General features: G+C 38.1%; 8 protein-coding genes across 11 annotated transcripts; 3 read left to right on the plus strand and 5 right to left on the minus strand.

The window, feature by feature from the left end:
• Window positions 1–3,125: 3,125 nt before the first annotated feature.
• Window positions 3,126–8,164, plus strand: LOC103929963 (auxin response factor 2). 2 transcript variants are annotated; one of them, XM_009339237.3, is made up of 15 exons: window positions 3,126–3,682; window positions 3,784–3,896; window positions 4,136–4,231; window positions 4,359–4,415; window positions 4,503–4,658; window positions 4,753–4,837; window positions 5,002–5,092; window positions 5,183–5,347; window positions 5,515–5,634; window positions 5,716–5,791; window positions 5,871–6,042; window positions 6,160–7,061; window positions 7,167–7,357; window positions 7,493–7,698; window positions 7,794–8,164. In XM_009339237.3, exons 1-14 carry the CDS (start codon window positions 3,538–3,540, stop codon window positions 7,653–7,655), a joined length of 2,532 nt encoding a protein of 843 aa, XP_009337512.2. In that variant the 5' UTR covers window positions 3,126–3,537; the 3' UTR covers window positions 7,656–7,698; window positions 7,794–8,164. The 2 variants fall into 2 exon arrangements, with proteins under 2 accessions (XP_009337512.2, XP_009337513.2); XM_009339238.3 differs by having other exon boundaries at window positions 7,493–7,686.
• Window positions 8,165–12,465: 4,301 nt separating this feature from the next.
• Window positions 12,466–15,551, minus strand: LOC103962620 (transcription factor ICE1). Its single transcript, XM_009375355.3, has 4 exons — window positions 13,994–15,551; window positions 13,424–13,651; window positions 13,068–13,238; window positions 12,466–12,840 (listed from the first exon to the last, which is right to left on the minus strand). The coding sequence occupies exons 1-4, from the start codon at window positions 15,113–15,115 to the stop codon at window positions 12,757–12,759; spliced, it is 1,605 nt and encodes a 534-aa protein (XP_009373630.2). The 5' UTR covers window positions 15,116–15,551; the 3' UTR covers window positions 12,466–12,756.
• Window positions 15,552–31,899: 16,348 nt separating this feature from the next.
• LOC103929965 (ATP-dependent Clp protease ATP-binding subunit ClpA homolog CD4B, chloroplastic) lies at window positions 31,900–37,487 on the plus strand. The gene is made up of 10 exons (XM_009339240.3): window positions 31,900–32,044; window positions 32,747–33,317; window positions 33,694–33,809; window positions 33,901–34,023; window positions 34,124–34,309; window positions 34,495–34,710; window positions 34,996–35,213; window positions 35,463–35,538; window positions 35,630–35,719; window positions 36,014–37,487. Exons 2-10 carry the CDS (start codon window positions 32,756–32,758, stop codon window positions 37,190–37,192), a joined length of 2,766 nt encoding a protein of 921 aa, XP_009337515.1. The 5' UTR covers window positions 31,900–32,044; window positions 32,747–32,755; the 3' UTR covers window positions 37,193–37,487.
• Window positions 37,488–37,964: 477 nt separating this feature from the next.
• Window positions 37,965–42,715, minus strand: LOC103942720 (dual specificity protein phosphatase PHS1). 3 transcript variants are annotated; one of them, XM_009352907.3, is made up of 11 exons: window positions 42,550–42,715; window positions 42,228–42,305; window positions 41,950–42,071; window positions 41,642–41,843; window positions 41,330–41,506; window positions 41,086–41,246; window positions 39,688–40,762; window positions 39,424–39,570; window positions 39,113–39,340; window positions 38,734–38,891; window positions 37,965–38,593 (listed from the first exon to the last, which is right to left on the minus strand). In XM_009352907.3, exons 1-11 carry the CDS (start codon window positions 42,601–42,603, stop codon window positions 38,236–38,238), a joined length of 2,760 nt encoding a protein of 919 aa, XP_009351182.2. In that variant the 5' UTR covers window positions 42,604–42,715; the 3' UTR covers window positions 37,965–38,235. The 3 variants fall into 3 exon arrangements, with proteins under 3 accessions (XP_009351182.2, XP_009351181.2, XP_048422645.1); XM_009352906.3 differs by having other exon boundaries at window positions 41,929–42,071; XM_048566688.1 differs by lacking the exons at window positions 41,950–42,071; window positions 42,228–42,305; window positions 42,550–42,715 and having other exon boundaries at window positions 41,330–41,520; window positions 41,642–41,777.
• A 1,929-nt stretch (window positions 42,716–44,644) lies between these two features.
• Window positions 44,645–47,884, minus strand: LOC103927141 (serine carboxypeptidase-like 45). The gene is made up of 10 exons (XM_009336036.3): window positions 47,613–47,884; window positions 47,286–47,387; window positions 47,041–47,136; window positions 46,386–46,478; window positions 46,207–46,286; window positions 45,831–46,112; window positions 45,507–45,631; window positions 45,308–45,400; window positions 45,111–45,228; window positions 44,645–44,986 (listed from the first exon to the last, which is right to left on the minus strand). The coding sequence occupies exons 1-10, from the start codon at window positions 47,878–47,880 to the stop codon at window positions 44,837–44,839; spliced, it is 1,407 nt and encodes a 468-aa protein (XP_009334311.3). The 5' UTR covers window positions 47,881–47,884; the 3' UTR covers window positions 44,645–44,836.
• Window positions 47,885–54,058: 6,174 nt separating this feature from the next.
• LOC103927142 (coiled-coil domain-containing protein SCD2) lies at window positions 54,059–60,029 on the minus strand. The gene is made up of 17 exons (XM_009336037.3): window positions 59,495–60,029; window positions 58,988–59,157; window positions 58,804–58,879; window positions 58,591–58,632; window positions 58,385–58,447; window positions 57,558–57,607; window positions 57,452–57,479; window positions 57,286–57,360; window positions 57,072–57,182; window positions 56,931–56,991; window positions 56,542–56,658; window positions 56,316–56,434; window positions 56,135–56,204; window positions 55,584–55,625; window positions 54,934–54,974; window positions 54,718–54,844; window positions 54,059–54,447 (listed from the first exon to the last, which is right to left on the minus strand). The coding sequence occupies exons 1-17, from the start codon at window positions 59,858–59,860 to the stop codon at window positions 54,317–54,319; spliced, it is 1,689 nt and encodes a 562-aa protein (XP_009334312.2). The 5' UTR covers window positions 59,861–60,029; the 3' UTR covers window positions 54,059–54,316.
• Window positions 60,030–63,605: 3,576 nt separating this feature from the next.
• On the plus strand, window positions 63,606–67,703 carry LOC125469371. The gene has a single exon (XM_048566618.1). It carries the CDS (start codon window positions 63,606–63,608, stop codon window positions 67,701–67,703), a length of 4,098 nt encoding a protein of 1,365 aa, XP_048422575.1.
• A 56-nt stretch (window positions 67,704–67,759) lies between these two features.
• LOC103929970 (acyl carrier protein 1, chloroplastic-like) lies at window positions 67,760–69,007 on the minus strand. Its single transcript, XM_048566758.1, has 2 exons — window positions 68,072–69,007; window positions 67,760–67,919 (listed from the first exon to the last, which is right to left on the minus strand). Exons 1-2 carry the CDS (start codon window positions 68,177–68,179, stop codon window positions 67,788–67,790), a joined length of 240 nt encoding a protein of 79 aa, XP_048422715.1. The 5' UTR covers window positions 68,180–69,007; the 3' UTR covers window positions 67,760–67,787.
• Window positions 69,008–69,136: the final 129 nt, after the last annotated feature.

Raw genomic sequence — 69,136 nt, forward strand, 5'->3', positions numbered from 1 at the left:
TAATTGCACCAACCGAAATGAATGAATATATAGAAAGGCTCATGTTCTAGATGGCCTATGTTAGCGCATGGTGTGACAACAATTAGGTTTTACCTCTAAATCAAGCAAAATTGTATTATTCAACCCAAATCTAATTGTATTCATCTCTGTTTTTGGATTATTTTATAAAATTGAAAATCTTAAGATGCATCACATTTGTGTTTTTAGAAAAATGGTGGGGTTGGTTTATGAATTTTCTTTGAATTAGGGCTTTGGTTCCAAAACTAAAAATGAATGAGTATTGGTTCATGATCTTATTATTTGTGAACGATGTTATTTTGGATAATTTCATTAGAACATTCGTCCCTTATTTGCCCTTTTAAATTTTATTTTGGATGGACGTTCTAACCTTGTTACTCAAAGGAATGATCGCTCCAAATTTTAACAACTTTAAGGACCAATACTCGTATAAATTTAGTCTAGAGACTAAAACTCCAGTTGAGCCAAAATTCATGAAGATTCTAATTTTCTCTTGTTCTTGCGCTTCAACTATCAATACATAATAATTTAAAAAAAAAACCCAAAATTATAAGAGAAGTGTTATTGGCACTCCAAAAATCTCCTTATACACTCCTCATAAATGTACCTTTCTTTATGAATATATAAAGTTTGGAGTGGAGAATGTGAATTTTAAAGTGCCAATAACAATTCCTAATTGCAAATTACTAAAATATAAATAATACATAATTAAGTTGTAAAATGTCACAATCAATACCTAACATTATCAAAAGTTACTTTCATCCAGTCCAATCCAAGAATAAAATTGGCAATACAAGTACAAGATTTGGGTACTTTGACTCCATAGAGTAGGAATTCCATAATAAGCATGTGTCCTAACCCAAATTTAGTGTCATCCTAATCTAAGGTTGGCGTTTAGCCTTCTTAACTAAGGAAATGATTACATGAAACGCACATTAGAATTTTGAACCCGTTTAATTTCTCTTAATTTAATCTTATCCCATACACCCAAATGTTTATCTTCTCGCACGAGGTATATAACTCAAGTATTCTGAACATTATTTTTAAGTTGTTGGAGTTAGAGCATCTCCAGTTGAGATCTTAAATAGGAAATCACCATATAAAATGGGTATAAAACTAATATAATGATAAAATGAATCTCTAACATATCGGAAGGTGAGTTTCTAAAGTATAGGGACTTACCACATACATAATGTATATGTCCTCACATACAGGGACTGTATAGGGACAACCTTTAGGGGAAAACGAGACTTGCAATCTTGATTGAAGCTTTTAATGCTTTTAATGTTTTTAAATTTAATGCTTTTAATTAATTAAAATAAGGTTAACGAACAAAAAAATGTGCACCTCAAGTGGTAATAGGGTCTCAATCTTGATTGAAGATTTTAATGCTTTTAATTAATTAAAAAAGGGTTAACATAAAAAAAAATCCACCTAATCAAATTATCACGTAAAATTATAAAAACTTTAAATTTATGATTTTACTGTAAGGACTCTCCCATTTGAGACAATATTCCTTTAGGAACACAAAGATTCCCTGTAAGTCTTTAAATGAATACTCAAAAGTGATGGTGGGAGTCCCTAAATAAGAACTTCCATTGGATACGCTCTTTGTATGGTTGTCAGGGTGGGTATGTTGATGAGTAGGAGTAGACTAGATCAAGAGTTTGAAACCCTCAAATGTAACAGAAAATGAACATTTATTTCCTCAATTCGACGTCGCTTGTATAATCATTTTATTTGGGTGTTTAAGGGGGTATGGTCAAATTAGGATTTTAATGGAATTTAGGATTAGGGTTCGATTCTTGCTAAAGGCAAATATGAACTACATTATTGCTAGTCCATTATGAGGATAAGCCAATTCCCTCCACTTAGTATAGATTATAATGTTTGTTCAAAAAAAAAAAAAATTAGGGTGTAGTCAATTAGGATTTTGAGAGAGGATTTTAAAAAAGTTTAAAATCATAGTGTAGTCAAATTAAGATTTAAGAGGATTTAAAGAATAGATCTAAATTCATGGGTAATCAATTACGTTTTTAAATAAGTTCACCCACATCTAGGTGTAGTGAGAATACTAAAGATTTGTTAGGATTTTAATGGATTTGAGGGTGATTGGTATAAATACCAAACGCCATCAAGAATCCAACCCTCCACGTCTGATTTCTTTTCACATTCATCACAGAAGTGGAGCAGTCTTCCTTTTTTCGAATTCATGTTTTTGATTTGATTATTTTTCAATTGTATTGATTCTTTGTTTGATAGCAGGAAAAACCATATATTTATGCAATGAAAAGAGAAAACCTAGAAATTTCACATTAATTCCTTGAGTTATGTACTAAAATATATATTATTAGGTAAATCATTTATAATAGATTATGAATTTCCAAATATACGTCAATTCCTCAAATCTTTTTTTGAAAAAAAAAAAGATTCTACATTTTGCTATGCATGTCAATTTCTACATTTTTACCGTAGTAAAAAAAAATTAGGAATATAAAAAAAGCCAAAATGAAAGGAAAAAGAAAAAGTAACCATGGTTTATGACAGGACCCCTTCTCCTACCCTCCTACATCCATCCAGGCCTGCCCGTTGATAGCACGACAACGCCACTTCCCAATAAAAACACAACAACTTTTCTCACTCCCTAACGCCGTTACTTGCTCCGCGCTCCAATCCCGAATAATTCCCCGACACCTGGAAGCCATACCAGACGCCGTTACTTCCACGCGCACTCGAGCGACTGAATCAGGAGACGACACATGGGAACGGAGAAACGCGAGCATCGTTTCGTACTGTCTCCCGGCCGCCTTTTATTAATCAAACACGTAGGCGAGCGGTCGCTGGTATGGGGCTTGTGTCGACCGGGTGTAGCCGGTTGGTAAGGGCAAGGTCACCGGAGACTACGAGTCATCACCAGTACTTGGTTAGAATTTGACTGCGGTTGAAAATCATTGCACGCTGTTTTGACCACTCAGGGTTGGGCCTTTTCATTTGTCAGACACTAAGCGACTCACAGAGGAGAGAGAAGGTAGGGAGAGAGAGAAGAGGAGAGAGAAAGCTTGGAGCTGCTTCCTGCATGCACAAAGAGAGACAGAGCGGGAGTGAGTTGCAGAGAGAGATATAGTGGAGAGAGAGACGGACAGTGACGGTCGAATCGAGAGTATTGGTTGAGAATCGACGGAGCTCTGCGTCGACGGCTGAAACGAAGAGGTTTTCGTCGAGCTGTGGACGGACGACGAGAGAGACAGGGTTGGAGTGGTGGAAATTTGAACCCTTTGTATCTGGTTTGAGCTTTTGGGTTAGGGTTTTGATTGAGGTCTGAGAGTTATAAAGAGAGAGAGAGAGAGAGAGAGAGAGAGAGGGAGAGAGAGGCAGAGACGGAGACGGAGCCGTGGATGTTTGTGGTGGATTGAGGACTTTGGGTTTTAGGCGTTTAGATCTTAGGGTGGGTGTGAAAGTTGAGAAATTGCAGCGGCGGAGAGTTTCAGATGAGAGATCTGTGCTGAGCTCTTTGAAGAAATGACGTCATCGGAGGTTTCGATAAGGGACAATTGCGGCAATCAGAGGGGGGAGACCTTCTCGTCCGGCTTCAGCGACCACAATGACGCGAGGAACGCCGGTGAGGGGCATAACGGTCATTCTACTGTTTCCGCCGCCGGTAGAGGTAATTCCGGCGAATATGGTTTCTTTTCCGCCGACAGATTGTGGTCTATTCAGTATTCCATGTGCAGCGGTTTCTGATTGTTTTTTATGGGTTATGTGTAGATGCTGAGACGGCGCTTTTCACGGAGCTTTGGCATGCCTGCGCAGGGCCGCTCGTGACTGTGCCGCGTGAACGGGAACGTGTCTTTTACTTCCCTCAAGGACACATCGAGCAGGTCGGCTTTCAATTTCTGTATTTCACCATGTTTTGGCATAAGTTAATAGTTTCAAATGCTTTCATTTTCTACCATTTTTCGTTTTGGGGTCAAAAGATGTACATTTTTTTCATGGATTTTTGATTGTTTTATTTGTTTATTTGTTGGGTTTATTTAGCTGATGCATATGCGGTTGTGTTTCTGGGTTTTCGTCTGTTGTCACTAATTGTCAATTGGGCTTTCTGGGTTTGAAAAAATAGGTGGAGGCGTCGACTAATCAGGTGGCTGATCAGCAGATGCCAGTGTATAATCTTCCATCGAAGATTCTCTGCCGGGTTATCAATGTATCATTGAAGGTAGTGTGGTGGCTGATCTTATGAAGAAAACTGAGAACTCTGGATTTAATTGTTCAGCTGCGTCTTCGGTACTTAAAGTTATTTAGCTTTGTGAGTGAATTATATGTTTCTTTCTACTGAACTATAGGCTGAACCAGACACTGATGAAGTATTTGCACAAGTCACTTTACTTCCTGAATCAAATGTAAGTTGTCGGCTTGAGGATTCTGATTTATTGTGGGCTGGTAAAACTGATTGTGGGTTGAGATTCTGATGTTCTTTTAAATTCTAGCAAGATGAGAATGCAGTAGAGAAGGAGCCTCCCCCTCCTCCACCACCGCGGTTTCAAGTACATTCATTTTGCAAGACCTTAACTGCTTCCGATACAAGCACCCATGGTGGATTTTCAGTGTTAAGGCGGCATGCAGATGAATGCCTTCCACCACTGGTTGGTTTTTTTCAGCTTTTAGTTTGTTGTATTCCTTTTTTCTTCATTTATTCATTTGATTCATTGTTGCTGTTTCTGGCTTTTGCTTTGGCAGGACATGTCTCGCCAACCCCCAACACAGGAGTTGGGTGCCAAAGACTTGCATGGAAATGAATGGCGCTTTCGCCATATCTTCCGAGGTAACTTCTATTTGTTTGATACTTATCTTCCTTGCATTCCTGTGTATTTTTGGTGTTACCCAACCACACTCTTAGGACTGTTGTTTCTGATGTGAAAGAAAAATTTACAAGACGCTTTTGGCAGTACAATTGTTACATAATAAACATACTGTTGGGAATGACAGGTCAACCACGGAGGCATTTGCTGCAAAGTGGTTGGAGTGTTTTCGTTAGCTCCAAGAGGCTTGTTGCAGGAGATGCATTTATATTTTTAAGGTTAGTGGATTTCTCACAAATTGAGATTCCATGAACTTGCTGTTGTTATTTATTTTTGTTCTGATATGGGACCACCATGTAACTTCCTAGGGGTGAGAATGGGGAGCTCCGTGTTGGTGTTAGACGTGCTATGAGACAGCAAGGCAGTGTTCCATCTTCAGTGATATCCAGTCACAGTATGCATCTTGGTGTCCTCGCAACCGCATGGCATGCCATCATAACAGGAACCATGTTCACTGTATACTACAAGCCAAGGTGTTGTTTATTTTGTCTATTTGTATATTTCTCAGCAATTAGTTTAGAGGTTTCAAATTACCATTTCAAATGTACTGTAATAAATGCGTTTTATTTTGTTTATAGTATTTGATCTTTATGATTTGTTCGATTTTGTTTTTGAAGTAGTTTCAAATGTTCGTTTACAGGACAAGCCCTGCTGAGTTCATTGTTCCATTTGATCAATACATGGAGTCTGTTAAAAACAACTATTCTATAGGCATGAGGTTTAAGATGAGATTTGAAGGTGAAGAAGCTCCAGAGCAGAGGTATGTTTGGTTGATGCTGAATTCTTCCTCTCTGTTCATATTAATTACCTGAAAATGTGTAATGAGTTTATCTTGTCATAGGTTTACCGGCACCATAATTGGAATGGAAGATGCTGACACCAAAAGATGGCGAGATTCCAAATGGAGATGCCTTAAGGTAGGCAAAATTCCTTAGGGCCGTACTTCTGTAGTTTTATTTGGGTAAGCTAAAACGAACATTCTTATGTTTCTTAAAGGTGAGATGGGATGAGACTTCTACTATTCCCCGTCCTGAGAGAGTTTCACCTTGGAAAATAGAGCCTGCTCTTGCTCCTCCTGCACTGAATCCACTTCCAATGCCCAGGCCAAAAAGATCTCGTACAAATATGGTGCCATCATCCCCAGATTCCTCAGTCCTTACTAGGGAAGGTATACCCATACTGACATTGTAATATTTTTAGATACCATAAATTCTTTTATGCAGAACTTTTTTACTTTTCTTGCCCTTCGAAAAAGAAATAATATTTTCCTCTTTTGTTACTTTAGTTGGTTTGTCAAAAGCAAATGTAGACCCTGTGATGCCTGGTGGGTTTTCAAGGGTCTTGCAAGGTCAAGAATTGCCGACCTTGAGAGCCAGTTTTCAGGAGAGCGAGTCTGATACTGCTGAGAAATCTGTTGCATGGCTACCGTCGATGGATGAAGAGAAGATTGATGGGGTATGTGCTTCAAGAAGATATGGTTCAGAGAACTGGATGTCCTCAGGGAGGAATGAACCAACTTACACAGATTTGCTGTCAGGCTTCGGGAATAATGGTGATTCCTCAAATGGTATCTGTCCACCTTTTGTCGATCAAGGTGTAGTATCTTCTAATTCAATGAGAAAGCATTCACTGGATAAGGAAGGGAAATATAACTTGCATTCGTGGTCTGTGTTACCATCATCTCTGTCACTTAGCTTGGACTCTAATCAGAAAGGACGTCTTGGAAATATGTCATACCAAGCACAAGGGAATTCTAGATATGGTGGGTTTGGTGAATCTTCTGTTATGAATGGGCAGAGAGTTGAGCACCCACATGGAAATTGGATGATGCCTCCACCTCCATCACCTTTTGAGAACCTGGCGAATGCAAGGGAAATCGTGCAGAGACCACAGATGTTACTAGACAAACATGAAGCTGTGAAGCCTAAAGATGGAAAATACAAGCTCTTTGGTATTCCCCTGATAACACCAGATCCTGCATTGTCACACAGAAATGCGATGAATGAGTCACCTCGTAATAACCAAGCTCATGCTTTTGAGTCTGACCTGAAGTCTGAAAAATCAAGGGGCTCAAAATCAATAGATAATCCCATGGCTGTTAGCGAGCCAGCTTTGCAAATTTCTCAGCAACATACCAGAGATGCTCAGGGTAAATCCCAGGGTGGTTCAACTAGGAGTTGTACCAAGGTATTTATCTTTTTCCCAACTATTATCTTAGGCTTTATTTGGAACTCTGTTGACAATACGAAGGCCTATTGAAAACTGAACTTAATAAATTGCTGTTGGTTCCAGGTTCACAAGCAGGGTATTGCACTAGGTAGGTCTGTTGATCTTACCAAGTTCGACAACTACGAGGAGCTGATAGCTGAATTGGACATGTTGTTTGAGTTTGGTGGTGAGCTGATGTCCCCAAAAAAGAATTGGATGATCGTGTATACTGATGATGAAGGTGATATGATGCTTGTTGGAGATGATCCCTGGCAGTAAGTATTTATCTTTCATCAATCTGCTAGATTACTCATTTGTTGCCTTTTAAGATGAGTATGGTTAGTTATGTTATATGAATCTTTTGTGACTAAGAGGTTTTACAAAGTAGCGATGTTCTATGATTGGTACAGGGAATTTTGTAGCATAGTTCGGAAGATTTTCATCTACACCAGAGAGGAAGTCCAAAAGATGAACCCCGGGACTTTGAATGCACATGGGGAGGATAATCTGTCATTGGGTGCGGAGGGTGTGGATGCAAGAGTGGGAAAGTCTCAACCACTTCCATATGCATAGAAGTGTCAAGCCTGGTTCTCGAGATTTGTAGGTATATGACTAGGTATATAATTATCCTTGAATTATATTTTGTTTTTGTTGCCATTTTATGCCCCTTTTCGGCTATTTCCATCACCTGTCATTACTGAAAATGTGTAGAGTTTCGTGGGCGAGATGATGATCATGGTGGCTTTTGTGAGGGTCCTACTAAGCCATTCAAGTTGGACCGTTTCTCCATTGGACTTTGAAATTCAGCTGACAAGGCCCCCCAGATAGGTGGCGATTCTGATTGATCTAGTTTTGGACATGTTCTGGAGTTAATTTGGAAGTGATCTGGTTATAATATAGAGATAGATAAATATGTATACCCTTTTGGTTCGAGCAAGGTGACGTGGGCCTAGCTTCTTGTCAAACAATTCCACATTGTACATAGGCTAGTTCAACCTCATTTTCCCGACCTTGTAATGTAAGTTAGTGCACAGATTCTCTAATGTTTATGATGCTTTTGGTTAAGGAACCCATTGCCTTCAGTTTTGTTGTCTTTTTTTGGGGGTTGTAAATCGAGCATGTCTGGACGGCATTGTTAAAAGTCGAAATCCTGTGGACTTCCTCGTCTTTGTCAAGATTTGGCTATTTTTACAAGCAGCACAATTGAGTTCTGCACTCTTTCTTCCCCCGGACTTTTCATTTTCTTTGCCTTTGCCTTCGCTTGAATAATTCAAAGGAGAATCGAGGGATAGAACAAGTAGAGGAGTGTTGAAGGAGAAAATGGGAGTGGAAACCGCTACCCTTTTGAATCTCCGAGCGGTATAAGAGGGTTTTTCTGCCCCTAGTTCACAGCTTTGACTCCACATGTAGCCTATTTGAATTCGTTAGTCCTTGATAATGTTAGCGATAACGATATTTTCGACTATGGTGCAGAGTTTTGAGACGCTTATTCGTAAAGACATGTAATGTGAAGGAATTTCGTGCTGTAAAGCAACCTCTTTACGACAAATGACAATGCTATTCAAAACCAAGCAAGCTTTCATTGTATCTGTCAATTTTATGTAATTAATGAAAGTGTTTATTTGACCCTTTTGATAGTGCTCCTTGAGAGAGAGAGAGAGAGAGAGAGAGAGAGAGAGAGAGAGAGTTTCTTTCTTTCTAGCCACCCAACTTTTATCTTTTGGCCAATTTTTACACCTCAAATTTGATCACACAACACATTCTTGTCACTTGTCACACCCACAACATTTGCCATAATTTCCCTAATTCTCCCATTTTGTTGAAGTTTGACCGTGATGCTAAAAAACAGTCTCGGCATCAGAGGTGTTTTTCGGAAGGATAGAATCGGATAAAATGTTTCCAATTTTCGTTCTAAAATTCGGAATTGAATTGGATCGGATCACAATTATCAAATTCAGAATTTTAGGTATATCGAAAAATAAGTTTCCTTTATCGGAATAAGTTCGTAACACTATGAAAAAATTGAATAGGAAATTCAGAATTCTCTGAATCTCTAAATGCATTATGATTTCTAATTAAATTTCTCGAAAAATCATCGGATTCGTAATTTTCAGGTTCAAATACAAAAATTTTACTTCGAGAATCGGAAACACCATTCCAACTTGCGATCCTAGTTCGTTGTAAGCAAAAATGAACTAGTCTCGTGTACGAAACCTGTATTAAAATAAGGTAAGAAAAGGATAAGAGGCAAAGACATACGGGTACAGACACGGATACGACGAAATACTAATCCTACATACTGTACTTGGAATATTCAGAGCAATACATGACCAAGGAGAAAGCAAACATCTCCCACCTCACAAACTTCTTCCTATTATTTGTTGGGTTGGGACCATTTTATGGGTCTCATTCTGCTTTCATGATCTCGTAGACTCATCGTCACATTACGTCACCACAAAGCTAGCTCTGGACTGGAAGAAGCCCATTTATTTAATTTTCTTTAAGCCCAATTACTTATGTTTGTTTTGAAGCCCAATTATATTACGGATCATACAGGATGCGGGTACGGGTACGGGTACGGTTATTATTTCTTAGTGGTTCCGAGCACCGAAAACATTGCTGGGGATCCAGAAGATCCCGTAATCGTGTTCGTTTATCGTAAATCGTGCGTTCAGAAATCATTTAGAATTTAAAATTAAATATAAATAGTACCTAATGAAAACTCACCGTATGATGTATGATAAGCGAACACAATTACAGGATCCTCCAAATCCTTAGGATCCTTTTCCTTTTATACCCTTTTGAGTTAGGATCAATTTTAGAATGGGTATGAGATTTTGGAATTGTATCAATTTATGCCGTCTGACGGTTTTGTTGTGTAATTTTTCATCAAATTAGTGACCTGAAAAGCGTGAGTTTTATTTCTGGATTGACGTGGGAGCCATACTTGCACCGTGGACCAAAACTAGTTATTGTGGTACTTTTACTTCTCCTTAATCAATCCGTGTATCAAAACCATAACCAATCACGTAGATTAGTCCAACCGGTGCAAGTGTGGCATACACGGCCTAAAAATAGGTCAAATATCTTTCACACCATCGGCTTAACAGAAAAATCATATGCTCAAATAGTTAGAAAGCATAGGGGTGGGCACGGTGCTGTTCCACCCCTAAACCGGAACCGAAACGGAAGAATATCAACAGTTCGATTAAGTGCGATTCCGTTTAAATTTATTACTAGAACCTTACGGTTCGGTCTACACCGGTTCCGAATAGATTCTTGCCGGTTTACGGTTCCGAATACTAAATTATTTGAACACCAAATCATCATGCATTCAATTGCATCTTCTAAAACTGATTATATAAAGTTGCATACAACACATTTTCTTTTTAATGTCAGTGGCACCCAGTCAGAAAAAGGAAAACTAAAAGAAATATGCATAAAAACACAAAGCAGTAATACAGAGTGGCTCTAGTCTTTACTCTGGCATATGACCTGCCTTGATTAATGGCATGTGATATCACCCAAAACTCATTCGATGGACTCAAGACTCAAGAGACTCAAGTACTAAGTATATTAAATGTCCGTAAACAAATGCAAATGGTTATGCCCCTTCATATGTGTACTGGGGTGTTAGTCAGTAAATGATTGGATAAAGCAGACATCCAATTTTTACACCTCAAATTCAACCACGCAACACATTGTTGTCACTTGTCACCCACAACATTTGCCATAATTTGCCCAATTCTCCCATTTTGTTCGGCATCAGAGGTGTTTTTCGGAATGATAGAATCGGATAAAATGTTTTCAATTTCCGTTCCAAAATTCGGAATTGAATTGGATCGGATCACAATTATCAAATTCAGAATTTTAGGTATATCGAAAAATAAGTTTTCTTTATCGAAATAAGTTCGTAACACAATGAAAAGATTGAATAGGAAATTTAGAATTCTTTGAATCTCAAAATGCATTCTGATTTCCGTTTAAATTTCTCAAAAAATCATCCGATTCGGAATTTTTAGGTTCAGATACAAAAATTTTACTTTGAGAATCGGAAACACTATTCCAACTTGTGATCCTAGTTGGTTGTAAGCAAAAATGAACTAGTCTCGTGTATAAAACTTGTATTAAAACAAGGTAAGAAAAGGATAAGAGGCAAAGACATACGGGTACGGATATGGATACGATCGGAAATACTAATCGTACATACCGTACTTGGAATATTCAGAACGATACATGACCAAGGAAAAAGCAAACATCTCCCACCTCACAAACCTCTTCCTATTATTTGTTGGGTTGGGACCATTTTATGGGTCTCATTCTACTTTCGTGATCTCGTAGACTCATAATCACATTACGTCACCATAAAACCAGCTCTGGATTGGAAGAAGCCCATTTATTTAATTTTCCTTTAAGCCCAATTGCTTATGTTCGTTTTGAAGCCCAATTATATTATGGATCATACATGATGTGGGTACGGGTAAGGTTATTATTACTTAGTGGTTACGGGTACTAGAAATAGACGTGCTCTGAGTGCTTTTGAGTTGAGTATGTTTTATGCCCTTTTGAGTTAGGATCGGTTTTTAGAATGGGTATGAGATTTTGGAATCTTATCAATTAGTGTTGTCTGACAGTTTAACTGTGTAATTTTTCATCTTAGTGACCTGAAAAGTGCGGGTTCTATTTCTGGATTGATGTGGAAGTCACACTTACACCATAAACCAAAACCAATTATCGTGATATTTTTACTTTTCCTTAATCAATCAATGTATCAAAACCATAACCGATCACGTAGATTAGTCCAACCGGTGCAAGTGTGGCTTACATGGCCTAAAAATAGGTCAAATATCTTTCACGCCATCAGCTTAATAGAAAAATCATATGATCAAATAGTTAGAAAGCATGCATAAATGATAGTATTTCAAAATTTCTGCCAATGTGAAACCTGAAGGATTGTGGCCCATCATTTTAAATCACACAAAAAATGAAAGATGTTAAATGTCTTTTTTATCGACAAACACTTTAATTTTTAACAAAATATTTGACATTCATCTAATAAAAGCGCTAATTAGTAACGGTGTTTTCTTTAAAAAATCAATCCTAAAAAAGCTTGCAGAAAACCATTCACCACAATAGTAGGATAATAGCCAACAGGACCCTCTTCGGATTCTTTTGGTGAGGATTCTAAGGATCCGTGAATCGTATTCGTTCATCGTACATCATACGATCAGTTTTTGTCAAGCACTGTTTATGTTTATTTTTAAATAAAAATATTTAAAATGATTTCTGATTGCATAATGTATGATGAACGAACACAATTCACGGATATCCGGGATCCTCACAAAGAGAATCGACGAGGATCCGGACTCGGATAATAGCGTAATTATTGTAAAGGGCATAACATTTATGGGGTAATTCGGTCACAAAATTATTTAAAAACTGGAAAGAAATAGCTGAAAATTTAAGAAATAATCAGTAAATCCAGGTCTGACTGAGCTGAATTTTCTGATGGTACAAAGCAAAACCGACAGCTACCAAGTTTAAGTTCCTTCAAAAGCTGCTAATTAAACACTTGATTGAACGAAACAATTGAGCTCTGGCAAAACATATACAAATTGCATGTCTCCTTCCTGTCTTTGGTTAAATCAATTTCAAGTTGTTGTTTTGCTGCAATCTACATCATGCCATGGAACCCGATCGAATCCAGAAGTACCGCCTTTATCTGATCCGGGTCGACGTCTTGGCCTTCCTTGCATTGCTGAAAGATATCGAGAAGTTAGCTGAAATGTTTTATCATCCAACTGTGTAGCGTGTTATGTTGTTAAACAGTCGATATTAACTATTGACTATGTTTCAAGATTTCTGATAACGTAACATGTTCGACTGTCTGGTGAGAGAGCATTACCCTCCTTACCACTGTTAGGCGACTATAATAGTAGTGGGATGCTGTATGTATAAAGAACTGATGAGTGTAACGAATGATACCTCGGCACGGAAGACATCCATAGCAAAACCATTGAAACAGCTGATAACGGCTTGCTGGATGTCTAACCCAAGGTTATCCAAAGTTCTCATGGTCGAGAGCAAGAGACCTGGCCTTCGGCCGCAGAACATGTGGATGTTAACTGCTCGTCCTTCTCGCAGCCTAACTTCAACCTGCATATAATCATCAACATCAGAACAGAGTTGATCTGAACTGATCTAAAGTGAACAGAGTTACTCATTTCCTTTCGCGTTTTTAGCAAAAAGTAAAATCACTAGAAAAGTTAAGAGTAAAATCTAATTTTACTTATTCAATCGAGGAAGTGCAAAAAGAAATTTCCAAGCATAGAGGATGTTACCCTTGCAGCTTGGCCATTTGGGCTAGGTAATGAGCTGGGGCAAAGTTCTTCCTTGATACGATTTGGCAGAGTAGCCGGAGTGGGTGTCAAAGGGTGGAAAGTATTTCCGGTAGGCGTCAATGCAGATCCGGGAGGGATTGACTCCAGTTCATTGTGGAGGTTGTTGATCCTCTGCAGAAGTTCCTTCAAGTACTCAATTGCATCCCCAAGGATTGAGGCCCTGTCCATCTGATATCACACGCCGGAATGTCATTCAAATCATACAATATTCATGAAACACAAGAGAACAAAGCTTCGAAAGCGTTTTAGTAGATCCTCCAAATAGCGACTTACTAACTAATCTTTCATCTAAAATTGCTTAAAGTTGGATCGTGACAGAAATTATTGCCATCTTAAATTGAAATCAAGTAATTTGGAGCCTTTTAAATGATGCTACTTGTACAACAAATGAAAAGGCTAAAAACAATTTGCTAATGAATTTTTAGGACCTGATTAATCACCTAAAACATAACATCATTGCATGTTCAAATTCACGAGAAAATTGTGCAAACGATGTGAAGTAATTCTTACTTTGCTAATCTTTGGAACAACGGATCTCAGCATGTACAGCCTATCATTGAGCTTCTTCCGGCGGCGCCTCTCAGCCATCAGATTCTTGGCAGGCAACCCTTTCTTCTTCCCCTTATGACCCCCTCCTCCACCGGTAACAGTGCTATTCGCATTCGAGCCGTTCCCACCATTCTTGGCACCGTCATCAACCTTAGTGTTCTCAGTAAACTCATCCGAATCATAGTTCAAACCCGAACCATCGAAACTCAGATCATCGACATCATCTCCGCCGCTCATTTTCCTCTTCTTCTCATTCTGCACATCCCCTTCGTTCAAAACCAGGCCCCCTTGTGAGCCCAAAACACCTAAATTCCCTCCACCATCGCTTATGTTTTTCCGGAGCGCTGCTCTTTTCTGGAAAAGAGTTGGCTGTACTCCCACAGAAGGGAAGGACTCAAGTGGTCTCAGTAACTTAGGCCTATTGGGAAACAAAGCATTTGCCGAACCATCATCCACACCTAAAAAACCCGAAAATTTTGAACTGTTTTCAAGAACTTGAGGCATGCGGGTAGTCGAAAACTGTAAATTAGAACCCAAATTCTGAGCATTCATCTGGTTATTGGAGCTCAAATCATTGAACCCAGATAAAACCCCACCTCCCCTGTTCATCATACTCGAACCGCCACCCGAAGCTTGAGTGTCAAGAAACCCAATGTCACAGCCCAAATCGAAGCCTTGATCCAAAGGGTTGTTAGGAACAACATTAAGCAGCGAAGACAAGTTGGGATTTTGAGGCATGTAGTAATGAACCTGATTCGGGTCGAGATTGTTGAAAACCGACGACGACGGCGAGCAGGAGGAGGAAGAGTCCACCGGGTTGAGCAGCAAGCTTTCTGGGTCGGCAAAGCTCGGCGAGAAGGTGATGTCTCTGACATCTGAATGGCCCTGGATGCTGTTATTTGCCGCCATGTACCAGTCGTCTTCAACCTCCAGCATCGACTTGAAGGTCGACAGAGAAGAACCCATCTCGTCCTTGTTCTCGGTGCTGCCGCCGGCGGCGGCGGCGGAGGTTCTAGTCCAGGAAAGAGAGTCTCTGTCCTCCCTGTTGTCCATCCAAACACCACCGTTCAGCCTCGGCAGCATTCTGAAATGGGTTTTCCTTTCTGGGTTTCTCTCGGGAAATAGACAGAGTCAGCAGAAACCGAAAGGGGTCGATCGAGACTGAAAGAAAAACCAAAAAGTGAGAGAGCTTTTAAGGGAGGAAGAAATGGAGGTTGCAGAAGGAAACGGGCATAGCTTTATGGCGATTTCTTGACACGATAGCCTCTGGAGAACGTTACACTCTAATCGAATCTAATCTTATCACCATTTGGATTTATGTGATGATTACTCTGAGAGAAAAAAAAACTAAAAACTTTGGGGATAAGCTTTCATGGCGTTTCCTTCCTCGTTTCCGGTTCGGCTTTTTGGGGAACTGGGTTTTCTCTGCAATTCCGGGATTTGCAGGAGAAGCTCAACTGGTTTTGGAGGGTGGATTGTGTGAGGTTTGTAGGGGTTTATGTGAGTTCTAATCATGGCATTTGGTATTAGAGGAGTTTTATATGAACGTTAATTGCAAATTTACAGGTAATATTTCACACGTGTTAGGGATATCCTTCTTTCTCCCTCTAAAATTTGTTTTTAGTTCTTCAATGCAAATTTTATTTATTTTTATTTTATTCAAACATAAGGTTGAATATTTGCTTGGTGTTTGCACATCTTTTTCACCTTACTCTTATGCGTTACATGGGTATCATATGTGTGTTAAGCTAGGTTATTAATATATTGTACTGACGTTTGTGGCTGGTAATATACGTTTCTTAATCATATCTTGTTTTGACCATATTTGCACCATCCTTCTAAGCTTTTCTAGTGTTCCAATTAAATTTCTTATCTCCTAAGTAATTGTTATACTCTTATGCACCTAATTCTTATGCGTCACACACTCCTCACATGTGTGTTAAGCTAGGTCATTAGTACTTTGTACTTATGGTTATGGCTATTAACATACTTTCCTTAACTTGAGTAGACTATAAAAGCACTTTCCCTTCAAATCATATGTTTTTTGTTTAATTGTTCTTGTTGAAATTCTTATCTCTTTGTACTCTTATGCACTTAACTCTTATGCGTTATACACGCCTCTCATGTGTCTTACGCTAGGTCACATATTACATATGGTATACTATGTTGTAAGTTATGTGATGAAGGTAAGATATATTTAACACAAATACTTCTCTGGTATCCTTATCAATCATAGGTGACGATAGGGTGTGCTCCGATCCTCTAAATTAGAGAAAATTCTACCAAATAGTCTAACTCTAGTGCAGCACACTTACCGTACCCCATTGTCACTAAAAGCAACTTACATGGCATTGAATACCTGAGTAATACTACACATGTTTCATTTAAGTCCTTCTCTTAGGTTCTAATTAAAAGGCGCTAGACGCTAGTCGAGAGGCGTGTAGGGGACTAGGCAGGACATGTGTGAGGGCCCAGGCGGTTCTTTTTATTAGGTGTCTAGGTGCATGCCTTGTCCAAAAGGGCTCGTTTAGGGCCTTGGATGTGATTAGATTGGATTTAAGAACCAAGGTTTAAGGCACGTTGAAGTAAGAATGAAAGTAGAGGTGAATGACTTAGCAGTTTTGATATCTTATCATTTCGTGAGGATCGAAGGAGATTAACTTTGACAAAATTTCTTTCTTGAACATACCTTAAATTAATTTAGCATGTTATCCAATCCAATCTCATGTAGACACCAAACAACCCATGTGTTCACGCCGCATTCGATCAACATAGATGCCAAAGTTATTTTGGATTCAAACTATTCAAGAAACTACTTAGAGTTTCAAAAGTATTTTGTTCTCAGGCATAAATACAGCTGAAAGCCAAGCCAGTCTCTGTGTCTCTCTCTGCGTGTGTGTAGGAAAATAGTGATAGTTCTATCCCTTTGCTTCAAAATTTGCGTCAATAAAAGCCAATGCATGTCAACAATTGGAATGATAGGCTGGAATTGTATTTAGAGAGATTATATTCACACACCTCAAATTACTTCTCTCCCATCATTTTAATTTTTTAATATTTTCTACACATCAATAACACATGATAGAAAAATATTAAAAAATTAAAAAGGTGTAGGAGAAATAATTTGAGATGTGTGATTATAATTTTCCATCAGTGGTCTAAATCGATACCTGTCCCTATTCACAACATGATAAGTAAGCTGCATATGTCTTGCTGCAATATATATATATTTCTAGGTTTATGTCTTGCATTGATCATGAGCAAGAACATGCAGCTACGTGCCCCAACATATATCAAACATCACATGTCACAGAAAATGTGCTTTATAGTTGTTAAATCTAAACACATAATATGAATATATTGAAATTGCAGATTAGGGAAATTTTAATTGGAATATCTGCAACCCTAGTTTACTTCTAATCTCGCTGCAGAACCACTTTTTTTGCTGTTTTTCCTGTTCGTGAACAAGTTAGGTAACTATTAGACAAAAGTAAGGTGGCTTAGTATAATTACAAATGCTTATAAAGGTGATGCTGCTGTTTCACCAACTATTTTGTTTGCTGCATGTTTTACATGTTCTTGGTAATATTCTATAACACATAATGTTCTTGGGGTAAATCCCAATGTTAATTTCTACCCTGTCCCATGCTTATGTTTTCACAATTAGATCCTTGTTTTTATCCTTTTCGAAGTTTGAACTACAACTAAATTTACAACTTGTCTCATGCTCATCCTTTACCACTTGATTGTTATTTAAGTTTATAACCTTTCTCACCGCCATCCTTTATCGCTCCCCCTTGTTTTTACCATTTTCAAAAATTGCAACTACATTTAAGTTTACAACCGTACAGTCATCTTTTAACACTCTGTTGTTATTTAAGTTTATAGCTTATCAAACGCTCATTGTTTTATCTCTCGTTTACCCGTTTTAAATGTTTTGAATTGTTTTTTAGTTTATAACTCGTTTCATACTCATTTTATTTACACTAGCTTGTTGTTTGACTTACATCGTATCAAATGCTTATCAACTTATCCATTTACTACTTGATTGTTGTTTTTATCCTATGTAAAGTTTGAACTACATCTCAACGAGCTCGTTTCATCTTCATCATTATACTACTCGATTGTTGTTTAAGTTTACAGCTCGTCTCATGCTGATCCTTTACCGCATGACTCTTGTCATAGACTTGTAGTATCCAATTACTACTAAGAACTCCCAAAGGGCGGCCTTATTTGACCTTTGAATTACAAATCTCAAGCATGTGGTTGACACATCACTAATTGAATAGGAAGAGTAGTAGTAGTAGTAAGTAAAGAGGAGAGAGAGAGAGAGAGAGAAAGATGGGATTGAAATTGAATTGCAGCAGTAGCAGCCACACAGAGAGAAAGAGAGAGAATAATTTTCAGGGGTAATAGAAAGAAAGCCAAGGATCTCGTGAGCTTCTTTCTATTCACCGCACCTACCACCCAATCAAACCTTTCTTTCCCACTCACCTTTCCTTTGGATTTTCAAGATCTTGTGGTTGCTCAACGGTTACTTCCTCTTCTCTCTCTCTCTCTCTCTCTCTCTCTGCCCTTGCCCTTTGGTCTAGTTTATGTTTTGTGAGAGTGCAAGTTCATTCACCCTCCCTCCCACCTTTGTTTCTAATGTACTAATCAAAGTCCCCATCCCCATCTAGAGTGGGACAAACTTTCATACAAGTTTTTGGGATAGCGTCATTTGTAAGGTCTTCACAAAATATAACATCTTTAATTTGTATTTTAGTTTCACTGAAAATGACACTAATCATATTAAATGTGAAAGTTTGTAACCTTTGTTTCTAATGTACTAAACAACACACTATCGTTGTAACCTAAGGCCTTATTTGACCTTTGAATTACAAATCTCGAGCATATGTCTTGTGTTCAAAACTCTCAATTCTCTTAAATTATTGTAATAGATTTCCAATTCTCCCCCTCCTCCTAATAATGGTTAAAAAAATAAAAAATAAAAACCTCCAAAACTAAGAAATTTTTTTGAAACTTGAATTCAAATGCTTATGAAAGAAATTGCATATCAAATAAATATATAGAAAACAAAACCTTATTTACTTATGGGCCCCCCAAATTTATAAAAATAACATAAAGGACTAGTGAAAATTAAAATTATGGACCCCAATGAAAGTGTAATCAATGTAAACTTAAACAGATGCAAAAGTGGAAAGAGAGAGGGGTCGACAAGAATAATAATATTGCAAATGCAAGAGGGAAAAGGCTAAGCTGCCTTTAATATTCAAGGACTATCCTCGTGAGCTAATGGACATTGTCCCATTGGCATCCAAAGTCTGCCCTTACTATTTAGGGTTACCCCACACTACCTCATTACTTGCATTGGAAACGTTCTTTTTTATTATCACATCCCAACTTAGAAAATTATTTACACGTACATCCCATGCCGGCCCTATGCTTTTTCAATTTGAACATAAGGAGCCACGTCGATACGGAGTAGTTTGGGCCGAGCCGCCCAGCTTAACCTTCCCTCGAAGTGGCCAATATCACACTAAGGTCATCTCCAACCGATCTGGCCAGAGGGTTATAGACCTAAAAATAACTTGAAATGACACGAAAATTATCTTTAATCGAGAGCTAGGTCAAAGGGCTCGTGGGCCCCACTAGGCCAAAAATACCAAATCAGGCCAATCGGCTGGTCCAATCCAGCTAGCTAGCCAGCTCCAGGGCGCCCTAAGGTTTAAATTGCAACGGCCTAGCTGACATCATGTAGCCATTGGATTTGAATTCTTTTTTTGGGACAATTTCAAAAATAAAAAATTCAATTTTTTTTTCCTATAACTACCTGAACCATTAAACAACATTAAACAATATGGAAGATCATTAAATAACATCAAACTTAAACAATATTAAACAATATTAAACAATATGAAACTTAAACATCATTAAAAAAAACATTTAACAACATGAAACTTAAACAACATTATAAAAAAAAAACATTTAACAACATAAAACTTAAATGCCTACTCCATACTTCTTTTGACCCAAAGATGTGCAACAAGATCCTGTTGTAGGTATTTGTTTGTGGCACGTGAATGTATTATCCTATAACGCCTCATGTACTCACATCTTGGTCGTCATCAGACTCTCCATCAATATAGCCATCTCGCTCATCCTCCACAATCATGTTGTGTAATATGATCCACGACATCATGATGGAGTTCAATTTTTCTTGAATCCACCCTCTTACCGGTTCCTTAATGATCTTTCACCGTGCTTGTAGAATACCGAAAACTTTCTCAACATCTTTCCAGTATGCCTCTTGGTGTAAGGTAAACCACATTTGGGTGTCATCCACAGGGTTTGCAATTGCTTGGACAAGTGTCGCCCACTTTGGGTAGATGTCATCTGCCAAGTAATACCTCATATTGTACCGACATCCGTTGATGGAGTAGTCAAGTTGAGGTGATTTACTCTTCATCAGGTTATTGAAGAGAGGTGAACGCCCAAGAACTGTAATGTCATTTTGGGATCCTGGGACTCCAAAGAAAGCATGCCAGATCTATGTGTCAAATGACGCAACCGCCTCTAACACAATAGTGGAGCTGATCCAGATCTTCTTGATTTGGTTGACGGAGGTACTTCTCTTTGTAAAGCTGAACAATTGTGTGACAAAATTCAACAAGATTATCAAGGTATGTAGACTTTGACATACCATATCTATCATTCATCGCATTAGCTGGGAAGACATAGTCCAGCATTTAGAGTGCAATAATAACCTTCTGATGAGATGAGAAACCAGGGTAGCCTGCTCTGTCCAGTTTCTGTCAAAAGTATGGATTGACATGTTGGACATCATGAAGTAAACGCTCGAAGACATGACGTCTCATCCAGAAGTGACATCTGAAATCCTCTTCGTTGTACACCGAGTTAGGGTTGAAGTAATTGTTCATTAGATTCTCATTCGCCATCTCTCTATTTCGTGGCTTGTAATTGCGACTAGTAGCAAAGCCACCCCAATGAGGTTGTTCTTCAGTTGCCTCACACGACATGACCCCAGCTATGGCTGCCATATATGATGTATTGTGCTATGCTTCATCTTCTTTATCGGACTCCTCATCTTCTCATCTCATCTGCGCCTATTTATCTTTCAATTTTGTCACGCCCCGACCCGCGAATAAAGACATTCACGAGTTAGGGTGTGAGCCATATCTTAGCTATATAAATAAATTCTACAACCAAGATATGGTGGAAAATAAAATAAAATTATAAAAATTACACCATACATCAACAAAATCTTACATACAAAATTTTAAAATACGCAGCGGAATAACTATAGTGCACAAAGTAATTCACAACAAAATCTACAATAATTAAATTGTAACAATTCTTTCAAATGCATGAAATATATGCAGATGAGATGGATGAATGTACTCACTCCCTTCTAATCCCGTCAACACATACCTAAGGCACCCAAGCCTGCACGTCCCATATCATGCTTATACCACTTGGCTCCGAGTATGTTAGAATATGAGTCAACTCCCGTTCATCCCTTAACCCAAATTTTGTAATTAAACTCTCAATTTCTACTTTATTAAACATACACTTGCCCCGATGCCCAAATGTATATTCAAGTCATGTATCGTACGCCTGACATATACATGATTTCATTATTATTCAAGGCAAACTTTAGCACTTGAATATCCTCACAACTTAAACAGTTTACACAAGTGAGCACAACACAACTCTTTTTCTTGCTTTGCAATGCATATGTATATGTCATGTTCATATAGATATCAATACTCACACTTTAGCTTACAAGCCTGCAAGCTTCAACATAAATCAAATTGATTAGTAACAAGAAGAATATAATCATAGTATTAATAACAAAGTAATAATTTATAATCCATCATATAAAATGTTGCTCGTTGACCACTCCATATATGTTTTTCCAACGTCTCGTCCGTCTTGGTCGGGCAACCTGTTTTTATTAGAAAAGAATAGACATCCATGTTAGAGAAAATAATTGTTAGAGTGAAATATACGTCTCAAAGGCCACAAGGCATGGAATCATGTTTCTAGCCCTTTTCAAACATCATCTTTTATTTTTATTTTAGCCCACCACTTCTACTTCTTCTTCTTTAATATAGCTGAAACTATCAGCTGTTCGAACTGGGATATAAGTTAGCACATAAATTAGATTGATCTGGTTTTTGGATATGTCATAGAGGAGATGATAAGGAACAACTTTTGTGAAGGAAGTGTTTCGATTGGAGCTACGAAAAATGGGGTTTTGGTACTCATAACATGGCTGTCCGGTTTTCTGCGGGATTAGAGACTGAGTTGGTATTTTAAACATATTGGAAGATCTCACCGTTGGATTTTCCTGAACTTTTGATATATCATGGTAAAGAGACAGACGAACAACTCTCATGAAGAAAGTATTATGATATAATCTATGGATGATGGTGTTTTGATCTGTTAAATAGGCTGGATGAATTTCTAGTTTTTGGATATCTTTCTTTTAATAGATGAAAATGATGGTGAGTTTGGTGAAGATTTTTGTTGGGTAAGGTTTCATGTATTTTTCTGGGATTTGTTTCATACTTTTTGTACAACATTCTCAAGGGAAGTAAATGGATATTTTTGATGGTTTGGTGGAAATGCTTCTCATGTCAATGATCTCAAAATGTAAACGCATAAACACACAAGATTTAAGTGGTTCGCCAAATCGACTACATCTACTGGAGTTTGCTTTCATTGTATTTTACTATATATGAGGGACTTACAAATACAATGAAAGATGGCTTAAAGCCTTCAAGAAAGATAAAGAGATAATATTAAAAGGGGGATGGCTTTTTGTTGGAGTTGTTCTCTTCTTTTTTCCTTCTCTTTCTTCTCTCTTCTCTCCATGTCTTCCGTTTGGTGAGTGCTCCTTCCTTTATAGAGATTGCAAGACATCTTCCTCTCCAAAGAATCTCCACAAGTGTGCCAATAGAAAGAAAGCAAGCGTAGCGCCAATCATTACACATAAAATGTGTTCCAATAGAAACACACCAATTGTTAACCTAATCATCACCATGAAATGTGTTCCAATCACAAGGCAACAAATGTTGTCTTAATCCTTAGCAATGAATTGTGGTCCAATAGCAAAACAACAAATGTGAAGCTAATTATGAACTAATGAATAATATGCAAGATGTTCCTTGCACCCAATGGCCACGTCCAAACAATTTGGGGAATGAATCCTCACTAATTATCAACCATGATATGTGGTTCCATAGCAAAACAACAAATGTGAAGTTAATCAATATCATGCAAGGTGAACAAACACTCAAAAGCCACGTTCAAATTCTAAGGGATATGAATCCCACCTCTTCAAAATTTGGAGGGATGAATCATCACCAAACATTTAACTCTTAGATTCCTAATGAATAAAAACTTGCCAACTTACCCTTATGTAGACTTCCACCTTCACATTTAGAGTGGTGAGTAATCACTTAATCATTAACTCCTAATGTTACAAACTCTCCACCTCATATTTGAGAGTAAATAAGAAAAAAAAACTACTCATTTAGTCCAACCTCAAACTCTCGGCCCATTGTGAGGAAAATCAAACCAAACTCATTTAATCTCCCTTCTCCAATTCAAACTAAAAATATCTCTAATTACATATGAACATGAAATAGCTAGTTTTTGAAATAATTTGTAGCAAAAAGGATTTTACAATGAAACTATTTTACATATCAAAAGTAGGTTCTTGCATAAAAGAAATATATTAAAATCATTACATAAAAATAATTACCACATACATACATATGTATATATACATAACCATTTTTTTAAATTCGGGGTATTACAAATTCGGAATTGGATGAGGACCCCCAGTTGGAATACGAAGATGATCCAAAGTTGGAATTCATTGCAAATTTGAATTGAAAGAGATTGAATTGAAATAGATATTGGAGAGGGCAAAGCTGAAGGTGTGTGAATTATGGGTCAATATCCATCCTATTTATGGACATTGGAAGCTGAAGATAAGAAGTGTCACATAGATAAAAATCCTATCTAAAATTCCCACAACCAATTACATCTTGACAGGTGGCACTTGAAATCCTATTCGAAAAATTATTGAGATTATATATTGACAAGAAATATGGAGAGTTACTCATATATCGACATGTGACACTCGAAATTCGAGACGTAAAATTAATAAGATTCCTTATCTACAAGAAATCTGCAAAGTTACTCACATATCGACATGTGGCACTTGAAATCCGAGACATAAAATTATTGAGATTCCTTATCGGCAAGAAATCTGCAAAGTTAATCACATATCGACATGTGACACTCGAAATCCAAGACGTAAAATTATTGAGATTCCATCTCGAAAAATTATTGACATTCCATCTCAAAAAATTATTGAGATAGTTTAATTTAAGTAACCATATTAATTCAATTAAAATAATTAATTATGTTTGGCCTATGACTCTTTGGCCCCCTCGGTTGGAAATGGTTTTTTGTCATAGGGCTATGTTTGGCCTATGACTCTTTGGCTCCTCGGTTGGAGATAGTAATAAATATGGTCTGACACTGTTAATTAAAATATTAAATTCTTGGAGGGTTGTAGGGCTAAAAGGAGCCTTATAGCCCTTCTTCAATTGGAGATGGCCTAAGGAGATCGACATAATGATGGAATTTATTGGTGATGCAAGAATTGGTATGGATAATGCTCTCTTAATCTTATGAAAAAATTACTTTGCCATGCGGTGAGCAATCGACCACCATCGTTTATGTTTGGTATGATTTCATTCTCATCATCCTCTTTTTTAAACCTCAAGCCTCTCTAACTTTTTTCCCCTGTCCTTCCACTGATCATTGGACTAGAGTCTTCCTCAAAGCTCACAAGCAACGAATTGCCTGAACTCCATAGGAGCCACCAACCTCAAATCAAACCCGATAAAAGAAATCAAAGTAAAAACGTCAGATTGGAGCCATAAGCCTGGGACCATCCTGGTCCTTTCATGGCTCCGCCTCTAATGACAACGTTACATTTACAGCAAGAACGATTCGTTTCAATCGGAAGTGCTAGCTTGTTGAAATCCGAAAGAAATACTATATTAGCTGTATCTTACTTGTAAATTGTCTTAGGGTTACCCAAAGTGGTGAAGATGAGTGAGAAATAAGATTTAGAGTAAGTTAACAGGTCAAGAGTTCAGTTTACTTCCTAATTCCATGATTTTCGTCCCTTCATATGTGATCTTGAATTCCTCATCTTAGACTCCTTAGTCCAATGACTCCAAACTGCAAAACTCTGCCCAAAACACAAGAGCCCATACTAGAAAAATGATTGTTGATTTCGGCCAAACGTAAAACCCACAAACATATCTTGGCCAGCCCACTTTTGGATCATCTTGAATTTGACATAGAATGACAAAGTGGGCTAAGTCTCCATGGCAATTGGCCCAAAAAAATCTAGCACCTCTGCCATAAGCCTACAAGGGTGCGTTTGTTTGCCTTCATTAAACTTCACTAGACTAGACTGGATTATAGATAAGAGTAGTCCATGTTTATTACTTGAAGCAGATAACATGAGTATTTTGTTATATATCATGGGTTCTTTTTTTCATTTTTTTTCATTATCTTGCTTTTTAGTTCAGCATTGCATCAAAGGGTTCACTAAGTTAGTTTAGCTTAATCTATTCTAAGCTACTACAACTTAGTTTTTGAAGCTAATCCAATTTAAAAGAATCCGGTGCAACAAACGCACCCACAAGAGTAAAGAACGAGTGTTTTGTCCACAAAGAAATAGAGTAAAAGTTTACTAAACAAAAGGTAAAACAAACTAGAAAAAATCACAATTATGGTCTCTGGATTGACAACAAGGCCAAGGCCAAAACTAAAGGCTGCTGACCCCAATCAACATAAATATTTCCTGATATTTTTACACGTACAAACAACCAAACGCATCCTAATCATAGGAATTTGTCAAAGGAAAGGCCACCAAATTCCCCAATTTAATTTGTAATTTTCCTCTCCATTATCTACACTATATTTTATAATTGAACTGCAAAGGGAAATGAGAATCTCAGGAATGAAAATCTCATACTTTCTACTTTGGTGATTAACTAGATTATCTCAACTCAATTGGACTAATGTTTTAATTTTAATTTTTAATACAAGAAATTTCTTCTTTAAACTACGTTAAGGGGGGATATTTAAAGCCAGAACACGTCTAGTTAAAGAGAAATGCAGTAACTAATATGGCAATCCATCACTTCTTGTTCTAATCGTCTAGTAAACATAAATATTGGGACTAAACCTTGTTGGAAATTTCGAGTAGAAATTTCTTTGTCCCACATTGGTCATTCCCAAAAGGTTTCATCGCTTTATAAGGCTTTGTCCCTTATAAAAAGTGATTGGAGTGATAGGTCTTGAAGACTAAAATTGGGCTCACCATTGGGGTTGGGCTTTGGAGTGTACTAATTAATTGGTAATTAATATATAATTAATTATCAAAAGATAGGCTTTGGACCTTGGGGCTCGGGCTCTAATAATTAAATTAATTAATTATTTTTTACCAACAGACTCATCTTTTCAGATGAAGTCTGATGTGTGAAAGAACGTAGAAAGAAAACACCCATCTGAGAAGATGTCTCCCAACAAATGCATCCGTTCCTCATATTTGTTGAGAACATGCATAATCATATTATATATACATCCATCTACATGGCATTTAGAACATAGAAAATACAATTCTTCTTCTATAATCCAAAACATCCTTACTGAGAGAACCACATAGAAATTCGCCAGAAGTCAAGTTTTCTGGTGCTGGAATTCTGACTTGATCGTTGAATTCTGGTGAAGCAGATGGTTGTAGAACTATAAGCACTAAGTAGGGATGAAATTTTTGTTTCAAGGACATTGTGGTACACAAACCTCAATCTTCAATATTTCTCTTCAATATTATTTCATTGTACATACTCTGTTAATTTCCTATTCACATTTATTATTTATTAGCATATATAATTTTATCACAGATTGTTGATATATATCCAACAAACCTTTTATGGAAAGGGCTGAAAAATTGGACAACAACCCAACATGTAACATCCCACATCGCCAGGGGAGTGAATCCTGTAAGCCTTATATGTATATTCCCATCTTTATCTAGCACAAGGCCTTTTGGGAGCTCACTGGCTTTGGAGTTTATCGGAACTCCGAAGTTAAGCGAGTTCGCGCGAGAGCAATTCCAAGATGGGTGACCTACTGGGAAGTTGCTCGTGAGTTCCCAGAAACAAAACCGTAAGAGCGTGGTTGGGGCTCAAAGCGGACAATATCGTGCTACAGTGGAGTTGAGCCTAGGATGTGGTGGAGGCTTGGGTCGGGATGTGATAATTTGATATCAGAGCCAATCCCTAGCCGGAAGTATGGCGAAGAGGACGTCGGGCCCCTAAGGGGGTGGATTGTAAGATCCCACATCACCCAGGGGTGAGGATCCTATAAGCCTTATATGTATATTCCCATCTCTACCTAGCACAAGGCCTTTTGGGAGCTCACTGGCTTTGGGTTTCGTAGGAACTCGCTTAACTTCGGAGTTTCTACGAAATTTAAAGCCAGTGAGCTCCTAAAAGGCCTCGTGCTAGATAGAGATGAAAATATACATATAAGGCTTATGGGATCCTCACCCCTGGATGATGTGGGATCTTACAAAACATATTGTTTGGTCAAACCACTGAACTTAAGAAGACTAATGCTTGCTATGTTTTTTTTTTTTTTTTTTTCTCAAAATTGCTTTTGTTGTGCTATGAGAATAAAAAGATTATGAAAAAAAAGTAGGTAAGTGTTTAGTAAACTATAGTGCTAAAAGTACTTTTAGAAAGAAAAAAAAAGGAAAAAAAAAGGAGGTAAGATTGTTAATATGAAAGTTTTATTAATTGATATTGTTCATTTACCTCTAATGAAAAAAATTAAGAAATATGCGTAGAGCTACTTTTGCTTTTTGGTGTTTTGGACCTATGATTTTAAAAAGAAAAAAATAACACTTTTTTTTTTGGGGTATTAAACTTTACCACCTCAAGTTTGAGGTCTATTGCAACCTCATACAACATCTTCAAAAAAATTCACTTTCATACCTCACGTACTATTTTATTTTAATATAGTACATCTGTTACATTTTCCATCCATTGGTCCGTTAAGAACTGACGTGGTTGCCACATTTGGGTCATGTGGTAAAAACAATAATTTTTTAATGCATTTAAAAATAATTAATTAAAGAAAAGTTATTAAAAATTAAAAAACCAAACCCTAAAACCCATCTTCCCTAACCTTCGTCCCTTCCCTCTCCTCCACTCTCTTCACCTCCTCGACCTTCGTCTCTTGCAGAAGAAAACCGCCCATCCACAGAACCTTCCTCTCACTCTGCAATTTCTCACTATCCCCTCTCTATTTTCCTAATTTATGTTTCATTTTTTGTGACTTTTTAAATTTTTATCTGAGAGTTGTTGAACTCGCAGGGATAGTCGGAGGTTTTGCTTTTAGGTCCCTGGAATTTCGTTGATCTGTGAGGGGTTAGGGTTTTTGGAGGATGAGATTTGAATGGGATTTTGAGTTTTTGCAATGGTACATGCTGTGTTGAAGACATTGAACCCTAAAGCCGCGTCCCAATAAGGAAGTTGTCCTCAAAATGGCACCGTAAGGCCGCCCTCCTCCTCCTCGCCGACTGAGCAGCATTTGTGGCCTGTGAGGTTGTGGCAACCAAATAGTATGAGTAAGAGCTTGGATTGTACGGATGAGAGGAAGATGGTGAGTGGATATGGGGAATGTGGTTAGGGCATTACAAAACTCGATGGTGGATGATGTTGATGGGAGATTGAGGTCGAATTCTTGCAATTTAGGTTCAGTCAAGGTTACTGAGGGGGAGGTAGGGTGGGGTGGGATCGCTGGGGTTTTGGAGGTGAAGGGAAGGGACGAAGGTCGGGGAGGTGAAGAGGAAGGAGAGGGAGAAGGTGGGGGGTTGCAGGGGAGGAGGTGGGTCGGGGGAAGATGGGTTTTGGTTTTTTTTTTTTGAATAAATAGGGTAAATTATTATAATATTTTAAATGCTAAAAAATTATTTTTTTGCCACGTGGTACAAATTTGGCAGCCACGTCAGTACAAATGTGAATTATATATTTACCACATCATTACTTAATGGATTTTCTAACGGATGTATGAAATTAAAATAAAATGATAAGTAAATGTATGAAATTGAAATGTTTTAAAGATATTGTAAGAAATTGAAATCAATCCCAAACCTGAAAGGGTAAAATGTAATTTACCATTTTTTTTCATTTACCAAACACAATTAAGGCTCTAACTTTGTTAAGAAATTGTTTCTCAAAAAATTTTAGCAACCCCAAATTTTAGCAAAATTGTAGAGAAATTGTTTTCTATACATCAAAACTTCTATAGAAAACAGTTTTGCTCAGAAAAATATTTTTAGAAGATTGTCCCAAATTTAATCAATAGTTGACGTGTCTCCTAGAAAAAGCACATGAAAGTATTTTTGCAAGTATTTTCAATTTTTGTTATAACCAAAAAATAATTTTAATTTTTTAATAAAAAGTTGCTTAAAATGCATTTATTTATTCTTTAGCCATCATAAAAGAGTTCCAAATTGGCGCAACGCAAGAACTTTATATATTATAATGTGAGTTGTGAAATTTACCAAATAATTTCACAAACGAGCTAAAATTGTGAGGAGGAATACTATTAAACCATAGTTTCGAAGGCTAGTTTGGAATTATCGTCTTTAAAAAAAAAATTATGTTGTGCTTTATAAATAATCAGTTGTAAAATAAAGCGTTGAGTGTTTGATAAATTGTATTTTTATAAGTTTTGTAATAGGAAGAGCAATGTAGAAGCGTATAAACGAGATAATTTTATATAATGATAAGAATTGACATAATAGTTGGGGTGGTGGCAACGATAGTAGTGGATGGGCTAGTGGTGGCGGTAGTGGCAATGGTGGATGTGTCTAGTGCTGCCAATAATGAGGTGTGGTGGTTAGGGAGGCGACAATTGTGTAATGTTGGTGGTTGCAATTGTAGTGGTGGCAACGAAAATGGTTGTGGTACTAGCAGTGACGGTGGCTGTGAGTGGCTGATGGTAGCAACAATTGTAAGGGTATGGTGGTAGTGCTAATAATGGGGTTGGGTGAAGAGGTTACAATGGTGGTAAAGGTGGTGCTGCGACGATGGTGGTTGTGGTGACAGTTGTGATGGTGGTGGTAGTGACAATTATGGTGTGGTGGTTGGGGTGTAGAGGTTATAATGGTGGTAGAGGCGGTGGCAATGACGATGGTAATTGTAGGGCCACTGGTGACGATTGTGGTATTGGACGTGGTGATAATTATGACAATGGTAACAACAAAAATGGTGCTAATGGTAGTTGTGGTGCTAGAGGTGGCAATTGTGTTGCGATTGTGGTTGTTGTGGTGGTGGTGGTCATGGAAACTACGATGGCGGTGGTGGTGACGCTTGTAGTGTCAGTGATGATAAAAGGTTAATGGTTGTAGTGTTACTGATAGATGATGGTGGTCACTTTGTTCTTCGAGGGAGAAAATGTCATTTTAAAAAATTGATAAGGTATTACAATTTACAAGAATTAAAAACATTTATTAAAGGCTAAACTTCGTTTTTTAAAAGAAAAACTAATGACAACGGCTTCAAAATTTTGAGTTTTAACCAAAGCCATCCTATAACTTTATTTAATGATAAAGACAAAATAATGAAGGAAAAAAAAAAACCTAGGTAAAGCGCGTGCAATACTTCATCATCGCCTCATTATTTTTCGTCTCCTTCTCCTCCATCAACTACTCTCCCTGACAACAACGCCTCTCCTCTTTCTTTCTAACAATTTTATATTTTCCAATATTTTCTTCGTATCTGTATTAGACTACTGCTTGTGCATGAATTTATTCAAATTCGTCCCTTGTAGATTATATACACAAAAGTAGGATCATGAATTTTCTTTTGTTTTTACACATATATATTATTATATAACTACATATATAATTAATCTTCATCTACTGTTACCATTAAGTTTCATAAACAGTGTAATAAGTTTTATAAACAACTTATGTGAGGAAGCGTAGGTCCATGCGTCAATTTTTTTATATTAAAATTATGTCTTTTTAATTAAACTTTAAGTTCTTTTGTCATTTAAAAAAAAAAAAAGAGTTTTTCATTAAAATTTGTTTTTTTTATTAAATAAAGTTATAACATGAGTTTTTATTAAAATAAATTTAATCCAATCTCTTTTCATTAAAGTTCTTTTTTTAAAGCAGTTTTTTGGCAAAACAAAACAATACCAAACGAGGCCTACATGGCAAAAAGATTATAATAATATTAATTAACGTGAAAAACATGATTGGAGTCCTAAAAAAAAACACTAGGAAGGAAAAATGAGAAGAATTTGAAAGAAGCTTGAGCAATTGGTCTCGTGTACGGCTGTGTCACCACCAAAACAGCGACGTATTGATATTCAGATACAAACCCGGAATATTTCTGGCGAATGAAGTCGAAGCGTATCAATGGCAAAACCATCATCCAACGAAATATCTCGGGCCAAGAGAGGGACTGCAGTAACATTCACAGTTTCTCATTGACTTACAGATTAGGCTGGTGGGCCCACTCGAAGCCACAATCTCACACTGTTATACGACGTGTCGTAACTCGCTGCCGTCGATCACTCGCGGTCGTAGGTGCACCTTCATGTTGAAGAAAAGATGGATAGCATCGATTTATAGAGCCAGAAGGAAAGCAAGAGAGAGAAACGAGAGAGTTACAGAGTTTTAGAGAGAGAAAGAGCTTCTCTAAAGACCACACCTTCTGTCTCTTGCTCTTTCGGCCGACCATATCATACTAAAAATAGGGTCTCTCTCTTCGTCTCTGAAGAAAGACCCTCTCTCTATCTGTCTCTCGAGAAATTCAATTTTTTTGTATTTCAATTCGAAAGTTTATCCGGATAGCGGGGTTTTAGGTAAGCTTTTCTTTTCAATCTGATTACCCTCTTGGATTCACTGCTTCTGTGTGCGAAAAGTTTGGGGTTTTTTTTTTTTTTTTTAACTTCTTCTTAGGTTTATCTGGATTCTGGGTTTTCTGGGGTTTTCCCCTTTCAATAGATTGTTCTTATCTGTTGTTAATGAAATCTGCATCTGATGTTTTTCGGATTTGCTAATGTTGTTGCTGTAATATGGGTATGTGATGTTTTTGTGTTTTTGAGGTTTTATGGTCTTGTTTGAATCTGGGTATCCGTCGTTTTTTGTGGTTACTATGTTTCTGAACCTTTTTAAGGTTATATGTTTGTAATTGTCGTTTAGTTTTGATGTTTGAGCTTGGTTAGTCACTTGTATGCTGGGCTCGGAGATTAAAATGGATGAAAGATTGAAACTTTATGTATCGTTGATGGCAAAAATGGAGTGAGAAAAGGATTTCGCAGTTTTATAATTATAGTTGCCATTTGGTAAGTTGATGCATATGTTCTGTTTTGTTGGGTGATAGGACATTCCTATATCTTGACTATCAATCTTACCAGTTAAATGTTGCTGCGTAAATCTCGGTAGTTTGATGCACGTAACATAAGTTCTAGTATTGGTGAAGTCTATTTTTTGAGTTTGTGTCTCCATTAATGTCTTGAACTGTGAACTAAATCTTTGTTTGGTCTTTGCTGAATGTGGAATAGGTTGGAATCATGGCTACGAATCTGGTTCAGTCGACTTATATTCCTAGTTTGGTGACGGGGAGAAGGCTTGGCTACTCTAAAGGATCTGGGAATGCCAGAAGGACAGTCATGTTGTGTACTTTACGAGCACCTGCATTGAGAATGAGCTGTTACACAGGTCTCCGGAGTGTTAATGCTTTAGATATTAGCGTAAAGCCCAGGCGAGACTTATTTTCTTCTGTGAAATTCGCAAACACTAAACGGTGTGAACGAGCTAGCAGATGTGTGCCTAAAGCAATGTTTGAGCGCTTCACAGAAAAAGCAATTAAAGTAATTATGCTTGCACAAGAGGAAGCAAGGCGACTAGGTCACAATTTTGTTGGCACGGAGCAGATACTTTTGGGTCTTATTGGTGAAGGGACTGGGATTGCTGCCAAGGTTCTCAAGTCCATGGGAATTAATCTTAAAGATGCACGAGTTGAAGTGGAGAAGATAATTGGAAGGGGTAGTGGATTTGTTGCTGTTGAAATTCCATTCACTCCTCGTGCAAAGCGAGTTTTGGAGCTGTCACTGGAGGAAGCTCGCCAACTTGGTACCCTCTGTTTTTCTCTTCCTCCTGTTCACTAAATGCCTCGAAAACATTGATAGAAACTAATAAGAAGCATCCTTTTTCTCCTTGATGGGCATCCTGCTTTTATGTACTGGGTTTTCCTAGTAATTTTTAGATGTGTAAAGCTTCACTTAAAGTAGGTGGAGCAAAATTGTAGACTGTTTGGCGTCAAACTTAATCCTTGTGTGGTAAATCGATATTTCAATTGAACATCCTTAAATTTGTGTAGGATCATACATGAAATTGAAGACTGAAATATGATCTCTATGCAAATTGATAGCTCTTATTTCTTCTTTTGCTTCTCTGCTATACATTCAATTTTTTGTGAACTAAACAGTTGATAAATGATGAATTTCAGGTCATAACTATATTGGATCTGAACATTTGCTTCTGGGTTTGCTTCGGGAGGGTGAGGGTGTAGCGGCTCGTGTTCTTGAGAATTTAGGTGCTGACCCTAGTAACATTCGCACACAGGCAAGCGTAGCATCCTTGTGTTAGTTTTTCTTTTTGAAGAGTTCATCATCAGAACTGAAAGTAACCATAAAAACTTTCTTGGTGTGGGCAGGTTATTCGTATGGTCGGTGAGAGCACAGAAGCTGTTGGTGCTGGTGTTGGAGGAGGGACCAGTGGTAATAAAATGCCAACTCTAGAAGAATATGGGACCAATTTGACTAAGCTAGCAGAGGAGGTAAAAATGAACTCATTTATTCCTTTTCCTTTATTTCATGTTGTAGAATTGTTCTGCTTTAGATTTTTTGTTTTTGAGATACTTTTTCTTCAATTCACAGGGTAAGTTGGATCCTGTTGTTGGAAGACAACAGCAAATTGAACGTGTCGTCCAAATTTTGGGTAGGAGGACTAAGAATAATCCCTGCCTTATTGGAGAACCTGGTGTTGGGAAGACTGCAATTGCAGAAGGTCTTGCTCAACGGATTTCAACTGGTGATGTTCCTGAAACAATAGAGGGGAAGAAGGTGGGTGAGAGTTTATTTATAATTCTCAGCAATGTCATATGCAACATTATTGTGTTTACAGCAGTTGGTATCAATAAGTTAAAACTTATTTGGAACCGTTCCTTCTATTTCAGTATTTCTAGTTATATCTTGAAAAGCAATGTAATAATACATTTGACCTTTTCCCCTCCTTGAAACTCTTCTAGGTTATAACTCTGGATATGGGTCTTCTTGTTGCCGGTACAAAGTACCGTGGAGAGTTTGAGGAAAGATTGAAGAAGCTAATGGAGGAAATCAAACAAAGTGATGAGATTATTTTGTTTATTGATGAGGTACACACTTTAATTGGAGCAGGAGCAGCAGAAGGGGCAATTGATGCTGCAAATATATTAAAACCGGCTCTTGCAAGAGGTGAACTGCAGGTAGTAATTGTGATATTAAAAAGTGATGCACGGATAGAAAGTATATAAATAGTTTTTTCAATTTTTGACCTGAACCAATATCGAGTATATTAAACAAACATATTTGTTAAACTGTAGGATGCAATTATAGATTTTTATTGTCTGGGAGTTGAGCTTTACATTTGTTTTGTGCTTGTTGAATTCCTGATGATTTAGGAATGATATATTTCCTACATTATATTAGCTTACTGCTTTTTATATTTGAATCCAAATAGTAAGTTTCATCTCTATTGATTATTGGTCCAGTGCATTGGAGCCACAACTCTCGATGAGTACAGAAAGCACATTGAGAAAGATCCAGCTTTGGAAAGGCGATTCCAACCAGTCAAAGTTCCTGAACCAACTGTGGATGAAACCATTCAGATTTTGAGAGGGCTTAGGGAGCGGTATGAGATTCACCACAAGCTCCGCTACACTGATGAAGCCTTGGTATCTGCTGCACAGCTATCATACCAGTACATCAGGTAGACATCCCTACTTCTATGTGCAATGTGCTAATGGTGGATGCTGTTGATGCTTGTTCAAAATAGTTAAAATGTTGATAGTGTTTGATCAGTACAGATGTCCTTTATTATTGCTTGCATTCCCTCGGCATAACCCATCTGTGGAACTAAGTTGGTCTCCACTTTGTGATGGTGTTAGCTACCTATCTCTTTCCCTATGCATGTATACCCTTATGGTTTTGTTCTGATTGATAATTCTGTATGCTTCAGTGATCGTTTTCTGCCTGATAAGGCAATTGACTTGGTTGATGAAGCTGGTTCTCGAGTTCGCCTTCGTCATGCACAGGTATGACCTCATTTCTAAGTTCAGACGCCACCATCATTGGATTCTCAGGGATTGCTTGTATTTATGGTGACATGCTAAATATTTTTTGCAGCTACCTGAAGAAGCCAGAGAGATTGAGAAAGAGCTGAGGGCAATCACTAAAGAGAAGAACGAGGCTGTTAGAAGTCAAGACTTTGAAAAGGTACAGAACTCTGTTTCCAAATGTACTTTGCATCAATATACACATTCAATTTCTCGAGGGCATGTATGTGAATCTGATAAGGCCACTGTGATCTAGGGTTACTAAAACGTACTGAATCAATAGAAGTAGCAACTAGAAATAATTCTGAAATTTGAAGTTCTTTCTGTTGTAAAATTGATATCAGAGTTAATGAGTTTCTGATGGTAGATTAAAATTGTCAAATATCTTCATCTGTTACGCCCATGGCTTAAAAAAACTTGCATAAGTTAAGCTGACAATATGCATTTTGGACAGGCGGGGGAGTTACGTGACAAAGAAATGGACCTAAAGGCACAGATCACAGCTGTTGTTGATAAAGGCAAGGAGATGAGCAAGGCAGAGAGTGAGGCAGGAGATGTAGGTCCTCTCGTGACTGAAGTGGATATTCAACATATTGTGTCCTCGTGGACTGGAATTCCAGTTGAGAAAGTATCAACCGATGAATCAGACCGCCTCCTCAAGATGGAAGAGACCCTCCATAAGCGAGTTATTGGTCAGGATGAAGCAGTCAAGGCTATTAGTCGTGCTATTCGCCGAGCCCGTGTTGGACTGAAGAATCCTAATCGTCCTATTGCCAGTTTCATCTTTTCTGGTCCCACTGGTGTTGGGAAATCTGAGCTCGCTAAAGCTTTGGCTGCTTACTACTTTGGTTCTGAAGAAGCCATGATTCGGCTTGATATGAGTGAGTTCATGGAAAGGCACACTGTTTCCAAGCTCATTGGTTCTCCCCCGGGTTATGTTGGTTACACTGAGGGAGGTCAGCTGACTGAAGCTGTTCGACGCCGTCCTTACACTGTAGTGCTTTTTGATGAAATTGAGAAGGCTCATCCCGATGTCTTCAACATGATGCTCCAAATACTCGAGGATGGAAGATTAACCGACAGCAAGGGCAGAACCGTGGATTTCAAGAATACACTTCTGATAATGACATCTAATGTTGGAAGCAGTGTGATCGAGAAAGGAGGCCGACGCATTGGATTTGACCTTGATTATGATGAGAAGGATAGCAGTTACAATAGAATTAAGAGCTTGGTGACGGAGGAACTAAAACAGTACTTCAGACCAGAGTTCTTGAATAGGTTGGACGAAATGATTGTTTTCCGACAACTCACCAAGCTGGAGGTGAAGGAGATAGCGGATATAATGCTCAAGGAGGTTTTCGAGAGGTTGAAGAAGAAAGAGATAGAGCTTCAAGTGACAGAGAGGTTCAGAGATAGAGTGGTCGACGAAGGATACAACCCGAGCTACGGAGCCAGGCCTCTAAGAAGAGCTATCATGAGACTCTTGGAGGACAGCATGGCTGAGAAGATGCTTGCAAGGGAGATCAAAGAAGGCGACTCGGTCATTGTGGATGTTGATTCTGATGGAAATGTGACCGTGCTCAACGGCAGCAGCGGTTCTCCCGAGTCCTTGCCAGAGCCGATTCCTGTTTGAAAAGTTCACGTAGCCTCATTTCGTTGATCTTTTGGCATATGTTTGTATTTTTTCCATTTGCACTTTGCCATTGAACGTAGTCTGATTTACGGTCGTCGGAAAGGACCAGTCGGTAGCGGTAACTGAAAGCTGTTTGTTTAATGGTTCTTCACTTGAATGCTCAAGCTGTAGCAGTATCACAGAAAAATAGCATCTGCATAGTTCAGTTTCCCAAATATATTAGGGTTAGACTCTTCTTTTTACTCTCGTGTGCCGAATTTAGTGTTGGTGTTTATAATAAAATATTTTTAACGCATTCATGTGGCTTAACTGTGAGCTTTTTAGCTCTCAGATAAGTTTTGTGCTTCTATGTTTACCATGAAGATTCATCAAGCGTTAACCAGTTAGTAACATGTTACCGCCACTTGATTAGGCTCACTTTAGTTTGAATTGACATTTTTTGGGTTATTATTGGAAGATTCTCTGTGTCACAGTTTACTAGACGATGAACACAACATTGCAGATAAAAAATGAAATATTTACCGAGACAATGATTTCTGATTTGAATGAATTTTTACCAGAATGATGGTACAACTTTGATTATTTGAGTTACTAACTATTTAGTGTTTAAGCGCTCCTGTTACATGAATCATTAACACGTAAATGAAATCCATTTTGAGTTCAAAGATAAGTTGCTGCTGTTAATCATCTATGTACACGTGTAAAACAGTGCACACTCACAGATGTGGGTTAGGTCAGTGTGCTTGTCCCTTTAAACCTACGTTCAAATCCCTTAACACGTAAATTAGAGTACATTATAATATCACTGTCAGGATATGGCACTGCCAACATACACCCCTAAATTGTCTGATAATCTACTGATGATACACTTGAACTTGAAACCCAGATGTACACGTAAACCCACACCACCATTCTCCTTGATGTACAAGGCAAACTCAACAATCCCTATATTTATATCTACAAGAATGGCCAGCCACATTTATGCAGCAAGTCCATCGTCTCCCAAAGCACCTCATACAAATAAAAAGGAGGCTTGGAAATCCCTAATCTTCCACATCTGAATGAGACCTCTGTTTAGGGCTGACGCTTCCGCCTCGGCTAATTTTTAGCGATGTCAAAGCCTTTTGTATCTCCATTGTCATTGCACTGTCGACACTACCTGATGATAGCTTCTTGTGTGATTTCTGCAAATGAAGCTTAAGCGAGCTGCTACTCAGACCTGCATTTACCCCGCAGATTGGGCAAACTTTCATTGTAGGCTTCCGCTGTTGCCACTCCATGGAAACTCTCCCGTGAAGTTTCTTATCCAGATCCACTAGGATCTTCGCAAAACCATCATTCGGTTGTGCCCGACGATGAACTTGTTTTAGAGAATTCCACGCCTCTAATAGAGTGCAATTCCTGCACCATAGGAAGATTACTTGGCTAAATATTTCTCGAAGTAATACTGTTGGAATCACAATTTACACCAAGTAAAGCAATACGGACATCGAAGATCGGTTGATGCCACGTGTATGAGGAGTATAATAGATTTTACTTACTTTCTCAGCATTAGGTATGCAAGCACTAGGGTGGCACTTCTACTTTTCCCCTCGAAGCAATGGACGAGAACCTTCCCTCTTTTTTGTTCAACACGATCAATAAAACCAATAGCTTCATCAAAGATGGTGCTGATGTTTGTATCGTCATTGTCGCATATCTGTTCACAGGGGGTTTGCAGTCTGATCAGAACAATGCAGGTGCCAAACAATTTACGAACACAATGAAATACATGCAGAGTTAGGGTAAATGTTTAAAACATTCAAAAGAGAAACATTTAGTATAAATGGAGAACGTGGATTATGGGAGAGAAGATGTCATTAGATAATGTTCACATGGGCTTATTTGGATGTGTAAAGACAGATGAGAAAGAACCCTTACAGCAAAATTCTTGTACTCGAATAGATCAGGAAACTGAGAATCGGCTTGTCCAATTTCATTGGAGCACAAACACAATACATGAGTAATTTCCAAGCGTTGCAGCGTGAATACAGATCGTGCAGCCAGCGCCCCACCGATGAACATGCAACTTGTAACTCGAGATGGCCTCTCTGTATTTGCAGCCCCAGATATCAATGCAATCCTCTCAAGAATGTGCTCAAGTCTAACCTGTTAGTTATAGAGAAATGTTTACAAGAAGGAGAAAGGAAAGGAAGAAAAATCACAGAAAAGGAAAGAAGGGACAAATATACCTTCAATTCATAAGCATCGACAACACCATTGTTGTCACTACCCTCGAAAAACCCAGAATTAAAATTGTTCTCTTGACATAGTTTGACAGCATCACACTTTAGCATTTCATTCCACTGTTCCAGTTCTTTGTTTGATTCAGCATCAACCTGAGCATGGTAATATATTGAAGTTTAGGAGAAATTATGCATAATGAAAGGACTTTCTGTTTCCTCATCTACGGTATCATATAAGAAAAAATTCAGTTTGCTTGAAGTATGTCCAACCTTGGCGTATTTGTGGAAATCCCGAAGCTTTGCTGTCAATCGCAGACTACGGAGGGGCTCCGCACTTCCTTTAGAGAACCTCCCATGCAAACTATCCCTTGACATAGGCGAGCTGCAGTCATAGCCTTCTTTATTTCCGGAATATGAAGACCTTGGAGCAGTTCTCTGTAATTCGGAATCACTAAAATCAGGATTGTTCTCATTGATAAGTCTTTCCTTACTTGGTGGAGAAGCACAATGAACACTTCCAGCAGCGTGAGAGGAAGACTCAGGAACTGCCAAATCCTCTTTGTCAGACTCCCCTGAGGATATTCTATCTATAATATTGAAGAATATTCGTAACAAGTTCTCCAGTCTTTGATGAAGTGTGAGTAAGAATATATGGAATCCCTGCAGATCCCTAAGAGCAGCTCGGAATCCACTACGAAATTCTTGAACAACTGAAGCCATCTCAAACGCTGGCATATCAGATGCACCAGTTTCTTGTATGGTAGGACGTCCTAACTTCCCTAATGTTATTTCATGCAACACATTAGAGGAGTACTCAGAACTGTTGAGTAGTAACTCAACCAACCTGGGATAAATTTCCTGGTCATTTGAGCGCTTTCCAGCAGGAGGTCGACGAGGAACCCCAGAGTCAATAGCCACAACTGGAAAATCAGAATGCACCGCATCATCTGATAGTGCACTCTTTATAGATCTTGGTGACTCCACAATATCTGAAAGTTCAGAAGTCTGTGGTATCAATACGGCATTATGAGTACCTAATTTGCTATCTACTGAAGTTGGCCTTCTATCCTTATGAAGACCTCTGATTACTCTTGGTTTGCATCGCTTGATTGCAGAATCAAAGGATTCCCCCAAACTGTCCATATTTCCCAAAGCCATTTTGTCAGCCAACAATAGATTTGCAGAATTTCCACGCCATCCGAGCTTATGGCAAGGAAGCCTATCCTCATTTCTGATGACAAGATCCAACATCAAGATCCTACCAAGAGCAGCCGCTGTTTTTTCTGCAGTTTCCCTCGACTCAAATACATTTGGGCTTTCAAGTAAAGGAGATCCATGAACATAGCTGCAAAAATTAAAGCTTTGGTCTTCAGTACACATATGAAAGCTCCAGTTATCTACTAAGAAGCATTTTCTAGAAGAGCACCTCATGGAACGTGATGCTTCCTCATTTAGTTTCTGTTAAAAGTATACAAGAAGGGGGGCAAAGAACAGGTTCTAGAAAACATATGGGAACAATTTAACAGCATGCAAAAGACCGGGCAATCAACATTTTTGCTGGGACTAACTAGTTCTGTGCATGCTAGATGGTGATCGAAGCATAACATTTCATACAGAATTAACTTTTTGTCTACATAAGAAATAGAGACACTAAGATGATAGTTAGACCTCATGAGCAAAAGGCATCGGCTAAGTTCAAGAGCTTCCAAAAGTTCTGAACACGTCATTTCCCCACATTCATCTCCTTCTGCACTTGCTGCATCTCTTGCTTTCTCTGCAGCTTCCTTAATCTGGAGCCACTCCAAGCTACAATTATGAATGACTCTGGCCTGCAAAATCCAACAGACAAAACATATAGTATTATTGTAGGTATAATATTATCACAGGAGTGAGGTGAGTGACAATGTACTACCTGAGGAGTTCGAACTCCAAGCCACTTTGCAATTTCATATCCAAGGCGTTCAGATTGCGTGGCCATCCTTGATGATGAAATCTTTATAACAGCCGCCGCTTCCTTAGTAGAAGCATCATCATTCCCTGGCTGGTTGAACATGCCAAAGAAGACAACACCCCCCGAATTTACAGTTACCTATATGCACACAACTGAAGAGATGACGGGGCAGCAAATAAGAATACAAATAATTACGCACATATTTATTCTGTAATTCAATACAGAAAACATAAAACAAAAATCCATATAATGTAGTTAATTTAGATTGCACACCTCAAGAGCTTTATTCATTTCATCCTCAGAATTGTCATTGCTACTATGCTCAGTGTGATGAAGTGATGAGAGCCTATCCCAGGAAAAATAACTCGACCCAATATCCAATGTAGCAGCTTTACCAAGTCTTTCCCAGAGATTGACTTCCGTGGTTTGCTCACAGGGAAGAGAACCTTTCCAATCAGCAACAAAGTCTCCTACACTGATTGGCAACCGTGATGACTACTACCGAACATTGTAACCACATTTCAACGTAAGAATAAGATAACAAAAAACTTGAAACAAACCTCGAAGGCATACTGTCAAACCTTGGAAGGCGGTGGGGGAAGCCAGATGAGTGATACTTAGCACTCCGTTTACGAACCAGTTCCAGCCATTGCGTGATTCTATATGCCGGCCCTGCGGCAACGTCACCCAACATATACAAGACCTGCATTCCAAATACACCCCCAAACAACCATGATTAATTTTCACCTCTCTTTCTCTAAAATTCAGTCACTACATGTCTTTAAATGCAAAATTAATACTACAACACCAGCACTCAAAGAAAGAAATAAAAATGCAGTATCGTATATAAGTTACTAACCCGGGAAGTGACGGTGAGAGGCAAAGGGGCCTCAAGCTCGTCAGATCCAGGGTCCAATTCCTTGTATTCCTCCTTGTCCTGTAATTCCAGCATATAAACAACAACAATACGAAATCAGAAACCCCAAAATGTTTCATTTCTTGATTGAAATCCCAAAAAAAAAAAAAAAAAAAAAAAGATGCAAAATTTAAGCAATGCACAGAAAACCCAGATCCCAAAACATCAGAAAAACACAATGGCATTCAAATTAGGCAAAATCCGAGATTTAACGATCTGGGTTTAAGAAAGAGGAAGGAAATATAAAGGGAAGGGAGGGAAATACCCGGAGCTGCAGAGGGTTGGTGATTGCAGGCTCCTGGATTTGCTCTTTTGCCATAATGTTTATTTTTGGGATATTTGGGGTTTTTCTTTAGAAAATGAAAAGAATGGGAGGAGGGTACCACTCTCTCTGTCTGTCCTTGAAGTCAGTTGGAGAGAGAGAGAGAGAGAGAGAGAGAGAGAGAGAGAGAGAGAGTGCAAAGGAGGACAAGTATAATTCAAAAAAGAAAGAGGAGTGTGCTTTTTTAAGAGAGAGAGTGCGAGATGGTTGGACGTTGGCGCCTTTTCAATTTTTTTTTTTGCTGTTCTGAAAACTATACGGTGTTATACGGTGGAGAGAGAGAGAGGAAATGGAAGATGGCGGTGGTTTTGGTGGCGGTTTGGCCTGCGAAACTGAAAGTAAGATGGGGCTTCGGGAAGGGGAATTGGCAGTGGTGGTTGCTTGAAGGTATGATGAGGATCACACTCTTCTGCTTTTGGGTTTTGATTTGTTTAATCAGACTGCATGAGACCCACTGATTCTCTGTTTATCATTTTCTTTTCTTTTCTTTTTTCAATGATTGTTGAATTTAATTTAATTTAATCAATAAAAAAAATTAATTAATTATAAGTTTGTGTACTTTGTCTAGAATAGATCCCCAGGGGTTATTTTCTTGTTTTGGAAAAGAAACTAGTTAAATGGGAAATGTGTTAAAATTTTCTTAGCAAAACTTGCATTCAAGTCAGGATAATATTAGAAAGATTAAATTTTTAAATCAAATTTGTACAATTAAATTATGTGTGACCAATAAAAGATAGGCGCGTTAACTGACACTTAATTAATAATTTAATCATCTACAACCATATCATTTAGTTTTTAGTTTAAAAAATTTGATCTTTCTAACATTATTCTTCAAGTTAGGGAGATTTTTGATATTATATTGGATAACAAGTTTGATACCACCTTGCTATGGCGGGCATATTTTGTGTCTTAACCCAATCTTTTTACTTGTTGATGTTAAATTTCGTTGTATAAAAAAAAGAAAAAAAATTTGGGGATGGGATCTTGGGTTAGGACTAACCAAGGGGAGAGACTCAATTAGAATTTTGGAGGATTTTAATTCTTTTAATGAATTTAGGTGTATTTAATCAGGATTTTAAGTGATTCTCTGAAATTCAATGTGTATTCAATCAGGATTTTAAGATAGTTTATAACATTTCACGTGTCTTTAATTAGAATTTGATTTTAAAGAATTTGAAAAATTGAGGAATTAGAGAGAATTGAAGATATTTCGTAGTGTATTTTAAGCATTCACAAATCTCACATCTCCCCATGAGATTTTGAGGGAATTGAATCAAAATTTTACATGAAATCTCTATAAATAAATTAAAATCCATAAAAATCCATAAAAAATTTCTAATTGAATACACCCCCACCCCCATATACATCATTGTGATATCTCGAGTCAATATCCTAATCCGATAAAAAAAAAGTACCCTTCTCCTAAAGAAGAAGAAATAATAAAGGTCCTAAAACAAGTTTGTACAAATGATGAATATTTTGGTGGAACTAGAGCAAATTGAACTTTTCGGATAAACCCTACTTAAGTTCGAAAGGGTTAATTACAACGTTGGTTGCCGAACATATATGTTTCACTTGGGTCATTTAGTTAAGTTTTATAAGGGCATTCAATTCCCTTTTTTAAATTTTATGATCTTTTAAATGCGTTGTTTATCTATTTTAGTTTTTTCGTTACATTATTGTTTACTTATCCATCTATTTGAGAAGTAAAATGCTCAATTGAAGGGTAGTAAAGTAGTCAAACAAGTGACATAATTAGAGAATCACAAAATTTGAAAATTAAATCAAATGCCAAAAATGAAAGACGAGGACAAGTGCAAAGACCATTGTCGTAATTAACCCATCTTAATTAGTATACTGACCACATTCTTGCCCAACCTACATGCATTATAAATATGTTGAAAGTTGCTTTGAGTGTGATTAGAGCTTTGCCTTATGAGAAAATTTTGCGTATGGCATCTTTCACAAGTTTAAATATGTGATATATTGTATTTTAATCTTATCGGACTGTACATCACTCTCGATTAGTATAACTGTCTTAACAAAACTTACGTTGTGATTTTCACTCTCGTAATCTTCTTCATCTCGTTTTACAAAAAATTTCCAACCCAAACAGTCATCACATTTACAAAATCCACAAACACACACACACACACAAAAAATCTCCCTCCTTTCCTTGTGCAGTTGAAAAATGTATTCAAACTCAAACACCAAGGACCTAACAATTGTATCAGAAAACTTCAGGCAGAGGCCTGCCTTCCAGAAATGACTTAAACAGCCTCAGTGATCTCCCAGGCTGTGAGAATGGAGCTTCATGGGAGGCACCTCTGATGGTGGCAAATGAGAGAATGTTTCCGTAAACTTGAGTCCACCCACCAACCTGGACGGAACAAGAAGAAATCGTATAAAAGTATAAAACCCGATTTCCGTTGCTCATCTTTTGTGACAAATAAATTCTTAGAATGGCACAAAAAAGGGTGATCATAAGCATTGCGACATAATACCTGCTTTCCCTCGAACCAAACTCGATAAGGGACAGTGGCGTTCAATCCTAACTCCGTTGCCAATCTATATACCAAACTTCGGCTTCCCGTTAATGGAATTACAGAATCCTGATCTCCACTGAATTGAATTTTTTTATGAATTAGTTTCGTAGCAGATAGAAGTATCCATATATCATGTGAGACTGAAATATAGTTACCTGTACACCAAGACTGGGATTCCTTGCTTCACAAGCGATCCGACTAGTGAGATTGTAGGTATTTCCAGGTTGAGCACTTGGTAGTCCAAAATGCTATATGCAGCAAAAGTATGAAATTTCTGTTAGTAGCTGCAGAAATTGTATTTGTTTAGAATTCCCACATCAGCTTTTTCTTTAATCTCAAGTAAAAAGAATTTACTTGCTGCAAACATCCCATCTCCGAACGCCAACAAGCCGCGCATGGAGAGCCTTCTGCACATCTTTCCGGTTCAAATAATTCACAGTTTTGTCTTCAACACACACATCTATCCTCTCAGTCATTTGCTGCAGCCACAAAATACGAACACTTAGATGTAAATGAGAAAAAAATTCAGAAAAATATGGAACTGATCTCCGTGCGCTCCTGTTTATTGATGTTCCTTAATATCCTATGATTTATTCATTCCAAAAGCTATAAAAATGGAATGTGCGGGCGGAGAAAATGCGTGTAACAAAAAGTTAAAACGAAGAGAATTAGGCTTACATTGGGGCTTATAACCTTGGATTGTGAGAGCACAGATGAAATGCAGACATCGAGGGTTACATCGTATTTGTCCACAAATTTACTTGTTTCTTTGCTCACTTGGCTCATAACCCTTGAGCAAACAGGCGACATCGAGTCTCTGTAGTACTCGCTCACATAGCGCGAATAGTTACAGACAGAAGTGAACATGTTGTATGTTGAATCGGATATTAGCCCGTGAGACCAGAAGAACTCCGCTCTCGAATTAAAGTCCGTGGCAAATTCTAGAACAGGATTTCCCAGCTGCAGTAAGAGAAAATATCCATATATTAGCTGATTCAACTTTCTGAACGACGAATGTTAGTTTCAAACTTCCAGTAAAAGTGCTTCTGCTCACAGCAATTCCTTTTAGATTGAACGACTTTTCCTTTCTGTTGATTTCAATCATAAGCTTTGCAAGTTGGGGGATGTAGTGACCTGGAATTAATAATAATCAGAAAAAGAAGAAAATAACAATAAGAAAGTGGATGAAACAGGAAATCGAAAACGACTCTCGGCAATGGTTATTTGCAGTACCTGCATAACTTTCTCCTGTTAGAAACAAATCCCTGTGCTTGTACTGGGGGAACTTGTTGAACCAGCGTTGCAAGAATACAAGATTGTCCCTCGCTTGAGAAGTCAAATGCAGAAACACAAAATATCGTAAGTTCTAAATTATGAATTAGGACAAAGAAGCATAAAAAGGAAAAAAAATGAAAAGAGCTTGTTAATACTAGAGATTTGCAGCTCAAGAGTTTTGAGCACTTGGGGGCAAAAGGAAAAATCTCTTTTCTCTATATCTCGTATCATGTGATATGATATATCTTGGTTGCACGGCAAAATCTCTTTTTCACGGGGGAGTTGCAAATTTTCTTCAATAGTTCGGGACTAGCGAGTAGTCCAGAAAATGAATTGTGAAGAATGACTCTAAAAAATCGAATGATGAAGATAGTTTAAAAAGTCGAACTACCCGGTAGACTCGCTACTAAAAACAAACCTAGGGAGCTGAAAGCAAAAGCTACAGCGAAATTTCAGCCAAGAATAACAGTTTGAAATGTCACTTCTCGAAAAGCCTAACCAACTTTAATGCAGTCCACTTGGAAAACCAAATTTTCAAAAGGACAAAAGCAGAAAGAAAGAAACAAAAGGATGAACAGATATTATTGGAAGCGATAGAACATGGACAATGTACCTGTTGCCTCGTCATCCACTGCTATATAGGAGGAGCTTGATTTAGCATAAGAGAATCCCACTCCAACTGGTGTCTCTAAATACAACATATTTGCCTCTGCATTATATCAAATGCCGAAATTATGAATGTGTTAATTTCCAAGTCATGCAGCTTAGCCACACCGAGCATCGTTCTTTTTAATATACAAGGGATATTGGGGAAGGGAGAATTGAGCGCGGAGAGCGGAAACTAAAACTGATCATTACCTCTATTCCAGCTGTACTCATTTCTAACCAGAACCTCACCATCTGGTCTAAAAGGTCCATTCTCAGAGAATGCTCCTACCCCAAGAGAAGAACAACCGGGTCCTACATGAAAACAAAGTTTAACCCAACAATGAAGGAACCGCATTACATGTGTGAGTTAGGTCAGTTAGTCAGGGCAGCGTGCCGGCTCTTTTCACTCAAGTTTGAATCCCGCATATAGATTAGAGTAATTTAGAATATAACAGTGTCAAGAAAGAAACATGAAGCAACTGCATTGTAAATTTATTTCACATTGAAGGAAGTAAAGGGGAGTAATTGGTTACTGACCTCCATTCAACCAGAGGACCAAAGGCTTTGAAGCTGGAGTGATTTCGGCTTCAGCAAAGTAGTAAAAAAGAGATTTGTGGTTGTGATCGTCCACGGTAATGTAACCAGAAAAATGTTGGAATCGGACAGGGGGTTGTCCAGGAAGGCTGGTAATCTTGTGATCAGGATGGTGATGAGAAGATAACTCAACAGCCTCCATGGAAGAGCAGAGCTGAAGAAAAATTGCTGCAGCCATTGACATGGCCTTCCATGTTTCAGAAGGACACATTGTTTCAGAAAAAAGGAGGGGGGGGTGTGGGGAGAGAGAGAGAGAGACAGAGAGAGAGGTGTTTAAATGTTAGTGGAGGGCATGTGGGTGAGAGTGGGGGGACTATATAGATGGAGAGAAACTTACCTAAACCAATGCCATTGTAGACGTTGCAGTTGTATTTTCAAGTCAACCGTTTTGATTTTCAGTCGCGATAACGTGTGCTTAGCCTACTATAATGCTATTATGACGGTATTTCAAACCAATCATCTACTTCCATGCATTTTAATTTTCTCATGCAGTAATGTGTTATTAACTTGAGATATCACTACAACAATCTCCATTATTCTAAACTACTCTAATTTAAAAGACCGTGATTGAAACTCAAATGTAAGAGGACAGACGTGCCAACTGACGTGACCTACATGGGTAATGCCATACCTTGTTTTATATTATGATTACATTCCTAGCTTTTTGATTGCAGGCCTGAAAACGGTGATGAAAGAGATGTGTGAGAGACAGAATGACTTGACTGTAGAGAGCGAGTCTGGTCTGTACTTATTTAGTCTTTTGAAAATCGTAGAGAGCATGATGGAATCAATGGCCTTTGCTTTACAAGAGCTCTGAATTAATTCTCAGAAATTTCAGTTTTGTTATTTCTGCAATATTCTTCTTCCTTTTCAACTAAACAGTCTTGAGCATGATCCATGGAAAGTGGCTTTACAGGAGATTACTTTCCATCTCAGAAAAAATGTGTGGAAAATAGCATTATATGTGTGTGTGTGTGTGTGTGTGTGTGTGTGTATTTTATTGTTCTTAAGCTCATTTTTTTACTGTAATTTTCTGATATGAATTTATTTCTTTGACAGCATCACGAAGCATGAGAGGTTTGTAGTTTCTTTTGGTTTTCCCAAAAAATTGGCTTGATTTGATAACTTTTCTTGATCTACAAGTACAATCCCATATCTAGTTTTCTAATTTAGAGAATATTTGAAAGTTGATATAGGACACTGACCGTCTTATTGAAGCATATTTCACATTGAACTATATTGAAGGATTTTGCTACTAATTCAGCTGATAATTTTTGTGACGAAAACTCGCACTCAGAACTTTTCCAATACTTTGTTCCACAGATACAACTTCTGAATTGGGAGTGGTCAAATTTGAAGTCCCAAATTATGGTCGAATTTAAATTTAAAACTTAAAAAATGAAATTGAGAAGAGAAATATTGATGAGTTACGTGATAGTTAGTTCACAAATGCTATAGTTTGAGTGGATACTTATCATCAAAAGCTCTCAAACATTTTCTTTATGTATTTATCCACAAAAGAGTTTTGTTAAAAAGTGTCTTGTTATAATAATGATGTATTCAACTTTTGGAAATGTTGTCATTTTCTTTTCGTATTTTATATGAATTGAACACTCACAAGGATGCAGGTCCACAGAGACAACACATGTTCCCCATCAGAGCTTCACAAACAAGAAGTAATTTTGCTTCTAAATTCTAATGGGACCCGATCTGCTTCCTTTCCTTCTCTAAAACTCAATTGTTAAAATAAAAAAAGAAAAGAAAAACAACACATTGCAGTGCGTGGCGTTTCTAACAAATGATTTTGCATCTCACCAAATGACCACTGAGAAAAATGGTCATACGAGATTATAAAAACTTCACCTTTTGCATTTTTAAATCTAAAAGGTGTAGCAGTTAAAAACTTAAAAGGGTGCCTTTGTTGACACCAAATTTCGTTAGGTTTTTTTTCTAAAATAAATCGTGTGCCTTGTACGTAATTTGTGTTTGAGATTATTTAGGACATTTTAACTCTCCATTGCCTTCTAAAAAGTTGTCTTCAACGAAAAAAAAAATCTAGAGCTTCTACAAACTACAAAATAAAAATGACTATACAATGGAATAATATTTGTTGTTCTAAAACAAAAAGGAAGTTTAGTAGAATGACATGATATAATTATGGTCGAGTTTCTCTCTAACAATATAGTGCTCAAAATATATAATATATCACATGTTACTGAAGTATAGTTGTCCTCTAAAATAATGGTAATCATCAAACTTACATTGTTTTTACAAAGTTAAAATGAGGTCAAATGTCCATAATAACTCTAAACATAGGTCATGTGTAGTACTTTGGATAGAAAATTTAACGGTGTTAAGATGAGATGATAAATTAACGATTTTGAAAAGTTGATATGAGACATATGACAAATTAAAAAATATGTATAAATTCATGTGACATTTCAAATATTAAGTACGAGGTAAACCCAGTGTAGTTTTAACGTAACAATTTTGTAAGTACACCCATTTAACCTCCTCTACTTGACACGTGCCACTGCCCATTTAACCCAATATAATTTTAACTAAGCAATCCTGTCAGTATTTGACTTTGATTGGTTTAACATTTGAGATTGTAAGTCGATCATTTTAGTCAGCTTCTCATTTTATTCTAAGTGAAACATTATACGAGATTAGCTCTCTAGTGGAGTCACATGATGCAAGTGTTCACCCTCGACCATGAAGAAGAGGATCAACTCTTCAAGGTGACACCTCCTTGGTTTATCAAGAACAAAAAGGGTACAAAACAAACTCGAATTTACAAACAATTGCATTTTTCTTTCTAATTTAACATCGATCATCTATAATATTCTTTTAAGATCTCTTCCAATAAAGTAAAGACTAAATGAAGTAACCACAATCGACGAATCTTTAACCTAGATATTCACTTATGATGTTTAAGCATAAGATAAAATCTTCATCATGAAGTCATTGCATTTGATATCCAAATAGATTCCATCACTGGGCCATATGGTATGAATAGACAAATCACATCTATATATCCCATGCTTTGGTTATGGCAGAAACATGGTCCCAAGATACATACATTTCATGAATATGGATGGTCTTCTTCATCATTGCTTCAACCCCTTGTCTCTGATTTTTAAGTTCATAATTTTGGCATCTAACAAACGCTCAACATTATCAATTTGCTCTTAGGTTAATGGTTGTTTCCAAGGGCGGAGCTAGAAACTTTTTTTAGCAGGGGCGGCCTTCTTAACCTCCAAATTTGAGGAAAAAAATTCACGATAGTAGAATTTTTTTCTATAATTCCATTGCTTTTCTTTTTTTATCAAATTTCATTAAGCCAACTTGTAGACTTTTTTTTTCACAATGATAGCTTATTATACGTATTATTTCAAAATTCTAACTAAAGTACATAAATATGATAAATTTTAATTCTGTAAGCATCCTTATTTTTTTTTGCCTCCATAGAACTTTAGTTGGGGTAGTTGCTCTTAGTAGGTCTTAACTGCCTTCGTCCTTGGTTGTTTCTGATATCAAAAAAAGCTTTAGATTTGAATTTTCGCTTTTCTGTGAAAAAAAATTAAAAAGAAATTTTGAAAAGGTAATTCGATTGTATCCTTTCATAAAAATGTTGAAATTCTTTGATATGTTTTAATTTCTTCCATGATACCATAGTTTTGAAGCTTGTCTAGAATTATAAGGTAAAAAAGGATTTAAAAAAAAAAAAAAGTATGAATGGGAAGTGGTTAGGAACATCACCGTTGGAAAATGTGTCAGGGTAGAGTTTATATATTTTTATAAACTCCTGGCATGCAAGCAAAGTTTTCACCTTTTTTCTTCCACTGTTCTTTTATATATACTAAGGGGACGTTTGTTGCGCCGGACTATCTCGAATTGGATTAGGTTCAAGGACTAAGCTGGACTGGCTTAGACAAGACTAAACTGGACTAACTTAGTGAAGTGTTTGGTGCAGTATTGGACTAAGAAGCTGGATAATAACAAATTATAATATTATATTATTTAATATATAAATTATTAATATTTTATTATGATCTTATCTTTTTCTTCATCTTTTCCTACCATTTCCGTCACACTCTTTTCCTCTTCTCTCATCGTCCCACCCTCTCCCTCTTTTTTTCGTCTTAGACCTCTCAATTCATGTCTCTTTCTCATTCCTGGTCAAACTCCTTATTGATTGCAGTGTCTATTTCTCTGTCCTCCCTCCCTCTCTAGCTATGTGTTGTTCGAATGGAACCTCACGGCTCCAATTTCCGACAAGTTGCAGGTTTCCCGATGTGTTTTCCGGCTAACCCTCGTTAAATTGGATGAAGTTAGCACCGCCAAAAAATTCATCACCATCCCTAGACCGAGATCTTAGCTTTGAATGCTCAAATCTGTCATGGATTTGAAGAAGCCCAAACAGGCCGAGACTTCTAGGCCATTTTCCGGCCACATTCGACCACATTTTGACCTCTATTCAGGTAAAATCGTAATCTTGTCACTCCCAGCTTCAATTTGGTATATTTTATATGAAAGTTGGTTGTGAAATGGATTTGAAAGGGAGTCGGAAGGTTAATGATTGATCTAGGTGACCGGAGATGACGAGGAGTCTATTGGGAGTGGTTGTTGAGCATGACGAGGACGACAAAGAGAGGATAGTCTTAGCTAGTCCCATGGTTATTGGGGGGTCTCGCTAAGACCTTTTAGTGAAGGGTTTTGTCCATACTAGTCCCGTTTAATCTCATTAATGTTAGTCCCAGCATGGAACAAACACAGTATTGGACTAATAGCTAGTCCAGTCCAGTCCAATCCAACTTAGTGAGGGCAAACAAACGCCCCCTTAACGGATTTGGATTTCATCGTATCCAAATGGTTGGGATTTCAGAGATTTTTACATTTTAATTATTTATTGTATGTTGTACAATTATAAATTATTTAATTATTTAATTTAAAATTAAATAAAAAGAGTACATGATGAAAACTGATCACACAATATACAACAAATGATTAGGATATGAGAATCTTTAGAATCTATAAAGGATCCAAGAGAGCATTCTCATCCTATATTCCTATGTTAATCCCTTTTGATGAAATTTATAATTTTTATATTCGTAGTGGAGAAAAGCTCATCAACTTTTCTATATTTAAATAGCTTCATAATATAATAAAATAAAATAAAAAATTTGTCAAAAAAAGGAAAATATTATTGAGTTCCTTGTTTTAAGGGCATGTAGTAAGTGCCACAAATCACAACCTGTGTCCATAAAGCAGGTTGACTTGAACTTTAAGAAAAGCTAGCTTATGAGTTGCTTCTTTTTGTTATATATATATATATATATATATCATGTTCCTCAATTTAGGGAAGTAAGATTCTCTCCCTTCCTATTTTTATCCCTTTCCTTTCCCTCCTCTCATACATTATTTTTTATCTTATTTTCTTTATGAAAAAATCAATATAAGATGATGACATAATTTAACCGTAACTGTTTAAGTAGGAAGGAAGAGAAGGAGAGAGAATCCTCTTCCCAATTTAGGGACGCTGTAAAGCATGATAGCTTTGACAGGAGATGCTTATGTTGTTTTCTGTTTGGCGATTGCCTTTTTTAGGAAGATTTTGTTATCTACTTAGAGGAATTCAGTGTTTCAGAGCACTCCGTGCTAACACAAATTTTTAACATCGTTTCAATTAGTATGTTACTGACCCAAACACAACACTAGTGCTCCAAGCATCTAGGTTATAACTTTGAGGGGTCCCAGTGTAGAGGCGCAATTTTTTTAAGGGCATTTTGTCCAGCATTTGGTGGGCCTATTATTGTCTACGAGCCATGATTTGTGCATGTCAACTGCTAAGTGTTGCTAAGTGCCCCTGCCGAGACCCCTTGCCCGGTCTTCTCGACAGTGCCTCGTACCAAACATTCAGAGGACACTAGACAGACCTTCACTTGTGTTTCGTAGGCTCCAGTGGGTCGTGGGATTCCATGGTCCCCATATGGATCGGCCCATACACACAACAGTTCAAACTGCAGTTGTGACGAAAACTTGAATTTATATGCTGAACCTAAGTTACAGATTATGAGCTCACTCCTGACTCCTCCCCATCACGATACAATCTACACAAGATGGCCATTATCAACGTCATGTTGGGCCACATAATTATAAAGATAATCTTGCAGACTACGTATGACACGGAGAATGCTATCGTCAACCACCACGTGCGCAATTCATATGTCAATAAATAAAATTGAATCTTAAGCGACTGACGCTAACAATCCATGCCAGCCTCTGAAACTGAGAATATAGTCACGACAAAAACAATTGCGATTTTCTATCCATATAAACAAGAGCAGAGGAAGAGAAAAGACTCTCGATTCACAAACCCTCGCAAGAAAAAAAAAATGTGAACTTGATTACATAGAAAAAATTGAGTGATATGCGTACCACAATCCCAACTCTGTTTAATTATACAGGGAACTCTAGTGCTTATGCGCGAGAGAGAGAGAAATGCTAGCAGCGTGGACAAGAACTTTATGTGAAAAGTATAAAAAGAAAAAAGAATTGGCATAACAAACAATCTGAAGGCGGCGTCTATCACGAAGAGGGACCAAAATCTGCTGTCTGATACGAAGAGGGATCAAAATATGCTATCACGAAGAGGGATCAAAATCTGATGCAGCTGATTTGTAAGCCGAGATGGGCTGATCGATTTCCTTACGAGATGCTTCCCAAAGTTGCTGTTCTATCCCCAGCTTCCTCAGCTCATACAAACCCCGCTCCACTGCCACAAGTAAAGCACTTATACGTTCATTTACAGCAACAACATTAGATAGAAACTACAGAATTCGCAACACAAACAAGGTTCCCAATCTACGTATTTCTATTTCTCCGTTTAATTCCAGTCAAGGTCATGGCATTATTTTAGCAATTCAACTAACGAATTCATTGATAGCCCATCATTAATAAGAATGCCTTCAATTAAATACAGGCAAGGCCAGCTGGCCTGATGAGTGCCACTGTTGATTGATATTTGGTAATGAAGAAAGCTTACCATCCACGGCATCATGGCAAGTTGGTGTCTGTGCACTGTGGCTTATCCATAGCTGAAGCCGGTCGTCTGCAATATCGTCTTCCACACCATGTACTTTAGCTCTTCTCCAAAAGTAAGTCAGCCAAGCCTGCGATGTCAACGGAGTACTCAAACAATGTCAGCATGATAGCAGAACGAGAGCATATATGGGATATTCAAGGGGGTAAACCAACTGACCACTTTGAAAGAAATATCTTCAATTTCCTCATCACTAAGATCTGCAAGAAAAGAAAGATGGGATAGTGATAAAGGTAATTGCCATCAGTTTAAATCTATCTATAAACTGGGTGTGTAATACAACATAATTTTATCAGATGACTTAACTTTAAGCAGGTAAATTTTGAACTACTTGCTTGGTCTTGGATATTCCCCAAAACACACCGTGTGTTCACTTTTTTAGGTCAAAAACGTGTGATCGCTTTTGGGCACGGGGAGGGTGAAGAATATAAAGGGTCTCATAATATGATAAACCATTCTCACATGCAATTTTTTTTTCTGTTACTAGTAAACTTTCCCCAATATTCCTTGTACCAAAATTAAACTCCGGAAGCAAAAAGGTTCGATTAAAAAATTTCGACATAGGGTCGAGGTCACCTTTTCTAGTCAATCACATGCCTTCGCCTAACCCCACCTAAAACAAAACGGCCAAACTTATACTAATCATAAGTTACAAGGAAAAGTCATCACGAAAGATGGAGGCTTTGAGAAATAGTAATACAAATATTTTCTTGTATGATTAAGATTTGTGTGCGTTGAGATTCCTTAATTTCAGCATAAATAATAGATATGAAGACACATTGTGCAACAGATCAAAATCTCTCTCTTACCAAATGCCTCCATGAACTTAGGGTCGCCAGGTGATTTGGAATCTGAAATTCAAATGAAAAGTAAGGTAAGCATTTTTTATGAGATTCTTTCTGCTCCGGTCCTTAAAAACCCTTGGACAACTCTACAATAGCCAATATGAAAGAGTTTGAAAGCAAGAACAAAATTGTTGCGCCAAACAGCATTTGAACTATTAAGCATATGGATGTAACTATCAGAATAGTTTAACAAAAAACCATAATCAGAATCACTACAAATTAATTATATTGCCAAGAAATGGTTATAGTTTAAAATCAAGAATATGAAAGGAAAGAAGTACAGGGCATATGACTGAGAAAAAGACTTAACTAATTAAGTCCATTTTCTCCACAACATCTTCGAGCTATCGTATGAAAGAAAACATATAGTTCGACACATATTTTCACATTAAAAATAGACAACCAAGCGTGAAAAGAATGGAAGGATAAGATCATGCAATAATAAAGTTCACTTCTGTCCCAGAAAGGGGGAGGAAAAAGAACTCTAGAATAACATAGACAATTAAGAAAAATACCTAAAATGGACTGCCGAACGGAATTAGGACGTATATGTTTGGCCAATGCAATCGCAACAGCATCCTCAACCTAAAAGAAATGCAGTGCAGAAATTAGAAGTTGAAAGCCAGATAATATATAAAGTATACATTGTTTTAAAGAAGAATACAAAGATTTATATGTCAAAGATTAGAAATAGACCTTTAGAGAAGATAGTTCCCTCATACCCATTTCCACTGAAAGCATACTCTCAATATTTCCTTCGCCGGTAAGGTCAGTTAAATCCCGTGCCAGCTTACTTCTATCTGGATCATCACCACCTGGTACACATCATACAGTACAAAATTTTAATTGAGTGCATCAAATGAAAAACCAAATTAGACAGAACAAAATCGTCTTCTTTGATATAAGGAATGAATAAACCAACTTTTTCCCCAAGATTCCTCCTTTGCCTTTTGTCCAGCAGAAATGACAACTTCAAAGGGAAGAGGAGCTAACGACGACCAGTGCTCACGCTTTGACACTGCTATATCTGCACATATGCCTAAGCACAAAAGAAAACAGCAAATAAAGCAAAATCTAACTAATTATAAATCCACAAATTGATTCATTCAAATCCATATTCACATATACACATGTATAAACACACTTCACCATACACTTTCTTGATGTTATGACCATGATGGAATAGACAATTTTGAAACTAACCAAATCTCCAAATAAAGTGCAAAATTCCTCAGGAAGCTGAGATATCAGATTTAGGCATGCAATTTATATCCTCATTCAGGAAGGAGAAGATGGTAGGAAATAGAATACCATGTTGCACAGCTAAACCCCAGTAACGAGCAAGCCAACATCTCTTCAAAACAACTTCCTCCTAAAAGATGGATACGGAAATAAAACTTAATAGTATGAACAGATAAAAAATAAATCTCACTCAAGTTTCAGTAGACAAACCATCTCTTCTTGAGTTAAAATCATTCTTTGCGTCTTTGTACGAAGAGTCCTTGCTTCAGATTCTGCTTCTCGAAGCTGTTCAACTGCTGCTGTAGCCCCGTCTTTTAAATTCTGATTTTAACAAGAGAATAAACTCATGAAGCTATCACATAAATCAGAAACACATGATTAAGATCTAAAGAATATACCTCAATATAAGATCTAAAGAATATACCTCAATTTCTGAACGAAGAGTTGCAATTTCCTCCTCTTTCCCATCCTTGTTTTGCTTGGCAGCGAGAAGAGCAGCCTGAACAATCAATAATTTTTGGTCTAAAGATAGCCACTACGTCATTTTTAATGGAACAAGTTTCAATCAATAATTTAACCTCCCCACTTACCTCTCTTGAACGCAAAGCTGCTTCCTTCCTGCAGATGAATCATTTAAATAATCACAACCAGGATATCAAATAATAGCAGAACTGATGCAAAACAACTCAACATTACCTGCTCAACAATTTGGCTTCCATGCTTACACCTTCACCCAGATTAGCAACCTGTATTGAACATAAAAAAAGCTGAATCAGCACCGCTACCTTCTTTGTAGCAAACTTAAGCTAATATTGTCAAAACTATAACACTATGTTTGGATGAGGGAAATAAACTTGCAGTTTGGACAATAGACAGAATTTATAAATTGACACACACCAATTACCTTGTTTTGATTCATACAACAACAACAAAGCCTTATCCCACTAAATGGTTGATTTATAAACATTGAAATTTTAAATTTCCGTGTGGAAAAAAAAAATTGGAATTAGGGACCTCCAATTCCCAAGTTTAAATTCCATGTAAATAGGTGTCATTTCCAAATTTCTATGATTCAGAGTCTAAAAAAAAAAAATTAAAAAAAAAAGCTCAACCATGAGTTGACACCGCCACCACCGCCCACCCACCATCATCACCACCATTGTGGCTCCTGCCACCACCACATACCGTTGTGGCCCCCGTCACTGCTGCCGCCACCAACCACCGCCATCACCACTACTCACATCATCACCCCCGCCGCCACTACTAGCACATTTTTTATACACACATTAAATTCCGTATCAAATTCCATTGTTCTTTTAAATTAACCCAACAAGAAAATTCACAAGTTCTAGAAAATAAAATTCTATCATTTTAGAATTCCTTAATAATCTTAAATTTTCTCATCCAAACACAGTGTAGAGTAACATATAAGGCATGATAAAAGGAAACATCTGATTTTTAAAGGGCAACATTTCTGATTTACAAGCTATACAGTTAAATCAAATATGAATAAAAGGATTGACCTGTTTCTCAAGTTCCTTTGCTCTGGCCTCTGCTTGCGCATGTTTTTCTTCAGCAAGGCGAAGCTGTAATGCATATTTAGGCATAAATTTCACAAATAGAATATAACGAGTCATGTTCTGTGCATGCGTGGTTATGAATGTATGTCTGTATTATGATGTAGAGTATTTGCATAAGCTTGGGTGTATTAGAATGTATAAGAGCACACCTTCTCGAGTATAATCTCATTATCTTCTTGTAGCATATCAAGCTGCAATTACAGTACATGTTAGTTTCAAGACTATTTCTTAAAAACCAACACTTAAGGTTCCGCAAATACCAATCTTAAATTCAATTGTAGTGATAAACGTATCCTTAAATACAGGTAAAGGTTATCAGCATCTGTTATGAAGACAGAATTTGAGGGACGAAAATGACATACTTCATCACGAAGTGCAGAAGCCTCACGCTCATCTCCTGGGGCTTTGGGGTTTAACTGTCCAATATCTGGCGTAAACCTGTCCCGGTAACAAATTAAATATATTAGCTACACATACTTCCTAAACTTTGATAACATCAACTAGCTACAACAATGCAAGTGAGAAATAGATATCTTCGGAACTTGCCTTTTATCTCTATTCCTAGTAGGAGGATCAATTGGAGGTATGGTTACCGGAGTTCTAAGCGAGGGTTTGCTCAGCGGTGGCACTACTGCCGCTGAACGAACTGATATAGAGGGTCTCCCTGCTGATGTGGAACGAACCGATGTTGTATGCTCTACAAAGTTCCTACCTAACTAATTAAAATACCAGAGTTCAATCAGCCATAAGATCACCACATGCAAATCCTCTTACAAGCTTACTAATAGAAAGTTAAGTCAAAATAATTAACTTAACACTAATTAAGAACAAGGCAATAACAAAACTCTAGCAGGAAAAATAATTTAAGTTCAATTCGACTCGAATTTAACTAAAATCTCTATAAAATTAAGCTCCTTCTCAATCTAAACACAACGAACTAAGCACAATTCAGATCTTAAAACAGCATTAACGAAATTAAACTAAATAAATAAATAAAAACTTCAATTCCACTTAATTCAGATCACGCAATTATCAGCGTAGATTCTGAATTACCGCAGGAGACGGAGATCTATTAGGCCGAGTAACCGGAATCGCCGGAAGAGGCTTTGCGCCGTTAGTAAAACCATTTCCGGACAAAGAAGACGGTCCATGACGCGGCTGAGCGAATTGGAAACCGAGATCATCGTCGTCGTCTTCGTCATCGCCGGTGGACTGAGAAGCCATGACCTGAGCTAGCCGCTGAGCCGCGGCTTTAGCGGCGAAGTTTTGATTTCGCTTGATGGTGGAGATTCCGGTGGCCGACGGATTAAGCCGGGAGTGAGGGTGCGCCGGGGACATCGCCGGAGAAGAGCCTGCGCTGCTCGATCCTCCGCTCCACTGGCGCGAGTACCCCGGACTCGCAGGTCTCCTCCGATCCATCTATTTATGTGTATGTGTGTGTATTGCTGTGAAATGAAAGCTGATATTTTCTCGAGAAATTTTTCTCGAAGTTAGATTTTCTCGAGAAAATCGAAGGAAAATCGGGGGGTGGACTGAGGGAGACGAGAGAAATAGGGGAAGGTGTGTTTCCCTTTTGAGTTCGGGGGTCAGCGACGGAAAATTTTTAGGTGTACCGGGTACACCAAATTTTTTTGGTGTACCCTCACTCATTAAATTTTTTTTGGTGTACAAAAAGTGAGGGTGCACCAAATTTTTTTGGTGTACCCTCACCATTATGAGTGAGGGTACACCAAAAAAATTTGGTGTGCCGGGTACACCGAAAAATTGCTCGTCAGCGACAGGTTGTGTGGGGTTGAAATGCGCATTGCTGTGTGCTTAAGAGCAAAACGGCGGCGTTTGTGCGTTTAATTGACGTCGAAGCACGTTTCGCGGGAGCCGGCGGTGACGTGTCAAATGAGGAGGCGTGGGCCCGAAACTTTGGTGGCGGCCGATGCCAGATATTTCGGATAATGACTCATTTCGTCGGCGATTTCGGACACGTAGACTTTTTGCTCCGGGGCAAGGACTAACGTTGGGACGAGACGAGGTTCATGAAACGTTGACGTTTCCTTGCGGAGAAAGCTTTGGACAATGAGTTGTTAAGACTAAATAATTAAGATTTATTTATCCAACCGCACCCACCTACTCGGAAGAGCGAAGTCAAGTCACAATTATGCCTCAGAGAAAATCGTTGTGTTGGATTTCTGTGGTTGATTGATAAAACTAAAGTCAATCAACAGTCCACGATTGTTTTTAATTCATTAAGATATATTTTTAATCGAGCTTGATTAATCAAGTTTAACAGGCAGTCATGTATTGTCTTGGATGCAATTCATAGATCAAAGTAAAACTAATATTGTAATATTTTTCAATTAATGGTTTCGAGTTGTTTTCTTACATTTAGACATAGCGACGTATCCAGAATTTTGATTTCGGAGTCTAAATGTAAAAGGTTATAAAAAAATGGATGAAAATAACATTGAGAAATTAAACAACAACATTCTTCATTCATAAATCATGGTAAAGCACAAGCAACTTTGACGAGAGAGATTTATCTACTCCCATACATCATCTTATCATTTCAAACTAATAACGCAGTGTCATTTAGAGAAATAAACATAATGTTATTTGTTTATAATGCCACGTGGACGTATTAAGAGATAAGTTAAATCCGTCTTAACTACAAGGGGTGGATTAGTCCAACGTTTAGTTACTTTCTCTTCAACCACTGCATTTCAAGTTCAAACACATTGTAAATTAGTATATACTATCGTTTTCCTTAATAAAATTTCCGTTTCCAACTTTGACACTGCCGGAATTATGATAAGCTCTATTTGTTCACAAACATCAAACCAAATTCAATTCAATTCCAGAACTCGGAAACCAACCTCACCAAATCAAACAAGAAAAAGTCGCAAATTAAACCAATGAGCACATAGTTAACTAAAAGGCAGGAGTTGGAGCCGCCGCTGGGCGCTTCTCGTCTCCCTGTTGCCGTCGTCTGATTTGGGTCCAGAAACAAAAGAAAAGAAAACTGGTGAGATCTGATCCTTCACATGCTTAGATCTCTCTCATCCGCAGGACCACACCTCCGTGACGTTCCTCTGAGTTCTCGTTCCTCAGCATCCGCGGCCTCCTCAACTACCTCCGATCGGTCGCCGAGTCCGATTCCACCATCAACCTCTTCTCTCTGAGTTTCAAGTTTGTTCAGAGATCTGCTCCACCGCGGCTTCCGAGTCAGATTCCACCATCAACCTCTTCTCTCCTCGAGCTTCAAGGTTGTTCAGAGATCTGCTCCACCGCGGCTTCCGTTAATTCCGCCGTCAGAGATCTGCTTCGTACTGATACTGCCGTGAGTGACTTCTGTGGTGGCTAATCTTGGCCCTAATTTTATTTTCTCTGCTCCTGGTCTACCGGGTAGCAGAGAAAAACCTGAATCGATTGGTATGAAACGAATTCGTACCGACAACCAGCTTGAGCGAGAGGTGTCCACGATGGATCCTGCGACCAACTCTCCTCTGGAACCACTCCCAAAAATGGACTTCAAGGCCAAATTGATGGGTCTTGTAGATGCTAACCCACAGATGGAAGGGATTCCAGGTGAGGAGACTGACCAATTTAAAATTGGAGATGGGGATTTTGAAACCTATGAGGAAACACTTGGACCTTGCATAAAGTTCACTGATTCAGTCAAGTCTCGACTTCTTCGTCTATGGCGAAATGCCATTATTATCAAGATCATGGGTAAGTCTTATACTCACAATTTCGTCTTTGGCCGTTTACAACAATGGTGGAGCATGCTCCAAGGGTGTTTCTCGCTAATCGACTTGGAAAATAACTTCTTTATTGTGAAATTTGTTCTAGAAAGTGATATGAAGAATATTTTGTGTGGAGGACCTTGGATTATTGCAGGACAATATTTGGTTATGCAAAAATGGAGAGCTGGGTTTGACCCTCATAGTGAGTCGATCAACCGTATGGCTGTCTGGGTGAGAATTGTTGGGCTACACGTTGAGTGGTTCAATCCGGAAGCCATGAAAAGAATTGGGGACCTCATTGGCACAACTCTTCGTGTTGATGCGCACACTGCCTCCCAAGTTAGAGGTAAATATGCTAGAGTTTGTGTTGAATTGGACTTAACAAAGTCCCTAATTGCTAATGTCAAAGTTGAAAACTGTTGGTATGTTGTGGAGTATGAGGGTTTTCACCTTGTTTGTTTCAACTGTGGCTGCTATGGTCATCGTCGTGAACAGTGTCCTTCTCTGATTAGGAAACAAGCTACAACTCCTGTTCCAGATGCAGAGACCATCCAACCTATGAATGAGGGGTCAGTTCAAGACCAAGTTATGAGCTCAAATGGTGGTAAATTAGATAAGAGTTGCCCTACTGAGGCTGGGAAGGATATGAAGATTCATGATTCTCCCTTGATTGGGCCATGGAGTATTGTGACATATAATCGTCGGACCAAGCCAACCAATAATTATGAGTTGGGCCAAAATGCCAGGAAGTTGAGTAATTCTGGCTCAAGATTCTGTCCTCTACATTTAGAGGATGTTGATCCGAATACTATTGATAAAGCTAAGTCTGTACATGGCAAGGAACATACACTGGAGAATACCATGGGATTTGAAAAGAAGAAACAAAAAAGAGGCAGACCTAGGAAGGCTCTAGGGGACAGCTCTAACAAGGAGAAGGGAGGCTCTAGTGGTTTTAGTATGGGGGCGGCTAGTGACAAATTAAATCTTGGAAACACCTTGTCCCTGCAGCCAAAATCCTATCTGAGGAAAACCAATGCCAAGTCTAAGATTGTCACAAATTCTTCCAACGGCGTCCAAGTTGATGGCATGGACATTCAAGAAAGTGAGTTGGGGGGCTTTAATTTTAATGTTGCTGATCCTCAAGCTGCTAATGACGCAGCAGACAGAAGTACTCAAATTTATGGGCATGAACCGCCGGATATTGATAAAAATGTTACGGATATGTCAGTTGAGAATTTGCTGGAGAATGGAAGACATGTTAATGATGGCCTTGTGTCTGTAGAGAAAGATAGGCTTCAAGAAGCCATGATCGATGTTCAAACTGGTGTGGTGGGTGCCACCTCTACTCTGGTAGAGGCGCCAATATCCTCATCTTGATTGGGTCCATACCTCAGGTATTCCATATCCTTACTGATTTTATAATGATTATGGTCTGGAATGTAAGAGGTGCTGGAGGGAAACCTTTCTCTGTTACTGCTAAAGATCTCGTCAGATTGAACAAAGTGAATATTTTTGCTATCTTGGAACCCAGGATCAGTGGTGAGAGGGCAATTGAAGTCATAAAAGGTTTGGGTTTTTCAAATTATTATGTTGTTGATGCCAATGGTTTCTCTGGTGGTGTTTGGCTTTTATGGAATAATGAGGTTGTGAATCTGACTGTTGTGGCTTGCTCCTCCCAAACAATCACTGCTGTTGTAATGGATGGCCAGATTCAGTGGATGCTAACGGTGGTGTATGCCTCCCCTTGCCCCCGGGTGAGGAGCCACTTATGGCCTTATCTTGATGGTGTTTCGGCAGCTTCTAAATTGCCTTGGCTTATTGCAGGTGATTTCAATGAATTGATTCATAGTTCAGAGAAAAAGGGGGGTAGGCCTGTTAATAAAAATAGTGGTCTTGGTAATTGGAGCTCTAGGAATAGCTTGGTGGACCTTGGGTTCATTGGTGCTAAATTTACTTGGAGCAAGAAAAATGAGCATGGTGAAATCGTCTGGGAAAGACTTGATAGAGGCCTTTGCAACATAGCTTGGAGACACATCTTCTCTGAGGCATATGTTAGACATCTTGCCAAAGTGAAATCTGATCATTGCCCCTTGCTTATTGGCCTTCATTCCAAACATATTCCTAACCCTGTTTTGAAAGCTTTCAGATTCCAAGCTATGTGGATGCTTCACCCGGATTTTGAACCTTTTGTTAATGATACTTGGAGTAGTGCTCAAGGTGATGCTAGGTGTAAAACTATCATTCTTTCTTCTGAGCTTCAAAGTTGGAATCACAATGTCTTTGGATGTATTTTTCAAAAGAAAAGAAGGCTTTTAGCTCGTATATGCGGAATCCAAAAGGCTCTTTGCATTTGTCATGTGCCGTATCGGTTTGATTTAGAAAAACAGCTCACCAATGAGTATAGTACTATCCTTGAGCAAGAAGAACTCTTTTGGCTTCAAAAATCAAGAAATACTTGGCTTAGGGAGGGAGATAAAAATACCAAGTTCTTCCACCTCTCTGCGGTGGTGCGAAGAAGGAAAAATAAACTTGAAGGCCTCAATAATTCTGAAGGAGTTTGGACTGATGATAAAGAGGCTTTAAAGTCAATTGTTGTCAACTATTTCAAAGATCTTTTCTCCTTTCGCATAACGACGACAACTATGGAGAATCTGCCTCACCTGTTCCCGTGTCTTATTGGTGAAGATTTACTTGTCCTAAATGGGGATGTCACCGATGATGAGATTAAAGCCTGTATGTTTGCTATTGGTGGGCTTAAGGCACCTGGACCTGATGGTATCCCTGCTAGATTCTATCAAAAATTTTGGCATCTTTGTGGCAAGGATGTTTGTGATATGGTTAAGGTTTGTTTCAATACAACTCAACTCCCTGACAACATTAATAACACATTCATCTCGTTGATTCCTAAGGTTGATAACCCTACAAGCATGACACAGTTGAGGCCTATCAGTCTGTGTTCTACGCTCTACAAGGTCATCTCTAAAATTTTGGTGGGTAAATTGAGGCCGTTTCTCCATAAACTTGTTAGCCCTACTCAAGTGAGCTTCGTCCCGGGTAGGCAAATTATTGATAATGTCATTGTTGCTCAAGAAATCCTCCATAAGTACAGAAACACCAAAGGTAAAAAAGGGTTCATTGCTTGGAAAATTGACCTTTCCAAAGCTTATGATCGTCTTCAGTGGAGTTTTATTAGAGAAGTTCTATGGGAGATTGGGCTAAGAGGGAAAATTTTGGAACTCATCATGCAATGCGTTACCACAGTCAATTACCAAACTATTGTTAATGGTGAGCTCACTGATTCTTTCTCCCCTCAATGTGGAATCAGACAGGGAGATCCCCTTTCTCCCTATTTATTTGTGCTTTGCATGGAAAAACTATCTCATATCATTAATGGATGCATCACTACTAAGAAATGGAAGCCAGTTAAGCTATCTAGCAATGGGCCTCCTGTCTCTCATCTCTTTTTTGCAGATGATCTTATTTTGTTTGCGGAAGCCTCCTCAACTCAAGCCAGATTACTGAAGGATTGTCTTGATATCTTTTGTGCCGTGTCTAGTCAGCAGGTGAATTTTGATAAATCATGTATCTACTGCTCTCCTAATATCTCTCGAAGTAAGGCTATTGAAATTGCCAACATCTGTGGTTCTCCTCTCACTTCTGATCTAGGACACTACTTGGGTGTTCTGTTACTGCATTCTAGAGTCAATAAAGAGACGTATGGAAACATTGTGGAAAAAGTTCAACGACGTCTCTCTGCGTGGAAGAGCAATACTCTCTCTATGGCAGGTAGGCTTGTCTACCTACAATCAGTTGCCTCAGCTATTCCAATCTACTCAATGCAATCTACTCGCCTCCCAGTTTCCATATGTGATAAAATTGATAAGTTGAACAGGAATTTCTTATGGGGTCACACTGAGGATAATTCCAAGATTCACCTTGTTAAGTGGGAGACAGTTTCCACGCCTAAATTTATGGGTGGTTTAGGCTTGAAAGATACTCATTTTATGAACCAAGCCCTCCTTGCTAAAACTGGTTGGAAACTTATGCAAAGAGACCCGGGCCTCTGGGCACAAGTTTTGAAGGGAAAATATCTCAAACACTACGACATGGTGGGTGCTTGCTCTGCTAAGTTCACTAATTGTTCTCATACTTGGCGTGGAATTCTCTTTGGTGCCCAAATCCTTCCTAATGGTATGAGATGGAGAGTCGGAACTGGAAGCCAAATTCATTTTTGGAAAGACAACTGGCTTGAGAGTGGCGTTCTCGAAAATTTTGCTACCATCCCTCTTTCAGCTGACATGCTTGAATGGACTGTTGAGGACTTCCTTACTGATGATGGTTGGAATGTAGATTTGTTATATTCCTGCCTTCCTCCTGATATTGTGGAACATATTTTCAGTTTACATGTTGGAATTGCGAATCATAGGGATGATAAGGTAATCTGGAGCCTCACCAATTCTGGAACCTTCTCCGTGAAAACTGCTTATCTCTCTCTCTTTGGCGATGATGATATCATTCCTTGGAAATGGAATTTCATTTGGAAACTCAAGCTCCCACCCAAATTAGTGACTTTTCTTTGGACTATTGGTCATGGGAAAATTCTCACCAATGTGCAGAGAGCTAGAAGAGGTTTTACTAATAACCCGTGTTGTCCAATCTGCCCTAATATTGAGGAATCAATGGATCATATTTTCAGGTCTTGTAGGCATTCCCCTTCCTTTTGGAATGGTGTTGGAATCCCTTCTGAAGTTGCCCATTCCTTTGCTCTTGATTTCCAGAGTTGGATGGCCATAAACCTTAGGACACACTGTTCTACCATTCATGGTTTACCCTGGAATCTAATCTTTGCTTCAACTCTCTGGTATTGCTGGAAAGGGAGGAACAATCTTGTCTTCAATGATGGTCAACAACCGCCTGTCTCACCCCAGAAGTTCATTTTTCAATTTGCAAGGGATTGGTATGATGCCAACAAGTGTTCTTCTAGTAAGCCTCCTAGACAAATCATCTCAATTCATTGGATCCACCCGCCAATTGGTAGATATAAAATCAATACAGATGGGAGTTGTAAGGACCCATTTAGGCACATAAGTGCTGGAGGTTTGATTCGCAATTCTGAAGGGGATTGGATTAAGGGATTTGCTGCTAATTTGGGCAGAGGAACCATCATGGAAGCTGAGCTTTGGGGTGTTTTCATGGGCCTTTCTATAGCTTGGGATGAGGGATGCAGGGATGTAATCCTTGAATGTGATTCCTGGGATGCTGTTATTTTGATCCAAAAACCTATTCTGGATTCGCACCCGCTCTACAACCTCATTATTGACTGCAAAGAAGCCATCGGAAAAAATTGGAGATGTGAAGTCACTCATATCTATAGAGAAATGAATGTCTCAGCTGATCATATGGCTGACTTGGGTCATGGGCTATCTCTTGGCCTTCATCTTTTTGTTTCTCCTCCTACCACTGCTAATAATTGTCTAGTTTCTGACTTTATTGGCAGGGCCCTCCCTAGGGCTGTTCTTGCCTGATTTTTTTCTATTTTGCTTGCCGGGCTTTGCCTCCCTTGTACCAAAAAAAAAAAAAATAAACTTAACTCAATTAGTTCTAATTAATTAAGCAGCTGATTTCTTTTCAATGAGCTTCTCTATCAAATCAGCTGCCTCTTGGACCGTGCTTATGTTCTCAGAACTCTCCTCCTCAACGCTAATATCAAACTCTTCCTCCAAATTCATCACTATCTCCACCTGTAACAAATCATCCAAATTAGTTCTTCGAATAAAGTATCAATATACTGGCGATATTCTTGAAACTTGATAGCGCTATTTGAGAACTTTGCTATGTTAATATGCATATAGAACATGAATTTGATAAATTTGGATAAGGAAATTGGACATACAGTGTCGAGAGAGTCGGCACCAAGTAATGCAAACTTGGAGTCGGGGGAGACTTCAGACTCCGGAGGCAAAGCCAGCTGCTCCCTCACAATCTCCACAACCTTTTGCATTGTCTCCGACTTGGCCTGTCCGTTTATGTGGTTTTAATATAACTTGTTACTCTCAAATTCGCAAGTAATCTTGCCTTGCAACCGATTTTAAACGAGAGAAATAGACAAATATTAATATACAACTGAGGATAATTGTCAATTTTTTGAGACACAATAACTTGTCAAGTTTGAGAAACTTACAGCGCAACAAATTTGGAGACAAGAGATCCTGAAAGATGAGAAGCCATTCTTGGCCCATCCATTAGAAACGAACTTTAAACTTGAACTTGTCCTTGTTACGTACATTATTAGTTCACAAGCAGATATTGCCTCATGTATTTTCACTTTTCAGCACATTTTATTGGTCTCAAAAACCATCCATTAGGCACATAATTCAAGAAATAATTCAGCACATTTTATCTGAGAGGCAGTACGACAACTTAGATGCAAGATTTTCTCTAAAACAGACCCAAAATTTTGAAGAGAATCCAAGTGAACAAAACGTTGACTTGAGTACACAAACTTTGGTATTAGTAGTACTAGGAGACCAAATGAGACCAAAATTATTGAAGACTTCAATGGGACAAGTTCATCGTCACTGTGGCATCTCGAGTAGTCAACGTAGACTTGTATTAGTGGTTTGGGACACTATAGTGATAGTGAAGACGTTCTATGAAAGTCTCCCTCAAAATTAATAGCAAGAAAGGTGAAACTAAGCGAAACCCTGGTACCTGGCTAGTCTTGATTGGTTGGTTTTGAAAGGTTGGAACCTGCAGAGAGAAGTTGCTGAAGCAGAAGCCATTGGAGCTCACAAAATCGAAACACAAAAACTTGGTTACTTGAAACAGAGATATGGTGAAAGTCAGCTAAATTATCCTATTGGAGCAGAGCCCTATCTATTACTTACGTGGCAGATACTCGGACATCATGGTGGGTTCCCAAAAGCCAGGTACTAGTTGCCACATGGGACAAATTAAC

Source organism: the organism of the source record quoted next, unplaced genomic scaffold, assembly GCF_019419815.1.
Source record: "Pyrus x bretschneideri cultivar Hongxiangsu unplaced genomic scaffold, Pyrus_bretschneideri_v1 Contig42, whole genome shotgun sequence".
NCBI classification, from domain to species: Eukaryota; Viridiplantae; Streptophyta; class Magnoliopsida; order Rosales; family Rosaceae; genus Pyrus; species Pyrus x bretschneideri.

Coding starts and splice junctions, on each gene's coding strand:
- LOC103927142 (XM_009336037.3), bottom strand. CDS start 59,860: ATGGATCGGAGGAGACCTGCGAGTCCGGGGTACTCGCGCCAGTGGAGC. Junction 59,158..59,494: donor ATAGATCTCCGTCTCCTGCG/GTAATTCAGAAT, acceptor TATTTTAATTAG/TTAGGTAGGAACTTTGTAGA. Junction 56,205..56,315: donor GGGAACTATCTTCTCTAAAG/GTCTATTTCTAA, acceptor CATTTCTTTTAG/GTTGAGGATGCTGTTGCGAT.
- LOC103929970 (XM_048566758.1), bottom strand. CDS start 68,179: ATGCAAAAGGTTGTGGAGATTGTGAGGGAGCAGCTGGCTTTGCCTCCG. Junction 67,920..68,071: donor GTGCCGACTCTCTCGACACT/GTATGTCCAATT, acceptor GATTTGTTACAG/GTGGAGATAGTGATGAATTT.
- LOC103962620 (XM_009375355.3), bottom strand. CDS start 15,115: ATGCTGCCGAGGCTGAACGGTGGTGTTTGGATGGACAACAGGGAGGAC. Junction 13,652..13,993: donor TTGTTCCAAAGATTAGCAAA/GTAAGAATTACT, acceptor GTGTGATATCAG/ATGGACAGGGCCTCAATCCT. Junction 12,841..13,067: donor TGGATGTCTTCCGTGCCGAG/GTATCATTCGTT, acceptor GATATCTTTCAG/CAATGCAAGGAAGGCCAAGA.
- LOC103929963 (XM_009339237.3), top strand. CDS start 3,538: ATGACGTCATCGGAGGTTTCGATAAGGGACAATTGCGGCAATCAGAGG. Junction 4,659..4,752: donor ATGAATGCCTTCCACCACTG/GTTGGTTTTTTT, acceptor TTGCTTTGGCAG/GACATGTCTCGCCAACCCCC. Junction 7,358..7,492: donor GTTGGAGATGATCCCTGGCA/GTAAGTATTTAT, acceptor TGATTGGTACAG/GGAATTTTGTAGCATAGTTC.
- LOC103929965 (XM_009339240.3), top strand. CDS start 32,756: ATGGCTACGAATCTGGTTCAGTCGACTTATATTCCTAGTTTGGTGACG. Junction 33,810..33,900: donor CTAGTAACATTCGCACACAG/GCAAGCGTAGCA, acceptor TGGTGTGGGCAG/GTTATTCGTATGGTCGGTGA. Junction 34,024..34,123: donor TGACTAAGCTAGCAGAGGAG/GTAAAAATGAAC, acceptor TTCAATTCACAG/GGTAAGTTGGATCCTGTTGT.
- LOC103942720 (XM_009352906.3), bottom strand. CDS start 42,603: ATGGCAAAAGAGCAAATCCAGGAGCCTGCAATCACCAACCCTCTGCAG. Junction 41,507..41,641: donor AAATGAATAAAGCTCTTGAG/GTGTGCAATCTA, acceptor GTGTGCATATAG/GTAACTGTAAATTCGGGGGG. Junction 39,341..39,423: donor TCGATGCTTATGAATTGAAG/GTATATTTGTCC, acceptor TATAACTAACAG/GTTAGACTTGAGCACATTCT.
- LOC125469371 (XM_048566618.1), top strand. CDS start 63,606: ATGGTCTGGAATGTAAGAGGTGCTGGAGGGAAACCTTTCTCTGTTACT.
- LOC103927141 (XM_009336036.3), bottom strand. CDS start 47,880: ATGTGTCCTTCTGAAACATGGAAGGCCATGTCAATGGCTGCAGCAATT. Junction 46,113..46,206: donor TCAATCTAAAAGGAATTGCT/GTGAGCAGAAGC, acceptor CTCTTACTGCAG/CTGGGAAATCCTGTTCTAGA. Junction 45,401..45,506: donor AGATGGGATGTTTGCAGCAA/GTAAATTCTTTT, acceptor TGCTGCATATAG/CATTTTGGACTACCAAGTGC.